Here is a 72089-nt window from a genome sequence, read left to right on the forward strand (position 1 = left end):
CACCAAACAGAAAGAAGATAAATAAACAATGAATTATTAATCAACATAAAGCCACGCAATTCATGTGTCTATGTCACTTCTTCTTCCCTATAAAAATTAACCACATATCATATCCATCACCAGTGTCACAAAAATCTATAAATCTGCATCACATCATCTTCATTCATTCATATATCAACCAACATTTGAAAAAATTTTAAGGTTTGTATGTATTAATAATATTTCACATATGAACTGGGCTAACACTTTTTTTTAAATGTAGCATCTTGTTGTAAACATGAAAACAAGGCATTTGGGCTCACCTTCTGTGATCGTAATCGGTGGTGGGATTGCGGGTATAGCTGCGGCTCGTGCTCTCCATGATGCTTCATTTCAGGTATGTTATTAATTGTCTTGATCATATGTAAAAGGGGATATGCTAGTAGTGTTAGTGTGTTACTGATCAAGTTACATGATATTCAGGTTGTTTTACTCGAGTCTCGTGAGAGAATTGGTGGCCGGACGTGTACCGATTACTCGTTTGGCTTTCCTGTAGATTTAGGGGCATCGTGGTGAGTGGTCATGTTATAGATCCTTGATTTATTTGCATACACTTGTTTGTAGGGGTATTGGTTCAATATGGGTTGCAAGCAAAACGGGTTTGGGTCAAAAATGGGTCGTTTTTTTAAAAAAAACATCAATTTGGCTTGCTCCTGGAGTTGGGTTGAAATAAGTTGTTTTTAGAGAAAAAAGTACCAATAAAGGGTTTACAAGCTATATTTTCTTATGATGGTTATTGGCGGAGAAGGAGGTGGCAGGCGGTGGTGCCATGGTGGTGGAGACAGTGGCGGTGTCGGTGCCAATGACAGTGGAGTGTCGGTGGCGTTGATGGTTTCGTGTCGGCAACAAGTAGTGGTGGAGACAAACAATAGCCATGAGTGGAAATAACCCATTTGGACCCTTTTAAGTTAGCAAGTTTACATTAGTTACCCGTTTTTACCTGTTGACTAATTTAAGTAAACCAAATTGACCCGTTGACTAATTTAAGTAGACCAAATTAACCCGTTGATTGATTTGAAATGACTCAAATGAACTCATGTATAATTTATTTTTGCCTAAATCAACTCGTTCTTTGAAGAATGGGCCATGATTGCGCCATATACCTGTCTGTAAGTATATCCCCAGACTCTACTTATAGACAGGTACACTCTGGTATGATTGAGATTACACCGGGTATGTTTGCCGTTGTTGCTATATGTAACTATATGCTTATGATGCTGCAGGTTGCATGGTGTTTGCAAAAAGAATCCCTTGGCCCCCATCATCGGAAGACTTGGATTACCTTTATATCGTACAAGCGGTGACAACTCAGTGTTGTATGACCATGACTTGGAGAGGTAAGCTCATTTCTAAAACTAAAGTTAAGGTTTTTAAAAATTCATTGTTACAGATGTATTCTTTCTTCAGTTATGCCTTATTTGACAAGGATGGGAATCAAGTTCCTCAAGAACTAGTCTCACGGGTCGGGGAAACATTTGAAATCATATTAGAAGAGGTATTGTAGGCAATTTTTTTATTAAACAAGCACGGTATATAGTACAAGCAATATCTTTTGTTTGACTTGTGGAGTGAATTTTGTGCAGACGAATAAAGTTAGAGAAGAGTTTACTGAAGATTCGTCTATACACCGGGCATTGTCAATTGTGTTTGAAAGAAACCCAAAACTAAGGTTAAATAACTTAATTTAAACTACCATGATGACCTATGTAAAGAGATAATAATCATGACAAAATGTAAAAGTTTTTATTTTTACAGGCTGGAGGGGCTTGCTCATAATGTGTTACAGTGGTACTTGTGTAGAATGGAAGGCTGGTTTGCTGCTGATGCTGATACCATCTCTCTTAAATGTTGGGACAAGGTTTGTTTTTGTTTTTTATTTTCATTTTTTAAGGTAGTTAGAAGTGTCGTCTTACGTCTTATTTATGCTACCTGATGTACAGGAAGTGTTGCTTCCAGGCGGGCATGGACTCATGGTCCGGGGTTACCAACCGGTCTTAAACACGCTTGCCAAAGGCCTCCATATTTGCTTGGGTCACAGGTAAAGAAAACTGTTTCTATGACTATCTGATTATATGTGTTTGCGTGCATTTCTTATATGCGATATGTTAATTGTTTTTAAAGGGTAGAGAAGATAACGAGGCGGACTAATGGTGTGAAGGTCACGGTTGAAAACGGTAGAACATTCTTTGCGGATGCAGCCATAGTGGCGGTCCCGCTAGGTGTTTTGAAGTCAAACACAATCAGTTTCGAGCCGAGACTACCCGAATGGAAGGAAGAAGCCATAGCCGACCTTGGAATTGGAATCGAGAACAAGATAGCTTTGCATTTTGACAAAGTGTTTTGGCCAAATGTAGAGTTTTTAGGAGTGGTTGCTGAAACCTCGTACGGATGCAGTTACTTCCTTAATCTTCACAAAGCCACGGGTCACCCAGTGCTCGTTTACATGCCTGCAGGCCAGCTGGCAAGAGATATTGAGAAAATGTCGGATGAGGCTGCAGCTAGTTTTGCTTTTATGCAACTTAAGAAAATTCTCCCTAATGCTTCCGACCCGGTAACATACATTAGAAAACCGACTTTCAAATGGCTAGACCGTTAAAGTTTTAATTTTTTTGGTGTCTTGTTTTACGCAGATTCAGTTTCTGGTATCTCATTGGAGCACTGATGTAAATACACTAGGTTCATATAGCTATGATAGAGTCGGGAAACCGCATGAGCTATATGACAAGCTAAGGATCCCAGTGGATAATTTGTTTTTTGCAGGAGAAGCAACAAGTGCTGATACCCGGGGTCGGTACACGGGGCCTACTCGACCGGATTAATGGCTGCAGAGGAATGCAGAATGCGTGTTCTTGAACGGTATGGCGAGTTGGATCTTTTCCAGCCTGTTATGGGTGAAGATTCCCACGCCTCGGTGCCATTGTTGATTTCTCGTATGTAAATAACTAGTAGTGTATAGTTCAATGCTAATATAAAAAATATAAACTTAATGTTTTTCTACTGCCAAAAGGATCCGATTACAAATCTACAATATTAAGCATGTAATCATGTTGTGGCATTTCAAAATCTGCATCGGTTAATTGTTTGGCTATAAAATTCATCATGTCGTATATTTGTTCAAACTGAGGATGAGTTTTATCATGAGCTATGAACCTGTGGGTCGACCCGAGAATCTCTACGAAGCTCCAACCAGGCGACTTCTTCACGCCTCTTTTCTCCATTGCTTCTCTCAAAGTTCTGGCTTTATCCCATCTCTTAATCACTGCATAAACGTTTGATAAACCGACATATCTCCCGTCATGATCGGGTTCTAGTTCTAGAAGCTTCTTTCCCACTAACTCAGCAAGATCAAGATTTCTATGGTTGATGCAGCCATTGAAAAGAGCACCTAACATGGAAGCTGTCAGTTCCATTGGCATTTGAGTTAGAAATGTGTACGCCTCCATGAGTTTTCCTGCTCGTGCTAACGCATCCATCATGCAAGCATAATGTTCAGTCTTGGGTTTCATATTGTTATCAGTAAGGCACTTGAAATAGTGCCACGCTTCGCTTACTAAACCGCCATGAGCACAAGCGCTTAGTATGCATACGTACGTGATCTCATCAGGGGTAATACCAGCATTCTGCATTTCTGTAAACATGTCAAGTGATTCATGAACGAACCCGTGTGTAGCAAGCCCACCAATCATTTCATTCCAAATTAAAACATCAGTTTGCTTCCTGGAAGCTTCACGAAACACGGTTAGCGCCTTATCTACCGCTCCACATTTAGCATACATATCCACAAGTGAAGTTCTTAAAACCAAAGTTAAAGTTATTCTCTTATCGGTAATGTAACGATGCATCATGATCCCTTGATCAAGTGCACCTAAATGAGCACAAGCACCCAACACACTCACCATGGTCACCTCATTCGCATTGACACCCGATTCATGCATCTTTTCGAAGATATCTAGCGCCTCATTATACTCACCACTCTTAGCATACCCATCAATCATCGAGCTCCACGACACCACATCACGCTCCGGCATTAAATCAAAAACTTCCCTTGCCAACACCACTTCCCTACACTTAACATAACAATCCAACATCGAGTTCCACGAAACCAAATTCTTCTTGGGCATTTCATCGAACAGTTGGCGTGCATAGTTTGCGTCCTTAAACGAACCCACAAAATGAATCGACGAATTCTTAACGAACCTATCCGCCACAAACCCGACTCTAACAACCCGCCCGTGGACCGATAACCAAGCCGAACTTCCTGTAAATGCGACGCGGCCTTGGTTAAAAACGGATAAGTTAAATGATCTGGGGCCACACCAGTTCGCAGCATTTCGATGAAAACAGATATTGATTTGTTCGGGTTTCGGGTTTTTGAGTAGCCCCTAATGATGGTGTTCCAGTTGAATACAGTTGGGTTAGGAAGCTGGAGAAAAATGGCGTATGCATAGTCCATGTTATTGGAATAAGTGGCTGCAAAAGTTAAGAATCTTGATGTGAATGCATCTTGTTGAATCAGAGGGATCCCAAATGTAATAATGATTGAATGCATTTGCTTGAATTCATGGAGTGATTTGCAGTTTTCGAGTAAGGTGATTAGATTGCCATTTTTGCATAATAATGCAGCAGCATTCAACATCGGATGTGTTTAGCAATACTTGGTTTCGTTGGTTGCCAACTTATCCTGGTATTTATATAGCTTTATCTGTCGTCCGTTTTCATCTATCCATTTGTCCGATTTGTAACCCAATGAAATCCTTCCACCTGTTAACAATATTGGCCATCAGACTGTTTTGATTGGCCACCGACTATTTTTTATAAAAATCTAACCCTTTAGATTGGCCACCCGACCGAACTTTAAAAAGTTAGATCCGACATAAACAAAACTTTAAACAGTCGCCGGATGTTTAATAATTTGTCGGTTTCGAGCAACATCTGTCAGTTTTTTTTTTAAACAAGCGGACCTGCCTTTTTATACGAACATGTGTCCGGTTGTGGTTGATGTTTCTACAAATGGGGGCTATTTATACCATTATTATTCTCATTATATAAATATGATAAAATAACTAAATAAAAATTGTTATGTCACATTTAATATATATATATATTTCATTATATCTATATTTATATTTCATTATAATACATACATGCAACCTTTCAAATTCCTATCATCTCTCTTCTTAAGACGTTGATAAATTAAATACCTCACTAATCTCTCGGGCAACTCTCCAATCTCCGGCTTTCCGTTCAATCAATTAGTCCTCCCTCTACGTTTAATCGTCTTCTCGCCTACCCTAATTAATGATGGGTTTCAACTGTAACATCATTGTATATTCTATTGGGCAGTTGAAGATCCAATGATTCCTAAGCTCATCCTGATTAAATCCCCGCTTCTCCATGGTAGTTGTTTGCAACAACCTCCAGCCCTAATCGATTATCTGCTTCTTAATTCCCCAATCTCATCAACTAATTCTGTTTTCGATTGATTTCGTTGTCTCAATCCGGATGAAAATGTATTGTGATAACATATATTCATGTCAAAATCATTTCATAACGGTTCAGGTAAGCGTTTTTGTGATTTCAAACTGATGACTGTTGGTTTTTAATTTGGTCATTTTTTTGTGAATATTAGTATCCATGTAGTGGCAAATATGCACAAAAGGAAAGCTGGCAAGGCACGAGAAGCTAATGCGTTTATTGCACCTCCTGATATTTTTATAATTTTGTTCAAATTATATGATTTTTGAAAAAAAAAAAAAAAAGTAGTATTCAACTATTGATGTTTATTGCACTTATAATTTTGTTCAAAATTTTATGTTTTTTGAACATAAAAGGAGTATTCAACTATTGATGGTTTTTCAGGAGGTTATGGAACCATGGAGGAAGCTTTAGAATGGTCACAAGTTGGAATCCGTAAAAAACCCGTGAGTTGTTTCAGGTTATATTATTACATCTTTAATGGGCCAAACACATATAGTAGATAACTCAATTTGTGGTAAAATTTGATGAATTTGCATGTATTAGTTGAAGGCAATGCATGCTCGAGATCCATGGTGCTCAACAGACTGTCATTCCTAAATGCGCTCAATGCTCCCATGGTTACATTTCTAATCTTGGATTTTGGGTCAATGGTTATCTTTTAAGTTTTAATTACATGGTAGCTTAAAAGGTAAGTATTTAGTTTTGTTTCAGGGTCATAGGCGGTTTCCACGAGATAAGCTTATGCAAGGATATGTGCACATCTTACCCCGTCTCTAATATTGGATTTTGGGTCAACGGTTATCTTTTAAGTTTTAATTATATGATAGCTTAAAATGTAATTATTTAGTTTTGTTTCAAGGTCATAGACGGTTTCCACGAGATAAGCTTATGCAAGGATATGCTCACATCTTACCCCGTCCCGGGACGCAAGGACGGTAATTTTGTTTTTTTTAAATAACATAACCTAACTTTTTCTCTTTTTACCACTATTGTTGACTTTTTGTTTCCATTCTATTACCTTATAGCAGTTTTTTTTACCACCATTGACTTTTTTTCCATTCTTTTTACCACCGTTGTTGGCATTAATCTTGAAGTTTTTTTTTCCATTCTATTACCTCAGTTAAAAAGCTCAGAAACATTAATTGACCAGCTTCAATTTAAGTTTGGTATATATTGTAATAGTTGGCCTCAATCTATAAACTTCAAGCTGTTTGTCGAAGAGGCCTAGATTGTCTTCTGCTTCTAAACCTTCTATTGCTGCTTAGGTTGTTGTTAACAGGTATGGAGTCTGTTTCAGGGTGTTAAGTCGTGATGCTTATGCTGTCATTGAGTGAGACCTTGGTTTTGATTTGATACATTTTTGTTATAAGTTTGTTTGACCTATTGATTATCGTTCATTAATGTATTTTGATTATTGATGGCTTTATGCATCATTTGTCATCTTGGATCTTTAAGATATTGTTGCTTATACTGAAACGGAATAGATCTAATTTGTTCAACTTCATTAGAAGTAATGTTGAAGCGATATGATGTGCCGTTGTCGTAATTTTGTGTTTTTTAAATAACATAACCTGACTTTTTCTCTTTTTACTAACGTTGTTGACTTTTTTTTTCCATTCTATTATAGCAGTTTTTTTTTACCACCGTTGTTGACTTTTTTTTCCATTCTTTTTACCACCCGTTGTTGGCATTAATCTTGAAGTTTTTTTTCCCATTCTATTACCTCAGTTAAAAAGCTCAAAAACATTAATTGACCAGCTTCAATTTAAATTTGGTATATATTGTAATAGTGGGCCTCAATCTATAAACTTCAAGCTGTTTGTCAACTACGCTTAGCTTAAGTTAAGTACTTATGATGCTTTTAAATAGTTTAAGTTATGCGTTTAATTGTGATATGTTTAGATTAATTATTTTAGATTATTCATTGTTTATGGTCGAAGCTAAAATTAGCATTAGGCTGAGCCACCGGGCCATGTTATTCTACTTAGAAAATATGACTTGATGTGCATTTTAGTGGATTATTTGCTCAGTTTGAGTCCAATAACATGGTTTTGTGTAATTGATTTCAATATTTTACTTTTTTTTTTCAGGTTCAAAATCATTTTGTTACTTGACAAGGTATGCACAAAGAAAGAAGTGATGGTAATATTTCTTATAATGGTATTCTGATCTAAATGGTTCTGCACCAGTTGATCAAGTAGAGAAGGGCCCGCATAGTAAGAATGGAAAATAAAATGTTAAAGATGATAATGGTGATGGAAATATATCTAACAGCTCTCCAAATTTACAAGATATAGACACTTGACCAACCAAAGAGGATCATGCTATTCAATTTGGGGTATCTTATTTTGTTGACTATCGTTGTAAAACCAACATTTTTCTAAATATTTTCAATATTAAGCTTTTTGCTTGTGGAATATACAGGAGATGCTCAAGGAGCGTGGGATGGCTTCATTTTCCAAATGTGAGAAAGAACTTCCTAAAGTTTTGTTTGATCCACATTTTAAGGTTTGCTAAAGTCCAATATTTGTCACTTGTTAAATTATCAACATGATATTTTTCTGTTAAGTGTGTAGAAACAATATTCTTGTTGCAGCCAATACCAGTCTATAGTGCTCGAAGAGCCATATGTGATCAACATGTTTGTTGAGGTTATCATAAATGCTTTCTTTATAAATAAACATGGGAGAAATGGAGGGAAAGTGAGTGGGTATTGTGTAAGAGAAAAGAGCGAGAAAACAAGTTGAGCGGGTGTGTTCAAATTTTTTTAGAAAGGAAGCTATTGAGTCATATTAAGCATTACTTGCAGAGACAATTAAAGATTCACTTGTATTCTAATAGTAAGTTTTTTAAGTCAATGTTTTGTATTTAAATAATTCAAATTGGTGATAATATTTCTTGATGTTGGGCTTTTCATATATTGTTCCAAGTTTCAGAGACGGATACAAAGACTAACCTAGAGAAGGATCCTCAAGGGCGTGCTGGCAACCCTTATTTAGATCAATCAGATCTCAAGAAGATTTTCCTGTGAACACATTAAGTCATTATACGATGTGAGTTGTATTAAACACTTCAAATCACAAATTTAGACCTTTTAACATATTTTTCCTAATTTGTCTTTTCTTCTAACCTTGGGTGCTGTCATGTTTTAAAGATATGCAAATGAATATAAAGCATTGTTAGCTAACGTAATAACCACATATGCAGCTACAAAAGAATATGAAGAGGGTAAACGTAGTTTTACTTCATGGTCGCCATCTTGATAGCTGCTCAAAGATGACACAACACAACAAACGGCTAAGGAAAAATAGAGAATAGTTGTGGTGGTGGCATGTTGAGGACCTGCAACTAAGGCAGAAGTCAACAGCTGACCAACATTCTGAAAAACATCGAAATGGTAAATCAGGTAGTTCAGTTGATTCTAGAACAGATATTTCATTTCATGGAATGAGAGGACCCTTGAAAGCCAGTAACTTTTAATGGGGCTTTGTATCCCTTGACATATTATAAGTCTCTTTAACTGCTTGCTTATGATCTCTTAAATAGTCTTTTTATTTTGTATACTATGCAATGGCAAAAGATATTATTGTATTGTTTATTTAGTTTTAATTAAGTTGGTTTTTTGTTCATCTTGTTTGCTTTTTGTTTTTCTTTTCTTTTTGAACTCTATAAAGTTGTCATTGCTAAAGAACACTTGAAAAGAAATTTCATGTGAATCTAGTTATACTGTTTGTTTCTTTTTTGTGCGACTGGTTTCTTGTTTGTGAAAATCTCACCCATAGCAAAGCTATTGGTGGGGTACGTGGAGGGTTGGATGTAGACAAACTATTATCTCTAAAAGTTGCTTCACATATATACAAGTAATGGAAAATCGCAAAGAATCGTAACAGTAATTTATTACTGATTAGTAACATCTTATTTATCAATGAACAGGCATAAGTGCTGGTAAGTGGTCATGGGCTATAGTTGGGAGTAGCATTTAACCATAATCTTTTTATTATGTTCAGTTTTCTATTTGGTGTGCAATTTACAAATTATACATTTTTGATGATGATGGAATGAAGTGCATTATAATTTTTTTTCTTTTTCTTTCATTAAAATTTGTTTAAAATATTTATTAGTGATTAAAACTTAGTCAAGTGTATGCTCGCCTTGCAAATCGCCTTGTGTTGGCATTAGCATTGTTTTTACTTGACCTACACTAGCATATGTTGCATTAACCTATAGCAAAGTACAGTATCGTCACAAAGCGTTCCAATGTTATCGAATTTATGTCGCGTCTCCGCCGCAAACCTAAATCATACCAACCTAATCCTCAATGCGTCCCAGCCGCAACGCACGGGCACATCTACTAGTATATATATATATATATATATATATATATATATATATATATATATATTATTTTACATATATGCGAATTGATTAATAATAAACTAGTTGAGAGTTGAGACTAAGCCAAGCTCCAAATTAAAAACAAGCTATTAACGAGCTAAAATAAATTAAATGACAGTAACTTTAAAAACTCTCTCGACCCCTTCCTTGGCTTGCTATAATATGTTTTGTTGGATCCTATTGTGAAGGGTCTTAATAGTGATTTCCCAAAGTGACCCTATGGTCGACACGCGTACATCACGTGCTTCTTATAACAACACATGACATGAATACCTCATGAAGGGATGTGGTCCCCACACTAACCGTTTCATCTGTCTTCACACTACAGGACCACACATTCTATGCAGTTCCACCACAAGACCACACATTCTATGCCGTTCCATTATAAGCCCACACATTATACGATCTTATGTAATCAAAAGAGTGTTTAAATAGGTAAATGGATGTGTTAATAACCAATGCCTTTTAATTTATCACTTCATTGTATGCATATCAACATTTCATTTCCTTTTTTTTTTTAATTTTCATCCATTTTGAAATTTTATTTATCCAGTCACATGCTACTTTAGGCTACTTTAGGTTTGCTACTTTAAGTAAAAAGAGTTTTTTTTTTTAGCATTTAAAATTTTAAATGGGCACTGACTTGGGCCTATAAAATAGAGCTCAAAACGAGCTGAACTCGAGTTTAGGCGGGCAAATGCGAGTTTAGTTAAAATTTATCCATTTTATATAAATTTTATTAAATAAAAGGTAAAAGTCTAAACATTACAAGTTAAATGCAGCATAAAGTCATAAAACCCCAAATTCAAACCATTTTTGATTTTCAACAGTCTGATAATCAAATGCTATTATAGATATAATTCTTTTGACTATTAATAATGTAAAATGTGATCTTCCACTATTCCAGTAACGTCAAAGTACAAATGAGTAAAACTAAGGCGAAAACGTTTCCTATAATAACATATAAATAATCAAAGTCGCAAAATATAACCCACATCTCGTTGATAATCGTATCACAACAATTAAAGACGACAAGCTTTGGATAAGAAATCGCATCCTTCATAAACTTCTAAACCCGGTTGATCCAAATCTGCTTCATTGTAACACGCACAACGTTTGCTCATTTTTCCTGTTATTGCTATTTCTAGTGGTCTCTGAACGAGCCGTGGGTATCCATGGTCACACCACACCTGTCACACACACACACACCCCAAGGCACAAAGTTACTACTTTTGTGACTTTTGACTTTTGAGTCAAAGAAACAAGCTATAAATTTCCTATAGCTATATCAACTTTGTACATTAAACACATTTTTTGACTGATATCTGCATTCGAGTTGCTACCAAAAACGAATAAGCAAAAGCTTTGGGATTACTGCTGTGATAAATCCATATAACTTTAAATTATGAATGAAGTATGTTTGACCTCAAAAGTCAAATAAATACCTCAGAGCCTTCATCCTGGCTCCATTTGGAATTGCAGCCAGGTACTTTGGCTTCTTCCTTCTTTTGTTTTTCAATTAACTGTGCACCTCTTGCTGCCTTGGCTTCTACTCCTTTAAGATATTTTGTCGGCTTCCCTTCACTGTCATAATATCTGCCAACTAACTTGCCAACGGGTCTGTTGATTAGCCAATAATATAAAGATATTAATTACCTATATTTTTCACTTGTGATCCATGATAAAAAAAAATGGCTACGCACTTACATGTACGTCCTTATATAGAAATCTCTCCATTCAACTACACTCTTCACCTATAAAATAAAGATAGAATGTCAAACTTTTCATTATCATGCATATATGATTCATTATGGCAATCATCAAAAAACCATTATCGGTAGATTAGGAAGCTAAAAATTAATTACCTCAGTGCTAGATAAACCAGCTAAAGAATCCGTAAGTCCGTCTCCTGAATCCATTAAATGATAAAAACCAACGATAATATATGTAAGTTCACGATGAAAAGTTCTTTTGGAACTTGTTACTCAAATTATGCAAAATGCATCTTTTTTCTATTATATGCAAATCAGCATCCCAAAAAAGTGCGTTGTTTGACAAGAATTGACAAATGTACCTGTGAAGTTTCCGGAAACAAATGCTCTGGAAGCATCTCTGGAAAAGAAAAGACAGAAGGAATGAACGGTAGTATAAGATGAAACAGATGGATAATGCAAACTACAATTTTGTGATTAAGGTCGATTTTAAGTCATTGACTTTTTAATCATTAAAATTTAGAACTCTTGAGTTAGGTCATTCTAGTTTAAGCTTGCGTGACCTTATTGACATGAGGTGACGAAAGAGTAGCACTAGCACCTTTTTAGAGACATATAATATACAATGTTCCTACAGTTTTATCTAAACAACCAATATAATTTCTTTGATAGATACACTTGAAAATAATAAGGAAAAAGAATAAAACCTTCCGGCAAAGTGATTGTAGCCACCTCCCTTGCCATAATGAGATTTCCCTTTTGTCACATCAAACACTGACCTGATATTCCACACATGAAAGAAAAGGAACACATTAAAACCCGATTCACCAGCATTTATCATCTACGCATAATACATTCGATAGACCTAATTACCAATGTCCCAGAAAAAAAAAAGTCATGAAATATCATGATACCATTTCATTTAGCTAGCATTTAGAAGTTAGTCATCTACTAATCATAATCCTTACTTCCTTGTATTTCACTACAAACTTAACGGGCAAATTAACTATTTCAATCATAATTGACTTAATTAAAAAAAAAAAGTAACCCCTCCTTCAATGAATAAGGGATAAATATCAGAAGTAAAATTATTGTAAGCAAACTTATTATAGATATGTAATCAATGGTATCAAAATATCAAACAAAATAATTAAATTAATTCAGAAAACATAACAGTCGATATACACTTGCTGTGCTAGTCTAATTTTAAACTTGCCAATTGAGCATGTTTCCACGCTCATCAGCCACTGACAAATCATTCTTTAATCGTCGGCAATCAAATATACTATCCATCAAAGTTAATTACCGAACATTCGGCCATATCTCTAGTTTCAAACTAAACAATTACCTAGACAAGGTAACATCAGATGCATACAATCACCAATATTCCTGCCCAAACCCAAACCGAAACAAAGCTATAATAACAATATCCGGAACTTAAACAAATCATCGAAACCTAAGTATTGATAATACTTGAAGGAATGAATATTAATGAAAGTACCCGAGAATTCCTAACAAGATTGGCAAGGCGACATCGGTCCCGTTGTATATAGCCAAATCTTCAGGTGTAAATAATCTCTGCCGATAGATAAATGAGATGATCCGAATGGTGAAATTAACAGGCTTAACTTAAAATATATAGAAAAACAAACAAGCATTATATGATATGAATGAAACTGAAATCATAAATTAAATAGAAGTTATATGCATACAAGGGATGAGGGTGAAAGAGGATGAAAGGTGAGTGGATATAAATATGCGAAGAATAGAGAGATGAGAGCGATGGTGATGGCGATTCCAACGAAAGGGGAAACCACCCTCATGTTTCTAGGGTTTGAAATACTCTTTTAGAGGTTTAACTACCACTACCAGTCCTTTTGTCGGATCCAACTGCAAGACGATCGAATTTCAGCTAACTGACATTTGCAGCCAACAACGTTGAGCATTCAGGTTGAAGTAGGGTGTTCTTCGAGTTATTTATTCGGGTTTCGAGTTGTTTGGGTCGGGTTGTTCGGGTTTGAGCTCAAAACAAATTGACCCAAGAACCGACCCAAATAAGTTCGGTTTGTTCGGGTTTCTGGTTATACGGGTCGGGTAAATTCGGGTTGGGTTTCGGGTTTAACAAATTAAAAAAAAAATCCACCTTTAACAATATCAAAAATTAAAAAACCATATTCCAAGCCGTTAGAAAACCACAATATACAGCCATATTCAACAATAGCATATATTGTTTAGCAAAACATGAAATTTATCATACAAGAATGTATTAGACGGGATGAAGGAGTGTTGTAGCATGTGGATTAATACTTGTGTAGATTGAAGAAACATGCTCAATATATATTGGTTTAAACACAATACTATTTAAGTTTGTGAAATGAATATACATTCTCCGCATGCTTTATGGCCATTAATACATTGGGATGTGCTAGATCCAATATTAATTGGAGTCTTGAGAACAACCGAACAAGAATACATAAGGTCACTGTGCTTGTGACATTTGTCAATTTCGGGTTATTTTATACTTGTATTCTTAATATAAACCCGACCCGTTTTGTATCCCGAACCTTTCGATATTATCAAAATGATGAATTGTATGTTAAATATTTGTTTTATAGTTGTTGGATAAAAAAAACACCATTTTCGGTTCTTAAAATTCCCCGAAAACGCTCAAAACGAACTCCAGGGACTAAAACTACCAAAATGGAGACTTGAATGACCCATTTGTAGTTTGTGCTTTCTTGGGTCTATAACCAACCCATGTTCATGAAACACCCTTTATGAAAGACCCATTCAACTTACCCTATATATACACACCCATCTTCTTCATTTGTGCTTGCTCATTTCTTCATTTCTCTCTCAAATTCTTGAATTCTAAGGTTGTTCTTCATAAGCTAATCTTTCATTTTAACTAACTTCTCAATACTTAAAGCTTGATGTTACAACATATATATAATATACACTCCTTGTTTACCTTCGGTCTTTCATTTCTCCGGTCTCGGCCGGTTGAAATGTCGGACTAGTAAGGCAAGGTTACATGGAGGACTTTGTAGTCCTTGTTTATATATTTAACAAATCTAACCATATAACTTGTTATACTTGCTTAAATTCTACATATTTTAGTTTATTTTTCATATTTGTCAAGTTCCATGGTATTGGGAATGTGGTGACTAGCCTCGGTTTCATCCCGAGTTGAGAATCGAACCAAAAACCGAACTTTTGTTTAAAAGCATTATTGTTAACTTTTTGAATGTAAAACTTGAGTATTATTATTTATAAGTTATTTTACAAGTTCCATGGTAATTGGGTATGTGGTAACCATCCTCGGTCTTATTCCGAGTCAATGACCGAACTAAAAACCGAACTTTTATTTAAAAGCATTATTGTTAACTTTTTGAATGTAAAACTTGAGTATTATTATTTATAAGTTATTTTACAAGTTCCATGGTAATTGGGTATGTGGTAACCATCCACGGTCTTATTCCGAGTCAAGGACCGAACCAAAAACCGAACTTTTGTTTAAAAACTTTATTGTTAACTTTTAGAATGTAAAACTTGAGTATTATTATTTATAAGTTATTTTACAAGTTCCATGGTAATTGGGTATGTGGTAACCATCCTCGGTCTTATTCCGAGTCAAGGACCGAACCAAAAACCGAACTAAACCGAGTTCACTCGCTTAAGACACACAAGTGTGTTTTTAGCCACCAAAACTCATATTTTTCTTCAAGATTATATTTTAAATCAATTTTAGTTAATTTCTAAACATACTTGGCATGTCGGTAACCAACTTGATCTTATAACAAGTTCGAACCGATAAGGTCGTATACTCGCTTAACGAACGTTAAGGTTCTTCACAATAGAACTACATACTTGGTTAAGTCTATTTTGATTTTATTGAGTTATCTCATAACATTTATTATTTTGGGAAGTTAACTGTGAGCTTGGTCAATTATCAAGTCTCGAACCGACAAACCCGAACACTCGTTTAAACCTCGTTTTGGTATTCTTATAACCAAAGGTTTTGCAATATCGCATTTTAACCCACATTATTACTTAACATAGGTTGAGTAAAAAAAGAAAAAAACTAATGAATAGAATACCGAGACCCGGTTTCGAGTAAACTTATTTTACAAAACTCGTTTCTTTAATTTCTCAAATATTTACATTTTAAATTCTAAACTTTATTTATTTACTTTATTTGTCATGTATTTTATTTTAAACCCTTCCAAGACTACCTACTAACACAAGACCCATTTAATATAGGTCTTGCTCGTTAAACCGATCTCTCCGATTATTCACGACACTATCTTTCAAGTTACTTGTTAATGTGAGTACTTTTTCATCCCCCGTTTTCCATCTTTCGTTTTGGGGTGGCATTGCATACTTATTCAAATTCAAATGATTTATACTTGAGTCTTAAACCACAACACGTATTGTATATGTTTACTTAAATAAATGCTCGATTTGGTATTATATGCTTTACATGATTATGTGCAAATTTATCAATGCTAAGGCGGGTAGCCTCATCAAAGTATGATCATACGTTAATTCCGAGTATATATGGTATCCCCATATAGAAAGGTGTCGTCAATGTATTCTTATTGACGATTTCATTATTGTCGTCAATGTATTCTTATTGACGGTTTTATTTTCTAAATTGTTGCTATTATTTATTGTTTTCATATACTAGTTGTGGATTTCATACTATATACTTATTGTCCAAAACTATGAAAAATTGCTCACCAACCTTCGTGCTGACAAACTCTATTTTATGCAATGTTACAAGTTTGATGTTAGCTTGATTGGATTACTTGAAGAAACTTATTATCTTGGCTTTAGGATATTAGAAAATAAAAGAACAAGTTATTCGTTTATCTATCTATTTGGCATTTTGTATGAACAATTGTTGTGTTATTTATGATGATATGGATTTAAATGAGTTGTTTAAATATTCTAACTTTATAGTGTCATTGTGCAATGAGCAATCATGTCGCGCCTCGACGTTTCCGCCTTCATTGGTCGGGGTGTGACAGTGCTACTTCACCGCTAACCTACCCTATAAAATTAGGGATACATGCATCGATGTATTATACTTCGGGTTATACGGGTCAACCCGAATCTGGGTATATCAACACAAATATCAACCCGAATATTTTATCTCGGGTTCGGGTTAGGAGTTTAATCGGTTCAGGTGAATTCGGATTGGGTTATTTGGGTCTCGGGTTGCTTCGGTTTGGGTTTGTTATTCGGGTACGGTTAAAAAACACACCTCTAGGTTGAAGAGACGATCCCCTTTGTTGGAGTCGAACTTTTTATTTTGACTATTTTTGTTATATTAAAAGTTTATTATAAGATAAATTCCAGAATCTGTCATGTTACGATCACAAGTTAAAATATCGGCCGGATTTTAATGAAATTCAAAATTTTAAACGATAACCGCAAAAGGCTAAGTTACCAACCATAATTTACAAAAGGATTTCTCCGATTTTAGGTTGCACACACTGATTTATTTGGTTCTCTAATTCACACAATTTACATACTAAGAACTTGTCAAATTACTAAGTTTTATCCGATCGAATTTTCAGTCGAACCGCCGAAATAATTCAATATGAATATGCTTAAACGAATGACTCTTAGAAAATTTAAGTTTTCAATTTCAAAATTTCCCATAGGTTCAACGGCCTTAGCCGAACTATTTCATTACAAGTTCAATAAAACTCAAATTTGTTGAATAAAACATATTTTGATAGACTCAACGAATTGATTGCAACTTGTGGATTTGTATATTCATCCTTGCAAACTTTATTTCAATGGAATAATTTTGCATGCATAATTGTGATGAAAGAAACTCGGTTTTATACTTACACACGAGTAGAGTGATCCTCCGCGATGCGGCGATGTTTAGATGATGGTTAACAAAGGTAGTCATGTATAATTGTTTTATCAAGGACATATGTTTGCCTTCCGTAGCATTTCTAATACAAAATGTGTTTGTTGCTTACTAAATAAATTGCAATTTGTGTATTGAATATGCCACCTAATTACAGAAGATCTACCCAGTAGCTATTGCTGGTTAGAGTTAGTGATATACAAAAGCAACAATGTCTAGTTACACAAAAAATTGATATCACTTCCTACTGCATGGTGCTTACATTTTATGTACTTGACTATTCTGCTGCCTTGTTTTCTTGGTTGGTGGTTCTGCTTCTGTTGCTGCAAAACGGGTGTAAATAAAAGTCACTGACCAAATGGTTTATCAAATGATATCATATGTTGTAATTTAAAACTAATATCTCATATATTGCCCGCTTGCCTTCTGTTTCGATGTAATCCAATGAACATGATTGTTTTAACATATATTCTTCAATTATCTTCTCAAAAAAAAATATATCTCATATAGTTTACCTTATTTGAACCTGAAACACATAACATTTTTGCTGTCTTCATTTCCATGATATAATAGGTCCCAGCTGAAAATCAGTCCGTAACCTGGGTGACTCTATAGCGAAGCCTGATTGAAGTTAAGAATTTATTTGTACATCCAATGACGATGTGGTATGCCTATATTTTGAAAGATCTCACTTTTGGCCCTAAGGTTTTTCGCTATGGAAGGGCTTTAAAGCCTCTCCGTGTCATCGTCACGTAAGAAAACGCAGCTTCGAAGCCCTTCTTCATAATGCCCTGCTGTGGTTTAAAGCCCCTTTACCGCCCTATTATATGTATGTATGTATGTATGTGATGTACTAAAAGTAGTTATTAATTTATTAACTAAATAAACGCTAATCTAGACACTAAGTAATAAATTCTAGACTCTTAAACTTAACTAAACTACTAGCCGGCAACTGAACCGATAGACTCTAGTACAGCTAAGTAAGTCCGGATATCGAACCCACGAGACTCTTTAAATTATGTATGTGATGTATGTGATGTACTAAAAGTATGTATGTATGTATGTGATGTACTAAAAGTAGTTATTAATTTATTAACTAAATAAACGCTAATCTAGACACTAAGTAATAAATTCTAGACTCTTAAACTTAACTAAACTACTAGCCGGCAACTGAACCGATAGACTCTAGTACAGCTAAGTAAGTCCGGATATCGAACCCACGAGACTCTTTAAATTACGTAACCAGCTAAATTAGACTCAACTACAGACACGACTATTTATTTGTTATTTGCCTAAGGAGGGTTTTACTAATAAACTAATTTTAACTAATTAGGAAAACTAAAGACGACTAAACTTAAACTTAGACTTAATTCAGATGATGATGAACAACCACCTAGGCTAGAATCCCCTAAGTTTCAGTTATCAATTAACCGAGAGACTATTTAGTTATGGAACTGGGATCGTAAAATAGACGCCTAAGAGAAAACCCGAACAGGACCACTGACCCTTCTCAAGAGACACCTATGGATTTCTAATAAGTTTTAACGCACACCAGTAGTAAAAATCAAGTTTCCTTACGGTCACCTAATTAATTACAAACTAGTTCCTTTATACGAACTCCTACCTTACAGCGCGGAAATCAAAGGCAGTCTAATATATTCAATTGACTCGATAGACAAGTTAATCAATCAAACCTAGACGGACTCCTTACGAAGAACTAAATCTAGCAATCCTGATCAACAAAGACCTATCAATAACCTAGCACCTTACAACTATTTAGGTTAGCAGCACACTTAGGTTTATTTGATTAACTAATTTTATTCCTATGATCTTATCGCGAAATCAATCATAAAATAGTCCAAAACACAAAGTAGATGACCTAATAGAAACCTATCATAATGACAAACAATAATCAAGGCAACTATGGAATAATAAAACTTAATTAAACAACCTCAAGCACACATATGCATCAATTTAATATAATCAAACCTTTTAACTAGTTCATAAAAACCATAACGATAAATAAATCCCAAGTCAAAATCAAACGTCAACAAAGGTTCATCATAAGCCTAGGCAGTCTTTAAAGTTTAGCCTAACATCATAAAAGCAAACAAAACGATAATAAAGGAAATCATGGCGAAAATAAATAAGAACGGAAGATTAAAGGCGATAAAACCCGTGGTATTCGTTCTTGATCAATTGGCACTTCGCCGGCTGATTCCTAGCCTTCAAACCCACCAAATATTGCAATCCTAAGCTCCAGGAAACTCCAAATTCGACTCTGTTTCGCAGGGTATTCAGGTTATGATTAGGGTTAAGTTTATGCGTGTTTATATAGACTTTCAAGACCCAAAACTTAAAATTAGTGGAAGATACTGGAAATCTGAGCCCAAAAACTTAAAATTCATAGAAGATTCTGGAAATCTGAGCCCATGGACTTAAAAATTCGTAGAAGATCCTCCGGTTCTCCGGTTTGGCTTATTTTAGCTCGTTTTTCACCCTTTTTAACCACGAACAAGTCCCGGGACCTACATTACTCAAATATGTTAGTAATATACAAATCCTAATAAAAACCGAACATAAACTAATAAAATATTATATAAAATATACAAGGGAATTATATATATTTAGTATTATATCAGTATGTATGAGAGAGAGAGAAACACATGGGCCCACCAAAACCCCCTATATTGCGGTCTTCGTGACCCCCCCCCCCCCCTCTTAGCGCCCACTTTAATGCCCATAGAGGAATGTATAACTATTTGAAAAATACATAAAAGTTTAATTGCACTTTTCTTGTTGTTACCCATATCAATCAATCATACCCAGTAAAATCCCACCGACAGCAAAGCTATAAGTAGGGTCTGGGAAGGGTGGGATGTAGGCACACCGTACCTCTATCCAAAGGAATAAAGAGGTGGCTTCCAGAGAGACCCTCGGCTTGTTGTTACCCATAGTCATTATCAATTACCAAGAACATTGCTTGTTTAAAGTCTTCTTTGTAAACTCCATCAATAAAAATCAATGGAGATCAAAGTAACTGTCCTATATATTTGGATAGATATAAGAAGGATTAAACAAGTGCTTACATGTTCTAAAACTTCTGGACATGACTTGATTAGATATAAAAACTAAGGAACCTGATACGAAGCAGCCAAAACCCGATTAAACAACACCCAAAGCCCGAATGACCCCACCCAAGAAAAAATGAGTTTCTTTTTCCTTTTTTATATTAACCCGAAACCCGATTAGCCTATCATAGCATGACTCGAAAAACCCAAAACCCGAGAACCAAACCCATTTAAACTATTTCATTACAAGTTCAATAAAACTCAAATTTGTTGAATAAAACATATTTTGATGTACTCAACGGGTTAATTGCAACTTGTGGTATTTGTATATTCATCCTGCAAATTTTATTTCAATGCAATAATTTTGCATGCATAATTGTGATGAAAGAAACTCGGTTATACTTATACATGAGAGAAAAATATGATTTCATCACATTATAATATCTTAGTATACTATTAAAGCAATACAAGGTTTCTACATGACATTTAACTAGAATGTTCACATAGACTTCAACTCGTCAATTTTTCATTTATAGAATTTCCACATGTTAATTTGAAGATTAATTTTAAATATTAAATCCTAAGTTGAGGAAAGTTTCAAAATAAATTGTTATGATTCTCATTTATTAAATAATAAAGACAATTGTTTTCATTGTTATTTTATTAAATTTTGAGACTCTGTTATATTTTTTTTTTAGATTTTAGGAAATTATTTATGAACGTTTGGACTGGATGTTTGGATTGAAATGGTAGTATATTGTTATATTCATATTTTTAGCATTTTTATGTTGTGTACTTAAATGTTTTGTAATTTCAATAAAAATAGTTTTTATAACACACAACTTATGTTACTACATCGAGATGCTTACGCTTCATAGTTTACAACATATGACTTCAGTAGATGATGAAATTTTTAACTAATGTCTTTTTTGTTTCAATGGTATAAGTTATAAATATGTGCCATAACTTAGAATTATGTTTTAAATGTTGTTTTTCTTTATTTTTCTTTGTATGTTGGGTTCTTTTAATTAAAGTAACAATGTGATACCTTATAATAATAATAATAATAATAATAATAATAGATTGTCCGACGTTTACAATTCGTTAAAATGTATATAACATCTACATGCTTACGTTTCATAGTTTAAACCATATGACTTAAGTAGATGATGAAGTTTTAACTAATATGTCTTTTTTGTTTCATGGTATAAGTTAGAAATATATGGCATAACTTATAATTATGTTTTAAATCCTTTTTTTCTCTATTTGTCTTTGTATGTTGGGTTATTTTAATAAAAATAACAATATGATACCTTATAATAATCTTACTATAATATTAAAGCAATACAAGGTTTTCACATGACATTCAACTAGAATGTCCACATAGGTTTCCAACTACTCAAGTTTTCATTCATATAATTTCTACTTGTTAATATAGACATTAATTTTAAACATTAAATTATAAGTTAAAGAATCAAAATAAATTGTTACAATCATCATTTATTGAATAATAAAGACAATTAATTGTTTTAATTTTTTAAATTTTGAGACTTTGTTATTTTTTTATTTTTATCTTTTTTTTTGAATTTTGGTAAATTATTTATGAACGTTTGAATTGGATGTTTGGATTGAAATGGTGGTTTAAGTCACGAGCTTTGGATTATATTGTTGCTTTATTAAACGCACGGTTTAATAAAAATTATAATTATATATCATTGTTATATTCATATTTTTAGCATTTTTATGTTGTGTACTTAAATGTTTTATAATTTCAATAAAATAGTTTTTTTATAACACACAACTTATCTTACAACATATAAATGTTTACGCTTCATAGTTTATAACACATGACTTTAGTAGATGATGAAGTTTTAACTAATATGTATTTTTTATTTCATGGTATATGTTAGAAATATGTGGCATAACTTAGAATTATGTTTTAAATTATTATTTTTCTCTATTTGTTTTTGTATGTTGAGTTCTTTTAATTAAACTAATAATGCGATACCTTATAATAATAATAATAATAATGCTAAATTATCTGACGTTTACAATTCGTTAAAATGCATATAATACACACGCGTATGCGCACGTGCGTGCGCACACACTCACACTCACACTCACACTCACACTCACACACACATACATACATATATTTTCTATCCGTATGTAACATGAGATCTAACCTACTATTTAAATCAAAGAATGACGTGAGCATTTAATCAAGTGACCTAAACAAAGTCTCACATAATGTGAGTATCTAGCATTTAAATAAGCAGAAAAAGTATCAAGATATCAGCTAGCATCTTCAATCATACTTGTTAATGATTTCATCACATTATAGTATATTCAAACCAAATAATCATTGGCGTCTTCGAACAATCAATGATGAACTTAATTGAGCATCAAGTTTATGTCAAATGACAATTATATAAACACATTTGTAGAAGAATATTCAAACCTAAAAAAATCATTTTGGGTCCCATTAAAATTGGTTCGGGTATACAAAATGGCAGTTTGAATCGAGTTTTGTGTTATATGGTCAAACCGTTTTTTGCCACAATTGGGGGCACCGTATCTAAACAGTTTGGTAGAAATCGATTTGAGTTAAACCGGTATACCGGGCTTAAACCCGACCCGTTAGAAAAAAACATTGGTACATTCATCATAACCCGACTCGACCGAGATTCATAATAATTCTCTAATTCCTTAAAATAAAATAAAATAATAATAATCGTCTCCCTCCATTAGGTATTAGGTCTTTGCGGACGAGAGATTTGAAGCAGCAGTCGGTCAGTCAGTCAATCAATATGTCTCGACAAGCCGCTAGATTCATCGCTAATCTCTCATCAAAACTCTCGATCTCTCAGTCTCGTTCATTCGCCACCGGCTGTCTTCGTCGACAAGAACACTCGCGTCATCTGCCAAGGAATCACCGGCAAAAATGGCACCTTCCACACCGAGCAAGCCATCGAATACGGCACTAAGATGGTATAATTACGCACGCTCACTTTATATACCTCATTTGATCTCGTCTTGATCTAGGGTTTAGATTGTTCGCTGATCTGTAAAATGACTGTTTTGTGTTAAAATTAACCCTAGCAAACAGAGGAAACTTGTGGAACAAGTCAATTTACCTGTATTTTGTATGAAATGTTGCATCCATTATGATCCTGCAAATGTGTATTAACTAATATCAATCAGGAATTATGGAAGAGTGTTTTAACTTTCAAATATTATTGTAATCAACTTTTTTTGAATGTGTGCCTTCTAAGGTGATGCTATGCTGTTCACTGCAATCTGTAGTGTGTTGAAAGTCATGAATTTAGGGGTGAGCAAATATCAGTTCGGCTTTTACTTATAACCGAAACCGATAAAAATCCATAACCGAAACCGGTTAGGTTATATCGTATAGTAGGTCAGTTTTCGGCTCTAAATTTTTAAACTTAACATAATGCACCAACCAACGTTTTACTTATAAATACATGAAATGGAGGTACAAAAGCTAGAAATTGCTGGTGTTTTATAGGTTGGTGGAGTTACCCCAAAGAAGGGTGGGACAGAGCATTTGGGGCTCCCTGTTTTCAACTCGGTTGCAGATTCTAAAGCTGAAACCAAGGCTAATGCATCTGTAATTTATGTACCTCCACCATTTGCGGCAGCAGCAATCATGGAGGCATTGGAGGCTGAACTGGATTTAATAGTTTGCATTACTGAAGGAATACCACAACATGACATGGTAAGCTGCATTTCTCTTATTTGCTTAGATTAATCTTTGTTATCTATGTATTTAGTATTTGTTTGTGAGTCAACTGTAAGAGTAATCTTAACTGTCTTTAACCTTACGTATGCATACAGGTTAAGGTAAAGGCTGCTCTTCTTCAGCAGTCAAAGACTCGGTTAATTGGTCCTAACTGTCCTGGTATTATTAAGCCCGGAGAATGCAAGATTGGAATTATGCCTGGTTACATTCACAAACCAGGGCGCATTGGCATTGTATCTCGGTCCGGCACGCTAAAATATGAAGCGGTGAGATGTTATTTTGAGTTATTATTAATTTATTACCCCATCAACTTATAATTTATTTACGCTTATGAGGCTCATGATAGTATTAGAGGCTTAGAGCTATGCAGTTAATGCAGAAAAATAGCGTATATCGGTCAAGGACTGATATTTGAAATATCAGTTATCGCGGTGTGATAGCAGTAACTTTAATATCATGCGAAATTTATATATTATGTATATAATAAAATATAAAACACTAAACCTTATCAAATTTTAATAGCAAAATCAAAAGTCAAAACCCAAAACTAACAATTAACAAACTAAATGACTGGATGAGATGAATTGGAGAAGTAACTAATCACCTGGATGGTAAGGTGGAGGATTGGCGGGGTGGAGCGATCGACTGGATGAGGTCGTTGTTCACTCGTTTATTCATCAAATGCGATAGGGTTTAGGGTTAAAATGAATGGATATGGGTTCTGGGCCAAAAAATTTAACGGGTATGGTCCTGGGGTAGTAAAGCTGGTCATTTTGGGCAAAAAACTTTTCAATCGATAAACTTTGTGATAAGACCAATATAGTGGTAGTAAAATATTGGCAAAATATCAGTAAATATCGCCGATATTATCGGAACCGATATTTCGACTGATATATTGCTGCATGTCCATAACCGCTATAGCACCAAAATTGATAGCATAGTACTAGAGAAACTTATATGCTTGAAAATTTTTAAGGCAGTTTGCTCATCGCCTCATCCCTTTTGAATAGTTTCTTCTACTTCGTATAAAAATATTTACATAAAGGCAACAACCAAAATTTATGCTTCTATGGCATTGATATCATGTTTATAAAGGCATTGGTGTGAGCTGAAACTGTTTGCTACTTTGCAATTTGAATTAAAAAGCATCCTATGAAATTTTCTGAATGCTCTGTCTCACTTTGTTATAGATTTATCAAACGACTGTTGTTGGTCTAGGCCAATCTACTTGTGTAGGCATTGGTGGAGATCCTTTCAATGGGACGAACTTTGTTGACTGCATGAAGAAGTTCATTGATGATCCTCAGACAGAAGGTAAGTTAAGTCTAAAACGTATTGATATTTGGTTGTCATTACATGGTATTGTGGCCTTAGGAATTTCGTGTAGTTGCTGTCTCCATCAGTCACCTTAAAGTACTTGTGTTGTTCTGCAATTATGTTAACTTACAGCCTTGCAGGTCAAATTTCCCTTTAAATTATTGCTCAATATTCGCCATTTGCTATTCAGGTAATGTTCTGATTGGTGAGATAGGTGGTACCGCAGAAGAAGATGCTGCTGCACTCATTAAGGTTAGATACGCCACACTCGTATAGAATTCAGTGAATTGATCTTAATAATGTTATAATGATGACTTCAAGTGAAATTAATTAAAATTTGTTTATATGGTAACAGGAAAGTGGGACAGAAAAGCCTATTGTTGGCTTTATTGCTGGACTTACCGCACCACCTGGTCGACGTATGGGTCACGCTGGAGGTATTTCTTCATTGACTATATTATATAACAATTATAACCTTTTTGATGTAATAAGAAGGTTGATTTTAGCTCAAGTAATATCTTTTTTGAACTTGCAGCTATAGTATCAGGCGGAAAGGGTACAGCACAAGACAAAATCAAGACCCTAAAGGAAGCTGGTGTGACAGTTGTGGAATCACCAGCAAAGATTGGATCTGCAATGTTTGAGGTGTTTAAACAGAGGGGTCTTGTGTGATTGCTCTACTCATGTATCAAGAACTTATTTTCAGTTCACAATAAATACCACCCAGGCGAGTTTAAGTGATTCTTGAGTATTTTAGCAATCTTTTGTTTCTCTTTTATGAAAAGCCAAAGTGTTATGGCATTGTTTTTGCAAATTCGAAATTGGAAAAACTTAACACGCATTTGGATTCAGATTAAACTCACCAAACCGACTTTTTTCTGCCTATTTTACAACCTGAGTGCAAATTTCTTTATACATGTCATTGTCTATGTTCTTGGAAAATGAGATGGTTTGGTTTCTTCTAAATAAGGATTTATATGTGTAGCTTTTGTTATTAAAACTTTATTTTAAGCAATTAGACAAATTGTACAAACCTCCAAGAATATTGGTAGACATCTGGCAAAGTGTATTGGCTTTATTCTATGATAGTCAAAGTCAATGTTGGAGGCTGATGTTGATGTTCCAAGTTCAAACCGGGCCAAGCTTGTAGAATAAGCAAGCAGCATACGTGGTCAACTTTTGAACTAATTGATACTTTGCGTGCGCACAAGAATGAAGTTTAATTTATTAGATATTATGTTTAATAACATGTATAATCACAATATAAATTCATAATGTTTCAGTGACCTTTACTCAGACTCAGATCCAGCCATAAACCTCTATGGGCTGCTGAACCAGGCCCAAACTTTATACCTGTTTGTGGATATATATTGATCAATGTTTGTAAAATTAATGTGAAGTTTTGGATGTATGATCTATTACTAATTAAATCGTGACTCGTGTCGTGTAATTAGTTCTTTTACTTATTACCAAAGTGTATGCATGAGATTGGTTCGATATAAACTTTATTGCTGGTTAGGCTGTATGCTATGGTGGGGGGCTTCGAAGCCCCTCCACAGTGCCACGTCAGCGCCATATAGGCACTGGAGGCATCGAAGCCCTAGGGCATAATGCCCCTCTATGGTGAAGGGGCTTTGAAGCCTAGCCTTTTTTCTTTTTTTCATAAAATAAAAAAGCCAATACAAATAAAAATAAAAAACATACAAATAAAAAAACCAATACAAATAAAAATAAAAACCCTACAAATAAAAATAAAAAACATACAAATAAAAAAATATAACTAATGTTCGTCGTCGTCCTCGTTTGCATATTTGGTCAATATCATGGCTTTTCTTTTTTCCATCACCGCCCGCGACATAGGATCTAGATGCGATAGATCTTTTGAGATGAGCTCGAATTCCTTTTGTTTCTTTCGCTCCAAGTGCATCGCTTTGTATTCCGCAAGCATCGCCTTTCTTTCTTCGTGCACTTTCAAGAGGCCTTCCTGTTTTTGTTTTTTAATGTTGGCAATCTCGGCTAGCCTCACCTCCAAGTTTTCAAGATGCAAACTCATGTCGGAACTCTTAGATGATGTGGTTCTGACAGAGATCCTCCACCTCTAGCCTTTATCTCTTCCAACCGGCCGTGGCAACTCATCCAGTTCGTCAAAAATTAATTCCGGATCCAACTCGTTTAGATTAAGTTGATAACGACCATCGGACATGGGCTGAGACGGCGATTGATTGGCCGAAGTAGACGTTGTCTTTAACCGTTTGGACAGTCGCGGTGGTGATGATGTCGAGACCAGATGCCACTTTGGCGAGCTTATGCATTGTCTCCAAATATCCAACATGCTAAAATCTGTTTTATAAAGGGCTTTGTATTGTTTTAAGCAGGCCTCCAACACATCGGCATCGCTTATGCCACTTTTTTTGTTGTTCACAACGCGGGTGTGAACGCCTGTGAAGTCGGTTATTTTTGTGCGTAATGACTTCCATTTGTTGTAGACGGAATCATTCCCGCGATACTTTACGCGACCCATTAAAGCAAAGAACTTGGTGAGTATTTGTACCCAAAACTCCGGCGAATGTTTGCCGTCATCTTCGATACATATAAAAGCTTAGTATTAGTAAACAAAAAAAGATATATAACATGGAAAACATATAAATATTTTTATAATATACCTTCAATCGAGTCTTCGGAAGAGTCGATCCACGCTAACGCTAACGCCATTTCCTCGTCCGCTTCCCACATTTGTCGTTAGACCTTTTCGGTTGTTCGAACGTCACCCAGGTTCTTTTTTTTATGACTTCTTTTTGGACGCCGGACTTTCGTTTTGGGTATTTGGGTTTGTGGTACTTGCGAGGATGTATACGACATTGGCGCTCGAAAGAACATATCGGGGGTAAACGGTGGCATCGGTGGAGGAATCATCAGTCCTTATTGGTTTGCATAGAACGGGTTGCTAAGGTCGACGTTATTTGTGAGCAAACTAGCCCGCCACATACAACTCGGATCCCACGGGTTTTGGTTCGGGTTCGGGTTCGGTTTTGGGTTCGGTGTTGAGCTTGAGCTCGTGTTCGTGTTTGAGTTCGGGTTCGGGTTCGAGTTAGGATTCATGATTTGGTGTGAAGATGAAAGTTATGAAGATGGTTAAATTTGGTGTGAAGATGGTTAAATTTGATGTGAATATGAAAGTTGTTTAAGTAAAATGGAGAAAAAGGTTTGAATTTATATAGAAATGTTAATTATAATTTTATTTTTTTTAACGGCTCTATTTTGTACCGTTGGGGTGGGCCCCCCATCACCAGCCTTTCCGCGCCCGCCTTCCCCTCCATAGCCGCCCCTTCAGCGCCCGCCTTGAAGGCGCCCCCCGGCGATGTTCCCTCCTCTTCCGCGCCCCAATCCTCCCCCTACCGCGCCCATAGCGACCAACCTTAGTGTGAGAACTAAAATGAGTGGAAACCTTAAGTAAACTTTTGAAAACTTGAAATCAAAACCACATTAATCATCTATGTAATTAACTCATTTAACCATCAACTAAGTGTATGTGTGAAATTCATTAATCATCTATGTAATTAACTCATTTAACCATCAACTAAGTGTATGTGTGAAATTCTTTTGTATCCTGTACGTGTCTTCTCTAATTAGGACCGTAACAAACCAAACCGAACAAGGCATTGTTCATGCTTATCCTTTAAGCTTTTATTAAACAAACGTGTGGTACGTACACGAACACCTAATTGAACGAAATTTCTTGTCCGTTTTCGTTCATTAAAAAAATGAATTTGTTCGTGAACAGTTCATGAACACAAACAATGTTTTATTTGAGTTGGCTATTCAAAACTGGTCAATGTCAATGGTTTAGTCCAATTACAAAAAGTTTGTATTGGTGTTTTTTATCTTTTAACATTCATATTTCACGTAGGTGTGAATTGATATTAACAGAAATAAACGATTGTGATTTTGGAATAACTCTTCAATACTTTTTATTAATCCAAGAAAAATAACTCAAAAACTTAGATTACAATCCATACCATAACTAGGTATTTATAACTTAACCTATACGTGTTAGACTATAACTAGGATTGCTAATAAAATAATTAATTCAAATAATTAATCCAAACTTGATAATTATCTTTTGAAGAGGTAGGTCCCAGCAGAGCCCAGTTGGACCCGCAAGACTCACCTTAAACAGGGACGTCTGCGCAAAGACCAACTGGTTCCGCAGAACCAACCATGCTCGGAGACATGACGTCCTTACGCGCAGTATGCAAGCTGGTCCCGCAGGAAATGCCTCCCAATGGTGAAGGACTCCGCCTGTCCCCGCAGCCTCGGATACAAGCCATTAGGGACTGGCCACCCGCGCAGCATGGCTACACGCACAAGGCACTTAACTCTCCCCAGTGTCACCTGAAGGAATGAGCAAAGGCGGGAGGGGGAAAACTCCCGCCTAAATGAGCCAGTCCGTATGATGGAGGATCTTTTGTGTGATACCTGACGAGGTACAGACAAAAGATCTGACCAAGAATGCGACAGCTCACTGACAGCAGCATGGCAGACAGCACGCCACAGCACTGTGACCAATAGCCGCCGCCTACCCACCAACTCCTGCCATACCACGTGCCTAGCCTGTAGTTGGCAAAAGAGGAAGAGTGCACGACACGCCTGCTCTGTGTCAGCCGCTACCTATCCACCACTCACAGGCAGGGCACGTGCATAGGTTACAGTTGGTAGCGTGTTGGGCCGGCTAAACCCCTTGGAAACCTACCTTCGGCTATAAATACCCCAATGGTATGAACATCTTATCTCATCATATTATACCTGATATCTGCTCTAGCAATCTCTTAATATACTTTTATATTTAAAGAGCAATCTAGTCTGATTCTCACGCCGGAGGGTGGTCACAAGGAGGAACCCCCCCTTCTCAGTGACGAGCTCACGGTGTCTGTTTTGCAGGTTATCAGAAGAACCATCTTCCAAGGGTCTAACCCCTCGTGGGAAACAGTTATCCAACCCCCAGGTTACCAGTAATCTGTCCGGGGTCCGGTTAGTGTTTCTTCATTGGCGCCATCCGTGCATAAAGCTAGAACTACATTTTTCTCCAGTTTTTTCAAACTTCAAAGATGGTTAGAGAAATTCCGGTAACCACAACTCCAGCTACTGGGGAGAACACCGGCAACACAGTTTTTACAAACACTACCCCGGCTACCCAAGTCGGGCCAAGTGAAGCAAATTTTACGAACACTACCCCAGTTACTCAAGCTGGGGCAAGTGCAGTAAAAGATCGTCTACTGAGGTCCACTGATACCCAGTTTGAGAAACGAAGGCTCCCCCACCAAACTCTTGATGAAGTTAAGGCATGGGCGGAAACACGGCAAAAGGAATTCCAGGCTGAGTTGGACGAACGCTTGCGTTCCGTGCAACAGGCCGACGAGTTCGAATGCTTTGACTCGGAGGAATCCGACTCCGACGTAAACCCTCGCCACAGGGCGAAAGGGAAGCGTAAGGAAACGGAACCCCAACCGAAAAGGCAGTTTGGACAAGCCTTCAAACCAAAAAATACAGGTGGAAGTTCACGAGACTTCTCCAAAACGTTCAGACCGAACGTTGCAAATGCGGGAACGTCCAAATTTGCAAGGGACATTGCGGAAGCAATTGCCCCAAAAAGTGCCAAACAAATGCCCAACATAGGCACTTATGATGGTATATCTGACCCAGACGACCATTTGAACAGGTTCATAGCAGGGGCAACCGTCAGCAACTGGACGGAACCCACGTGGTGTTACATGTTTCAAATGACGCTGGTGGGGACTGCTAGGGTTTGGTTTGATCGTTTACCGGTTAACCACATTTACGACTGGGCAGACTTCCAGCAGAAGTTTAGCCAACACTTCAGCCAGCAGCGAAAGTATACCGAGGAGCAATGGACAATCCTCAAATGCATACGGGAAGAAGATGAATCTCTGCCAAACTTCATCACTCGCTTCAACTCAAAGAAGTTAAGTTTGGGCAATATCAGCGAGGACCTTGTTCGCGCAGCCTTCATCCAGGGCGCGCAGGACCCAGAGCTTATCCGCACCCTAACGGGTAAAGATGGAATGCCATCCACATGGGATGGCATCATGACAGCAGCCAAACGCTATGCGGAAACGGAGAAGCAACTGGGTAGAGACCTTCCGCAGAGCACAAACCTTTACACCCAGAGGACGAGAGAGGACAACGTCCTCACCGCCCGATTGAACAAAAAACGGAAGCAAGGCATTTGGCAGTCAAGGGTAAACTTTGACACCTCATCCGGCTTACAGCACCGATTGGGTGAAAGGGATAATGTAAAGCTGCACCGGAACTCCAGATGGACGCCACTTACCAAAAGCGTCACTGACATATTTGCTACTGAAGAGCTCCCATGGCCAAAGCCTCCAGTAATCCGACATCGTCACGATGCTGATCGGAGCAAGTACTGTGACTATCACAGAACAAAAGGCCACAACACTGAAGAATGCATAGACGTAAAAGACATGGTCGAAACATTCGTCAGAGATGGGACGCTCGCGCACCTCGTGGCGAAATAAAAGCTAAGCAGGCAGGCAGGTGCGTGTGGAACCATGGCTGGGGTAAACACGAATAAAAAATCAGCTTCAATATGGAGACTACGCGCCCGAAATCCCGTGCCCACGCGCCTGAAAAAGCAACTGGAATGACCACATAATGTCATGTCGCCATAACTTCTGGCACGTCCTGACACCGTCAGAAGAAACCGTCACACGACGTTTGAGGTATTGGGTTGTTCTTATCCATCTACCAACTCTTCAAATTTCAAATTTAAAATTTGAAGACAAGATTAAAAAAAAAAAAAAAAAAAAAAAAAAAAAAAAAAAAAAAAGCGGGAAAATACCCCTTACCTTGGCAAACAAGTAACCGTAAGACGGATGCGGGTACAGTGTGAAGGCAAAACATTTCGCATACCTAGCACCCGCAGGGAATTGAAGCCAAGTAAAACCTTGGCAAACAAGTAACCGTAAGACGGATGCGGGTACAGTGTAAAGGCAAAACCCTTCACATACCTAGCACCCGCAGGGAATTGAAGCCAAGTAAACTTTGGTGAACAAGTAACCGTAAGACGGATGCGGGTACAGTGTAAAGGCAAAACCCTTCACATACCTAGCACCCGCAGGGAATTGAAGCCAAATATTCCTCGGCAACCAAGTAACTATAAGACGGGTGCGGGTACAGTGTAAAGGCAAAACCCTTCACATACCTAACACCCGCAGGGAATTGACGCCAGGAATACCTTGGAAGTAAAGTAACCGTAAGACGAGCGCTGGTACAGTGTTAAGGCAAAACCCTTCACATGCCTAGCGCTCCGCTGGGAATTGAAACCAAGAAGGATCTTCTGGGCAATGCTTGCGGAAACGGAAATAACATCCCCGCATAGCGGGAACGTCGAGAACTACGTTGTTTGAAGCTCTAGGATGGAATTGGTGGTTTTAACATAATTGATCACTATGTTCAAAACCACCAAAACCTCATGGAGAATCTAAACAAGTAGGACTCAACGCTCCCGACTTGCGAGGAGGTTATAGACCTACCCGCATCATACCCAAAGACCAAGCAGGAAACTCGGGCATTTCTGCAAGTGACAAGGACTTCCGCGGGAAGAATCCCCATGGAAAACCTTACAAAAACCCTTTTCAAAACCCTCTGCTTAAGTCCAAAAGTTCACCTCACTTTATTAAACATGCATGAGACGAACATTGGACTGGGGGGACTTGAAGAGGTAGGTCCCAGCAGAGCCCAGTTGGACCCGCAAGACTCACCTTAAACAGGGACGTCTGCGCAAAGACCAACTGGTTCCGCAGAACCAACCATGCTCGGAGACATGACGTCCTTACGCGCAGTATGCAAGCTGGTCCCGCAGGAAATGCCTCCCAATGGTGAAGGACTCCGCCTGTCCCCGCAGCCTCGGATACAAGCCATTAGGGACTGGCCACCCGCGCAGCATGGCTACACGCACAAGGCACTTAACTCTCCCCAGTGTCACCTGAAGGAATGAGCAAAGGCGGGAGGGGGAAAACTCCCGCCTAAATGAGCCAGTCCGTATGATGGAGGATCTTTTGTGTGATACCTGACGAGGTACAGACAAAAGATCTGACCAAGAATGCGACAGCTCACTGACAGCAGCATGGCAGACAGCACGCCACAGCACTGTGACCAATAGCCGCCGCCTACCCACCAACTCCTGCCATACCACGTGCCTAGCCTGTAGTTGGCAGAAGAGGAAGAGTGCACGACACGCCTGCTCTGTGTCAGCCGCTACCTATCCACCACTCACAGGCAGGGCACGTGCATAGGTTACAGTTGGTAGCGTGTTGGGCCGGCTAAACCCCTTGGAAACCTACCTTCGGCTATAAATACCCCAATGGTATGAACATCTTATCTCATCATATTATACCTGATATCTGCTCTAGCAATCTCTTAATATACTTTTATATTTAAAGAGCAATCTAGTCTGATTCTCACGCCGGAGGGTGGTCACAAGGAGGAACCCCCCCTTCTCAGTGACGAGCTCACGGTGTCTGTTTTGCAGGTTATCAGAAGAACCATCTTCCAAGGGTCTAACCCCTCGTGGGAAACAGTTATCCAACCCCCAGGTTACCAGTAATCTGTCCGGGGTCCGGTTAGTGTTTCTTCAAACTCTTCAATACTTTTTATTAATCCAAGAAAAATAACTCAAAAACTTAGATTACAATCCATACCATAACTAGGTATTTATAACTTAACCTATACGTGTTAGACTATAACTAGGATTGCTAATAAAATAATTAATTCAAATAATTAATCCAAACTTGATAATTATCTTTTATCCTTAACTAACTTTACCTGCACTCAAAGACTCCTTCCTTGACCGCAAGCCACATATAATTAAGGACGATTCGGTAATTAAATCCAACAATCACCCCCTTAATTTCTGAACAGGAACACGAAGATCTTTAACACCGAGCAAATCCCGCATCTCTTTGAACTTAATTCTTGCAAGAGCTTTCGTCAATATATCGGCCCGTTGCTCTTTGCCACTGATATGTTCAGCTTCCAATTCACCATCTTGAACACAGTGCCGAATAAAGTGAAAACGGGATTTGATATGTTTGGTTCGACTATGAAAAACGGGATTTTTCAAGAGTGCTTTGGCAGACGTATTATCAATCTTTAATACCACCTTCTGCAAGCCTCTTCAGTAACCTCGGTTAACAACTCTCGAAGCCAAGCGGCTTGACCCGTGGCTGCCGATGCCGCCATATACTCGGCTTCACATGAAGATAAAGCAACTGTACTTTGCTTTTGAGAACACCATGTAATGGGAGCATCACCATAGTATTACAGGTGACCCATGGTGCTCCGACCGTCATCTTCATCGATATTGTGACTACTGTCACTAAACCCAAGTAGTAAACCGGCTCCACCTCGACCATACTTAATGCCATAATTTAACGTGCCTTGTATGTATCACATAATCTATTTCACCGCCACCGAATGAGGAACTCTCGGGCTTTGCATATACCGACTCACCACTCCAACCGAGTACGCGAGATTGGGTCGAGTATGAACCAAGTACCGAAGGCAACCGACTTGTCGCCGATACTCCGTTGCATCTACTTCCAGTGCTGACTCGAACTTTGACATCTTGTCTGCGGGTTGCATCGGATAATAAGTAGGATTACATGATTGCAAATTAGCCTCTTTCAAAATATTCAACGCGTAGGCTTCTTGTTTAATTGCAATCCCGTCCGCCATTTGATTAACTTCAATCCCCAAGTAATAAGATAATTTACCCAAATCGCTCATCTCAAACTTTTCCGTCATTTGTTTCTTGAACTCGTTAATTTCGGTCTTATCCGAACCCGTCACCACCAAATCGTCCACTAAACGCCAATAATTAGGACCGATTTCGGGGTGTGTTTCTTGTAAACTGCTTGTTCTTTTTCACACCTTTGAAATTTTAGACCTTTAAGAATCCCGTCTAGCTTGGTATTCCAAGATCGTGGAGCTTGTCTTAGACCGTAAAGAGCCTTCGAAAGTTTGTAAACTTTTCCCTCACACCTCGGTTTTTCAAATCCCTCGGGTTGTAAACCATATCTTTCTTCCTTGGGCTCGCCGTGTAAAAACGCGGATTTAACATCAAGATGAAGTAAATCCCAACCATTACTAGCTGCAAGGGCAATAAGAAGTCTTACGGTTTCAAGTCGAGCTACGGGTGCGAACGCATCTTCGAAATCAATCCTGGGTTGTTGCACGTAACCTTTTGCAACGAGTCGGGCTTTATACTTATTGATTGTCCCGTCGGCATTTCGTTTGATCTTACATACCCACTTTAGGCCAATAATTTTTGCACTGTTTGGCGGGTCGACAAGAGACCACGTTTTATTTTTCTCAATTGATTCGATCTCTTGTTTCATGACCCGTTAACGTCTCCTTTCGCTTCGGAATACGAACCCAGTTCTCCGTCGGTAGTTATTAAATGGACTTCATCACCTCTTACCACCCCATATTCGATCACGTAATCATTTAATCGTAACGGAATCGCGCGCGTTCTGGTGGATCTGCAGGTCAGATTTTCAGCCGCGTTTTGGGCCGAACCTGGGCTGTTTTGGGCTGTAATTGTTGGTTAATTTTCTGCAGCAGCTTCTGTATCTTCTTCGTGTGTTGAATGGGCCGGGTCAGCCGTGTTAACTGATTCTGTAGCTGCAACCGAGCTGCCGAAACGAGCTGAAGACTGGGCTGCGGATTCTGTGTGATCAGAAGACTCGGTGGGCTGCTCCTCTTCTATTATAAAACCTGGGTCCAACTTCAATTTTAAATTCTTCATGTTCTGGCTCGGTTTGTGTTTTAACCCATTCCCAGCTTTGTTTTTCATCAAACCGAACTTCCCGACTTACAAAAATTTTCCGATGAGCCGGGTCGTAAATTCGGTACGCTTTCGTGCCCGTTTTGGTTCCAAAATGTACCATCGGTCGACTACGATCATTTAACTTCTTTTGAATCGGTGTGGTTTCTTTAATGTAACCCACACATCCAAAAACTCTAAGATGATAGACTGTTGGTTTGTGACCGAGTAGAGCTTCATATGGGGTTTTTGATATCACGGCTCTCGTTGGTGATCTATTTAAAATATAAACTGAGTGTCTTGCGGCTTCTTCCCAAAAATGTTGTGGAACTTGCATCGCCTTTAACATACATCGTACAGCCCCAATTACCGTTCGGTTTCGTCTTTTCACAACACCGTTTTGTTGTGGTGCGTGCGGTGCGGTAAGATGTCTTCAGATAGCATTATCTTCACACCAATTTTTGAACTCGTTTGATGTGAATTCGCCTCCTCGATCGGTCCGAAAAACACCAATTTTACCGCCAATTTCAGCTTCGATCAAACCTTTGAATTTCTTAAAAGCCTCGAACGCTTGGTCTTTCGTCTTTAGAAGATAACACCACATATAACGGGAAAGGTCATCAACAATAAGAAACATATACCTATTCCCGGCAGGTGTCGATGGTGTTATCGGGCCACATAAGTCACCATGAATCAACTCGAGTGGCTTTGTTGCTCGATACTTGGCTTGGTCCGGGTACGGTTTGCTCGTTTGTTTCCCTACTAAACATACATCACACAAATTAGTAGCATGAGAAATTAAAGGAATTCCACGTACCATATTTGTCGTGCCTAACGCCTTCATTGCCTCGAAGTTTAGGTGCCCCATCCGCGCGTGCCATAGCTATGCCGGATCATCCAATTTTGACAATAAACAAACCGGAGCTCCCATTATTAATTTAACCGTATACAGCGGATTTCTTGTTCGAAACACTTTCATCATCAATTTACCCTCGCCATCGTACAAGAGTAAATAATTCTCCTTAATCCGACGTCACACCCGTTCTCAGTTGCTTGACCGGGAGTAATTATATTGCTTTTTAAACTTGGTATAAAATAGACGTCGGATAAAACCAGGTGATCTCTGGTTTTTGAAGTAAACAAAATTGTTCCTTTACCGACTATATCAACACACGACCCGTCCCCGAATTTAACCTTACCCGTTATATTATTATTGAGTTCAGAAAAATACGACTGGTTACCCGTCATGTGGTTCGACGCTCCATTGTCGAGATACCAAGTGCCTTCTTCAACTTTCTTGGCTTCTAAGCTTTTCGGGTTGATGTCATACCCCAACCTAAGGCGGAAATGCCAAGGCGTGAGCATGATTGCTCATAGCTCGAGGTAACTATCATGCATTAAATGGTGACAATATCTAATAATTATTTTATTTCAAATAACCAAAATATCCAAATATAGCAAGTCAATCAAACAAGAATCCATAACAATAAAAGAAATAATCCATAATTTAAACTTGAATGAAATAATTCTTGATAAAGCCTATGGTCTCATCTAGCAATCCAAACTCCAAGTCTTCAGTTTAAACGATAACCTGCATATATGTAGAAAATACAATAGTTTTGTCAACAAATATGTTGAGTGAGCAAGTCATTAGTTTTGCAATGATATATATAATATGAAAAGATAGCAAAACGTAAATAAAGCTGTAAATAAACCAAACCAATGAGCAATTAAAGTGTCAAGCGAACCATTGCCAAGCGAAACGGGCGCCGGTTAAACTAGACAGTCGTATGATCATACTATAATGAGAATATGGTGGACCTCTCCGAATGCGCAAATTAAATAGGTAATCAATTAGCATTTATGTCTAGCAATTCACACACAATATAACGTTTGCTAATGATTGAGATATGTATAATATGAAATACTATAAGTACGTATACGCCCCTAAAACGTTTGAAAATATGTGAAAACGGGGGAATGACAAAACTCACCTTAAAATAAGCGAGTTAGTTAAAATATTAAAGTTTAAATAAGAGGTATTCGATTAATGCGCCGAACGAGGATATCCAACAGAACCTTAACGGTATGAAAGTATAAGTAAAAGGGAATCTAATGCCGCTGGAATCAATCCAAACGGATAAGTATAGCTCGAGTTATGTCGATTTTAATGTTTAAACGAGCCGAGTCTGACCAGAATCTGAACTTCGATTCGGGAGTCGGGTTTTGGTCAAAACCCCTAAAATTTAATTACGAGAAGAAAAGTATTCTGGACCGAACATTGAATGCGACCAGAAGTATGAGAAAACAAGAAGTCAAAGTTGTTGACTGTTTTACCCTTTACCGGGTTTTAAAGCAATTGACCAGTCAATACCCTTCAATCTCAGAAATTGATTGAATTTTATCGACTAGAAGATGTTTATGAACAAAAAATCAGTTTACAACTTACCCGGAATATGCACGAATGATGAGATATATCGAGTCAACGGTCGTTAAACATGCAAAGTCAACAGTTTAATGAACGGTTCTTCAACAAATCACCAAAAACCGAAGAGATTTGAGAGAGGCAAAGAGGGTGACGGCTGAGGTACGTTAGCTAGGGTTTAGGTAAAGTTTTGGGGTAGGGGTTTATGGCTTGTTTATATAATAAAAGCTAAAACGAACTAATTTTGGACTTTTGGCCCGTTTAAGCAAGAAAATAAGTCTTTTATGATCAAATCACTGAATGAAATCAAAAGATATGGTCTTGATAGTTATGAAACGCATTATAACATGTATCTCAGTTATATGGAGGTGTCTTGGCCCTTAATTCTCGTTAATATGCCGAAAATACACGATTCCATACCTTAAACGAGTTTAGGAAAAAACATAACACGAACTGACTGTGCAGCTCACCCACGGCGCCGCGCGGCGGTCGGCCTGAGGGTGGCCGGGCAGCGCTCCGGCGTCCAAGGGGGGGTTTCATAAATGGCAATAACGGTCCTTCTAGTTTGTTAATTCGATCATTTATGAACTATTTAAGTTAAAAATAGGAAATGAATAATAACTAGATCATGAAGGGCTAAATGTGAACATAAGGAAATTTAATACTTATAAATGCAAATTCTTATTGAAAGATTAGGATCCGAAAATGTTCGTACAATGATTAAAATGAAAATAAACGGATACGGAAAACCCGAATTGTTACAGTTGACTCGTTCTTCGTTTAAATAAACAATCTCGTGAAGGTTTAAATAACCATTCGGGTCACGATCGGCTGGTTGGTTTGTTTCGGCTAGGTTTGCTTCCTGATTTGCTCGTCTTCGTTCCGAACACGAGGACGCGAAGTGTCCCATCTCGTCACAACGAAAACATTTGATTTGAGAACGGTCCTTCTTTACCTTCACCTGTCCTTCAGTTTGGTTCCAACCCGTTCCTCTTTCCCCTGTTTCCCGGCTCCGTCCATGACCCCGTGAACTCGGTCCTCCTCTACCTTTCCCTCTCGGTGTGCAACTCGACTGACCACGGTTCGAATACTCGGTTTTATGGAACATCAACTTCCCTTGACCCTCGGATTGACCTATCTCGTCCTTAATCCGTTCTTCATAAGCTTTTAAGCGTCCCACCACATCATCGAAACCAACTGTCTTCAAGTTTACGAGTTGTTCGATCGAGGCTACCATATGTATAAAATTTTTCTTTGGTAGCCTGTTAAGAAATCTCTTAACCATCTTAGATTCTTCGATTGTTTCACTAAGAGAGGCTGCTTTCGAGGCAAGAGCACTTATTTGGCTTGCAAACTCATCGACCGTACTCGATTCTTTCATCTTCAAACTATCAAATTCATCCATGAGAGTTTGAAGTCGTGCTTCCCTTACCCGATCAGCTCCTAGATGTCGGGCCTTAATCGTGTCCCACATCTCCTTAGTGGTCAGTAGATTCCCCACTTGCAAGGTCATTGCCTCCGGAATCGATTGGAATAATAAAGCAATTACCATGTTGTTGTTCTTGGCACCTGTACTCGTTCCCGGGTCGATCATCTCCCACACCCCGTGAACATTAAAGATAGCTCGTAACTTCATTGCCCAAATCGTGTAGTTCGTAGAGTTTAGCATCAGACAAATTAACGATGTCGAGCTATTCTCTTTTGTGTTTCGGTTACTGTTACCTTCGTCACCCATGGTATTCGATCTTCTTTGCCTGCTGTATTTGACTAGAAACCTTGAATCTTGTTCCAGCCCTATACGACTCCTTGGCCAACTCCAGAAATTGACACGTATCAATCAAACCCTTGGTTCTTGGTTTGATTAGAACGAATTCGTGTTGCTGAAAACACCTGTTGTTGCCTCTACTGAATTGAATTGAACCCTAGTTCTTGGTTCAACAAACCCCGCCTACTTGCTTGAACAGAACCCTGTTGAAGTCGAACAATCCCTTGTTCGAGCAACAGCCCTCGTATCGCCGTCTGAACATAGACCCGGTTGATTCTTGGTCTGCTCCTGCGATCTTCAGGTGATTTGATTCTAGCTCTGATGCCAATTCACGTAGATGAATTTATATTAACAGAAATAAACAATTGTGGTTTTGGAATAACTCTCCAATACTTTTTATTAATCCAAGAAAAATAACACAAAAACTTATATTACAATTCATACCATAACTCGGTATTTATAACCTAACATATATGTGTTAGACTATAACTTGGATTGCTAATAAAATAATTAATTCAGATAATTAATACAAACTTGATAATTATCTTTTATCCTTAACTAACTTTACTTGCACTCAAAGACTCCTTCCTTGACCGCAAGCCACATATAATTAAGGACGATTCGGTAATTAAATCCAACAATATTTATATGTTAATTTACATATGAATTAATCGCATAAGACTCGCATACATTTTTCTTTTATAGTTAACAATATAGGTTAAATCTATATGATAGGACTTGAAAATTCAACAGAAAATATGAAAATTAGAAACCTTGAATGAATATCTACATTTAAAACTTGCTTGAATGAATATCTATAAAAGTGATTTTGGTTAGGATAAATAGGGTCAGTGGCCAAGGAAAAAGAAAGAAAAAAATAAAAAAGAGGAGCAAAATATCTGTGAACGTAGAAAATATCTGTGAATCCACTCCACCGGACCGGACTTGAACATCAACATGCATTCCGTAATCCTCTCATCAATCGTACAACCAGTAACACCTTTCAGTTCCAGAACATCACCAACTAGAAAATTATCTTCTCATCACTCTCCTCGGGTATGCAAAGCAGCAGCTTCCGGACATTCCATCACAGACTTCGATCTGTACGATCTTCTAGGTGTAGACAGTTCGTCGGACCATACGGAGATTAAACAGGCGTACCGATCACTCCAAAAGAAGTGCCATCCGGATATCGCCGGATTGGCCGGCCACGATATGGCAATCGTTCTCAATGAAGCTTATGCTGTTCTATCGGATCCTCTCTCACGCTTCTCTTATGATAAGGTATCATTCTATTCAATTCATCGATCATTCTTTTATATTAATTGATACTTATTCCTGCATCTTATATATTATTGCTTCATATATGAAAATTGCATGCAACATCTATCACTTTGTTGAACACTAATTTCAATGTATTGATTATGAACTAAAATCTTAAATTCTAACTTTTCTTTGTTGACACAATAAATGAAACAGAGGCCATGCTCATTCTATTGTGTTCGATAAGGTTATCATTTGCGTCTGCTTATGTTCGTTAATGTTTTCATTAAAGGTTTTTTATATTATTTAGTCATCTTTAATCTTATTAACTTATTATATATATTTAAGCAAAATTATTAACTATAAAACAAATTTATATATATATGTGTGTGTGTGTGTTGATTAATTTAATGTAAATTAACATATGAATATAGATTAAAACAAAATTATTAACTATAATACAATAATATACACGTATTATCTGATTAATTTATATGTGAATTTACATATGATTATGAATATTAAAAAAAAACACCAACACAAACTTTGTAGCCGGACCGAACCCTTGACAATGACCATTCTCGGTTAGCCAAATAAAAAAACAACGTTGTTTGTTTTCATTTGTGTTCGTTCGGTTAGGTGTTTGTGAACCGTTCGCTTGTCCGATAAAAGCTTAACAGACGAACATGAACAAGGCCTTGTTTGGTTTGGTTCGTTTACGCCCTACTTGCAATATCTTCCTATTCTGATTAACATTGATTTCTTATACAGGAACAAGCTAAGGTTGCAGACTTCAAGGGCTACACAGGGAAACCTATCTACTCAGTATGGTACGGATCCGAGAGTGAACAGAGAGCCGTTTTTGTTGATGAAGTTAAATGTGTCGGCTGCTTAAAATGCGCCTTAATGGCTGAAAAGACATTTGCAATCGAATCTGTTTATGGTAGAGCCCGGGTCATAGCTCAATGGGGTGATCCTGAAAATAAAATTCACGAGGCCATAGAAGCATGCCCTGTTAATTGCATCTCGTAAGCTTATAAATCTGATCACTTGTTACAAACAAATTGCATTTTGTTAAAATCTTGATTTTTTTGTATTTGTTTAGGATGGTGGAGAGGTCTAAACTTGCAGCATTAGAGTTCCTCATGTCAAAGCAACCGCGTGGTAATGTTAGAATCGGTGCAGGCAACACTGTAGGTACACGTGTTTCAAATATCTTTGTCGATGTTGATAGATTCCAAGATAGTTATTTAGCAGCCATGAAAAAAGGATCTTCCAAACGCTCTAAGGTAGACGGCCTATAAGTTGTATAACAATTATAAATTCAGATTTTAAACTTTTAACTAATTCTGGTTTTATAATATGTGGATCAGGAGCAAGATCTCCATTGGGAAACAAGAATGTCAGCCATTCAAGCAATCAGATCAATTACGAACTGGTTATATTGGCAGCCACCAATTCCAGGAATGCCTGCAGATCAAACAAGCAAAAAACTGTTGCAAATAGCCGAGAATTGCACGCAATCAAGCTCACCAAGTATCAACAAACTCAAAGCAGCCGTAGCTGCCCGACAACAAACACAAACGAGCAGAAAACTAAAACCAAACACTGCATCCGAGTACTGGACTCCATCACAGTATACTCTCCCAGAATCATCAAACAACAAACCCGACCCCGAATCTTCTTCGCCTAGTACAACTTTCAAGAAACCGAAAGGGGACCCATACAATGACAAATTTGTGGTTCCAAACAAGGTTCAACCTAGTAATCCTTATGAAGAGGGTGTTCCTGTTGGAATGGCTCTTGTTGCTGCGATTATAGTTCGGTTACAACTTGGAAATAATGGTGGTGGTGGGATTGAAACACATGTTGGTGGCTCTATGTTAGTTGATGTTGTTAACAGCTCGTGGTTGCAAGTTATTCTAGCTGGTGTTACTTGGTATCTCATTGGTATGGTTGCGGTTGAACTCGTAGCAGTCCTCCGGATGAAAAAATAAAACGATATTGGAGAATGAATAAAGATAGTATATATATACCCACATATACATGTATGTAGTATGTATAGGCGTATAGGGAAGATGTGTTGGACCATGCTTAAATTGCTTATCATTTAGCTTCATTAGTGGCCAGCACGTTTATTTGACTTTGTGGGATATATCCTTGATGAATATTCTTTTATCTAATGCTTCCCAATAGTGCAAGCGACAGGAAACTAGACGCTCAAACAACAATAACATATCTAAAGCCATAACAACGACAACAAAAGGCACAACTAAAAAACTATTGTGAAATGATCTACCACTGCGACGGCAAGAGCTACAATTCTATGATATGATGGCGGCAAAAGAAGAATAGATAGAAGCCTACTTAATATGTATGTGTCCTAGGCATGACGAGAGGGGTACGGAGAGAAATAAAGGCATCATGCTAGGGGGCGACCGGGAAAAATGACCGAAAACCAACCAAAATTTGTTAGCGCGAAAAAAAAAACCAACCACTAAGGTTCATAAATCATGTAAATATAAAAAACCATGTTAGGTATCATGCATGATTGATAATTGTAGAAACATGAAAATGAATCTGACCTGATCCATGACGATGTTCCTCGGTTTTCGAGATGAACGAACCACAACTCGATCTTCTTCTTCGGTAGCTTGAGATCTGCAATGGCTTTTTAGGGGTGTGGAGGTGACTGCTAAGAAATCTCGAGGATCTCTTGTTTACAAACACAAAAATGGTTATGGTGATGGCTCTTATTGAGAACAACAACAACCCTTAATAAGGAGGTGGAGACCTCCTTATATAGGGAGCCTCATGGCCACCATCATGGTACCCTAATGGGCCTCGCCCAGTTAGGGTTACCTCCACAAAACCCCCTCAGCCCAATAACATTGTATTAGTCCATATAATAAAATAAGCCAAACATAATAAATTAAGGTCGTAAGCCGGGTTTAGTACCATACCCCTACAAGCCCCCCAAGTCCAGTGTTGCTCCTAGGCGTGCAAGCGTTTAGGTGGAGCGCTGGACTTCATAAGGTGTGTTATGATATGAGGCGGTTTTTTCCCTTTTCTTCGGCCTTGTCTTTGGGTTTTGAGAGGTTTTCTCCATGATGGTGATATGTTGTGATCCTTATGATAATGATGGTGCACTGGCATGAATAAGATATAGCACGCATCATAACAATAGTGGCGCGGGGCCTGATAAAAGATAGAGTGCGCATCTCGATAATAATGTAATGCAACTTGCGCGCGAGGCAGCTTACAAGCTATAAAAATAATGAAGCTTGCGCGCGAGGCGACTTACGAGCTATAAAAATAATGAAGCTTGCACGCGAGGCGACTTACGAGCTATAAAAATAATGAAGCTTGCGCGCGAGGCGACTTACGAGCTATAAAATAATGAAGCATGCGCGAGTTGCGGCTTATGAGCTATAATATGATGATAATGACTGGCCCACAAGGGCCTCTTCTACGCAGGATGACTATCCCAACTTGTTTTCAAAATAATAATGGAGGCACAAACGGCCAGATAATAATAATAATGTCATAGGTGCGACTCGTAGCCGAACCTGCAAAAACATATCAGCTAAAAATGGATGTATTACAAGGTTCCCATCCTCGGACAAATTATGAGGTGTGCCCAACCTACGTTAGCGCGTGGCCTTTTGGGATATTATTAGGCTCCCGGCCTTTATGTTTGGCGCGTAGCCGTATGGGTTTATGAGGATTCCCAACCTTTAAGCATGGCGCGTAGCCGTATGGGTTTATGAGGATTCCCAAACCTATGTATTCGGCGCGTAGCCATATGGGTTTATGAGGATTCCCAAACCTATGTATTCGGCGCGTAGCCGTGTGTTCTGCATTAATATAAGCACAATTTTTTGTGCCATTTCATGCAAATCTTATATACTCATACTTTTCGTTTTGTTTTATTTTGATTGTTAAACCAAAATCAATATAAGCAAAAAGTTTGAGGTTTTGTAAAAACTTGTGAAGTAATTCACTTACTTGTCAAGATGTATGCGTTCTTTAGTGATCGGTGTTGGTCTAACGGAGTGTTGATCTGCGGTGCGCGCATGCATGGAGGCGGAGTGGTGATCCAAGGTCGCGTATGCATGGCGGCGTATGCATGGCGAGGAGTGTTCCTCCGATGTGACATGCATGACGGCGGAGTGGTGATCCGCGGGCGCGCATGCATAGCGGCTGAAAGTTGAGCGCGCATGCATGTCGGGAGTTGAGCGCGCATGCATGGCGGAGAGTTGAGCGCGCATGCATGGCGGGAGTTGAGCGCGCATGCATGGCGAAGGGTTGCGTGCGCATGCATGGCGTCGGAGTGGTGATCCGTGAGTGCGCATGCATGGCGGCGGAGTGTTGGTCCGCGGGCGCATGCATGGCAGTGTGTTGTGAAAATGAGTAAAGGACTTAGAATATATTTTCTTGCCTGGCTCCAACTGTGGAGGTGGTGTGGTATTTATAGTATTAGGGTTTCCAATGATTGGGCTTAGACCCAATTAGGGCCTTTTTGGCCTCCTCCTATTGCTTCGCGCCACGTGTACTTAGGACACCTGGTGCTTTTTCATTGATGATTCTCTGACCAAGGTATTTCACCTGACCCATGTGCCATCACGTGGTGGCACATGGGTTTTGCTGAGTTGTCCACCCTTCATTGGCAGCTGTCAACTTCAGCACATTCTTTATTCCTTAAAAGATATCTTCTGGAAGGTTGTCTGATGAGTACAATCATGGTTGTCCTTATCCTGATTTGGATTAGACTTGTCTCATTTGTTGTGTTGTCCTTTATGCGCCTATCCAGGGGATATGATATGCGTGAGCATGTGATATGCGTAAGCATATGTAATATGCGTGAGCATACGTGATGCGTGAGCATACGTGATGCGTGAGCATACGTGATATGCGCCATGCGCATAGGTTTTGGCTTTGTGTCTTCATGACATCCTGATGCGTGAGCATATGTGATATGCGTGAGCATATGTAATGCGTGAGCATATGTGATATGCGTGAGCATATGTGATATGCGCCACGCGCATAGGTTTTGGCCTTGCGTCTTCTTGACATCCTGATGCGTGAGCATATGTGATGCGTGAGCATATGTGATATGCGCCACGCGCATAGGTTTTGGCCTTGTGTCTTCATGACATCCTGATTTCAAGCCTCTTGTCTATATCTTGTGGGTTGACCTGCCCCGCTCGATGTTAAGGCGGGTGCATACCCCTTCAAGCCCCCCAAGTCTAACGTGTGTCTTGTCTCGCGCGAGCGGGGTAAGATAGATATTAGACTTAATAGTTTGCTCTTTTAATAGGGCTTGTTTTTTTTTTCTTTTTCTTTTCTTGTACGTGCGTTGCGCGAAATTCCATCCCTTTGGTTAAAATGAATCGTCAATACATGTGGTTGGTTGGTGTTGACATGCATCAGAGATGGAGACGTTGTCAGACCTTCGTGTGCTCGGCGCTAGCGCGCATGCGTGATGGCGCGTGGCATGCACCATGGCGGTGGAACTCATGGTGGCATGCACCATGGCGGCCAGATGATTATCCGCGGTGGCGTGTACGCGTGGTGGCGCAATGACATTACTCAGTGGCGAGGTTCACTTGTCGTGGCGCGTATGAATGTTGACGGAATGTTAATCCGCGACTGTGCGCATGTATGGTGGAAAAGTATTGAACCACGGTGGCGCATGCGTGGTGGCGATGTACTGAACCGTGGTGGCGCTTGCGTGATGGCGATGCATTGAATCGCGGTGGCGCATGCGTGACGGCGGTGTATCGAACCGCGGTGGCGCATGCGTGGTGGCGGTGTATCGAACCGCGGTGGCGCATGCGTGGTGGCGGTGTATCGAACCGCGGTGGCGCATGCGTGTGCTTGTTGAATATAAGGTATGCTTACACATTGAAACTTGAACAAGGTTGTAAGGAAATTATTTTTACTTAATCCTTAACGGTTGTCATATTTCAAGTTATTTTGCGATATTCTGAACATGCTGACACGTGCTTTGGCATTTCATTATTCCTCTTTTGCGCGACGTTATCGTGCATTTATTATAGGGAATTATGGTTTTTTAGCCTTTACGTGTCAGTATGTGTTACTCTGCCTATATCCATTATAATCCCATGCGCGGCCCCGACCTGAGACCTTAACAACTATGCTTTGGCATGTGTTTTGCCTTAGTTGTGCTTAGGTATTTTTATGGTCTAGCTGCGCAATACGTAGGATGGATGCTATGAGTAATTTGAGCTAAGGCTCATATATTGGGCTAGGGCCCTGACGTTTTAGAGTTAAAACTAATCAACGCGTCTGAGCTTGGAGCTCGCGCATGTATGTTTTACTTCGTTTTATTTTTAGTTTGATGTCAATACAATGTTGTCATATTGCTCAAAATTAATAAAGGGAAGTGTGAAACATGTATGCAAAAGGTAATAGAAAGCATATTAGTTTGGTGAGGGGAGTCCATATTCTTGGTAAAGGTCTGTTAGGCTCTCCGCCGCCTTCCTTCTTGTCACCTTCTCCGTGATTAAGAATTGTCTTTTTGGGGTTGGGCGCGCATGCATGGCGGGAGTTGAGCGCGCATGCATAGCGGGAGTTGTTTCGCAGGGCGCCTGTTCATAGCGGCGGAATACATCATTCGAGGCGGCGCGCATGCATGATGGCGGGTTGTTGATCCGCGGGGTTGCGCACGCAAGGCGTCGGAGTGTTCCTCCAATGCGGCTTCCTCCGAGGCGGCGCATGCATGGCGAGGAGTGTTCCTTCCGATGTGACATGCATGGCGGCGGAGTGGTGATCCGCGGGCGCGCATGCATAGCGGCTGAAAGTTGAGCGCGCATGCATGACGGAGAGTTGAGTGCGCATGCATAACGAAGAGTTGAATGCACATGCATGGTGGAATCTTTTATAGGTGGTGGAGTGTTGATTCTCGGCTGCACGCATGCATGGTGGTGCATCAGCCGCGACGCGCGGATGCATGGTGACAAAACCTTCCACGGGCGGTGGAGTGTTGATCCGCGGCTGCACGCATGCAAGGCTGCGGAATCTTGATCCTCGGCAGTGCGCATGCATGGCGGCGGAGTGGTGACTCATGGGCGCACATGCATGGTGGCGAAGTCTTGATCTTCGGTACTGCGCATGCATGGAAGCGGAGACTTGATCTCCGATGGCGCGTATGCATGGTAGCAGAATCTTGATCCTCCGCAGTGTCCTTGCATGGCGGCGGAGTGGTGACTCGTGGGCGCGCATGCATGGCGGTGAAGTTTTCTGCGCAAAACCAAAGGCATGGAGTTGTCTTCCGACCCGCATGGTGGGTTTTTACGGACGCGCACGCATGGCGGTGGAGTGGTGACTCGTGGGCGCGCATGCATGGCGGTGAAGTTTTCTGCGCAAAACCAAAGGCATGGAGTTGTCTTCCGACCCGCATGGTGGGTTTTTGCGGACGCGCATGCATGGCGGTGGAGTGATGACTCGCGGGCGCCCATGCACGGCGTCGGGAGTCTATAACCTAGATCTAGATCTGTAAACCAGATCTAGATAGATCTGAAGCTCGGAGTGGAGAGAATTTAAAACCATCACAGATCCGGAGGCTTGACCGTCCGAATCAGGTAGTTTCTTTTTTGGATCTCCAAATCTTTTTCAGCTTCATTTTTGCACAGATCTGGAAGCATCTTTTAGATCTATGGATCTTTTTGAGCTTTAATAGAACGAATCTTGAAGCATTTTTCTGTAAACTTCCAGATCTGGATTTTTCTTGGATGAACAGATCTGAGAACCGAGACGAAAATCGAAGGCTGGCTCGTTGCCGTCCCACGGATGGCGCCAATGTAGAAACATGAAAATGAATCTGACCTGATCCATGACGATGTTCCTCGGTTTTCGAGATGAACGAACCACAACTCGATCTTCTTCTCCGGTAGCTTGAGATCTGCAATGGCTTTTTGGGGGTGTGGAGGTGACTGCTAAGAAATCTCGAGGATCTCTTGTTTACAGACACAAAAATGGTTATGGTGATGGCTCTTATTGAGAACAACAACAACCCTTAATAAGGAGGTGGAGACCTCCTTATATAGGGAGCCTCATGGCCACCATCATGGTACCCTAATGGGCCTAGCCCAGTTAGGGTTACCTCCACAAAACCCCCTCAGCCCAATAACATTGTATTAGTCCATATAATAAAATAAGCCAAACATAATAAATTAAGGTCGTAAGTCGGGTTTAGTACCATACCCCTACAATAATTATTCATATGCACGAGGGATGAGGGAACTCATCAAACAAACACCACTAATTACATGAATGATATTGTAATAAACCCTAATTCATTTATTTTATCTAACAAAACCATTCATGGAGATACGTAAAGAAAAAAAGCTAGCTACAGCCTAAAAGCTAGCAAATGGGTTATAGCCTAGCTATCAAGATTGGATATATTCACTATCAAGTTGCTGAGATTTCTGGACTAAAAAGTAAAAATAGACATGAATATGCATGGAGTGTGAAAAAAAAGGAACGATATTACATAATGTTTTCACGTATTTCATAACTCAAGTGGGTTTTCATTCTATACTTCCTCACATATATATACACACAGTTTTGAACGACTAATTTGGATCACTCACGGACCACTGGAGTATCATCATGTCACCAGTGGTACCACGCGATCATATCCACCACCAGGGGCGGACCCACGTATAAAGGACCGGGGTTCCGGGACACCAATGTTTTTTAAAAATTTCTTAGAGTCGATATATTAAAATTTTAAAGGATCCCATATAAATTAGCAGATGAAACCCATATCATAAATGATTGATATGGTGTAATGGCAATTCTTTTGTTTTGGATTTGGGCAGGTGAAGGTCGCATGTTAGATCCATTCATTGACTCAATTTTTTGTTGTTTTCTCAATAAGGTATTAATGAATGCCTTCTTTTTCTTTGTTGTCATTCAATGTTTATGCATACTATTAAATATAGATAAGAGAAGTTTGATTTTCTTTTTCTTTTTATAAATTGAATAAAGTAACTATTAGTTTTACTAAAACGTTATTTATTTATTAGTTACCTTTTTTTTCATTTAATTCTTACTTTTTATTAATCAGGTTATTAGATTATTTATGATAACTTTTATTCATTTATTTATCTTTTTCTAAGTTTTCCAATCCTTTTAATAAAATATATAAATTAAAGAATATTTTTTACTATTTAGTATTTACATTAGATTTATTGAATTTGTTTGACTTTTTCCAATTTTTTCTTTTAACAGAATATATAATTAAGGAACATTTTTTTGTTGTTTAGTGACAAGTTTTTGTGATAAAAGATACTTATATAATTACGTGGCTTTGGAGGTTATTTATAGTATAAAAAAATGTTTATGTCGTAATCCTTAGATTGATATATTCTGGTTTCGCTACTAATTTTATATAATTAGTACTTATATGTTATATCAAAAGAGAGCTCTTTGTCAACGTGGATGTCGAAGATGTAATGGTTCGTTCTCAAAATATGAAAAGTCGTAGAAAGGAACTTTAAAACTTTGTAAGTTTTTTTCTCGTTTTGAATGACATTGTATTTTGTGAGTTTTCTAATGACTAATGATCATATTTCTTTTTATTATGACATTTTTTATTATTTTTTTCGTTTCGACCCGACTCGAGTATCAACCGACCCAATAGAGCTAAACACCCAAAAAATAGGACCCCGATGGATAAAAATCCTGGGTCCGCCACTGTCCACCACCAAGCCACTAATTCAGGAGTAAACTCAATATTTGAGAAAAACCCCCTCTTGTGAGATTCGAACCAAGAACCTTATGGTCACTAAGTCTTATCCACTACCAAGATACCATTGGACTAGAAGTCCTTTGGTGTGTGTGTGTGTATTATATATATATATATATATATATATATATATATATATATATATATATATATATATATATATATATATATATATATATATATATAGGAGAAGTATAGTTTGAAAACCCGTGAAAACCCTATGTAACATCGTTTTTTTTTTGTTACATGTAATATATGTTGTTACATTTAATACAAAACATCGAAAACATAAAAAAATGTGTTGCTATTTTTTTTATATTTTTTTAGTAATTTTTATATATGTTTTCAGGAGAGAGAAAATGTAAATAAACTTTTACATTTTTTATTAAATTTAATTGTGGACAACAAGATTTAATCTTTAATTAAAAACATATGGTTGAGAATGGGTTTCTAGAGTTTTCACAACTCAATTGGGTTTTTATTCTAACCTAACCCTATATATATATGATTAGGTTCATTTCAGAAGTGTTTTTTATAGCGAGAAGTGCGATAAACAAATCCAACCAATCATATTTTTCTTTTATTTTATCATTTATTTAATAACAAGGGTGTTATAGTAAAATGTACATTTTTTCTTATTTGGTAGGTCATAATGTATGGAGAAGTTACAAGTAATTTGTTTTCATATTTTTTAAAATATAATCAAATCAACCTATATTGAATTCTTGTTTTTTTATTTTATCATATTCAATTTTGTTGTTTACCAATATTATTATTTTTTATTCTCATAATATGATATTCATACCTTATCCAGATAGTGATTCTTAAATTCAATAGCACCGATATATTTACACACTACATAAATGAGCATACACATGAACAAAATTACACATACAAAATTCGAAATACCACCTACGTAGTGCATATATGAACCTACACGGTACATAAATGAACCTACACACAATAAAAGTTACACATACACCATTCAAAATACCACCTACAGAGTACATATATGAGCCTACACAATAATGAACCTACATAGTACATAAATGAATTAGGATTAGGTTCATTTCAGAAGTTTTCTTATCGCGAGAAGTGCGAGAAGTCCTTCTAGCCAATCATATAATTTTCTTTTTATTTTATGTTTAATAAATTAATATGGCATATTAGTAAAATTTTCATGATTTGTTTTGGTAACTAATAAATAAATTAGGAGTTTCAAACATGGTTTTCTTTTTATCCTTTTTTTATATTATATTGATTGTTAATTTTTTATTATTTCAAAATTCTTTTCACAAATTCAGATTTTTATATTAAAATAAGAAAAACTAATTCCAAATAATTATTCCTAGACATTAAAAATACACGTTACAGGTCAATGCTAATAACATATCCTATACACATAATACAATATATCCTACACATTAAAAATACATGCTATACATCAATCTTAACAATATCCTACACATCATATAACATATCCTACACATTAAACAACAAATCTTACACGTCATACATCTTGTCCTGCACACTAAACTATTTACATCTTATTTACATTTTATCAACAAACAAATCTAAATCTTTTTTTAATTTATTTTTAATTTCAAGTTTTTTATATAAATTATACATACACACTTCAAAATACCACCTACACAATACATAAATGAACCAACACATGATAAAAAAATTGCACATACACAATTCTAAGTATCAACTATACAGTACATATATAAACCCACACATTACTTAAATGAGCCTACATGTGATAAAAGATACACATACCTAATTCAAAAATACCACATATATACAGTACATATATGAACCTATAAAGTACATAAATGAACCTACACACAAGAAAAATTAAACTACACTATTCAAAATACCACCTACATGGTACATATATGAACTTGCATATTACATAAATGAACTTACGAGATAAAAATTACACTTACACAATTCAAAATACCACAACATAGTACATAAATGAGCCTACACAAGAAAAAATACATATACACAATTTGAAATATACCACATACACTAACAAAATAAATAATGTAACTTTTATCATAATCATTTTTAAATTTTGAATTTAATTAGTAAATTAATTATTTGTGAACTAATTCCTAAATAATGTAACTTTATCATATTGTTGGTCAACTTTTTTTATGAACATTGAAGAACGTGTTAGCTTGTATAAACTAGAAAACGTATGGTGAAACCCACAAATTTATTTGGTAATAAAAAGTTTTGGTTATATGACTTTTTTTGCAGGTTGTGATAACTTCTTGCGAGCTTAAATTATTAGAATATTTTATTTAAGAGATGATAATTAAAATTTAGGAATATAATAATGAAATGTAAGTTACAAATGTGGCTTCTACAAAGCAAAATACCAATATACCCTTTTTGTTTGAAACTCCATTAATTTCCATTAAGATGTTGAAACTCATAATTACACTATTACCATTTTGATTGTAGACCATAGATCAATCATCATCAATGGTTATGATTAACTTCTCGCACTTCTCGTTATAAAATCACTTCTCGCAATATCCATCCCCTATATATATATATCATATAATTATATTAAAATTATTGTCTTTTCTCTTTTTTGTTAAATTAAATAATATTTTTATACGTTTATTATTATATTTTCTCTCTCAATTACTTACAATCGCTTTTAGAAAATATTAAAAAATTATACGGTGTGAAAAGTGAAACACCAAATTTAACTTTCTCATGTAACATTTCCTCTCTCCTCTACTCATAATTATTAATAACCATATCATATAATTTACATAACCCTCTCACAAAAATATACGAAATAGGCTAAGTATGTTCTTATGGAAGTATGCTATAGAAGTAATCAAAAAGAAAGTACATCATGTATAAGGAAAAGTCAACGTAAATGAACTAATGAAGTGTAAAACTAAAATCTATACTATATAAATATAATAAATAAAAATTTTTAAGTGTCAAATGTCATTATCAAAGTAATACTTATAACAGTCTTCCTTCTCTCTCTCATATTAAATACGTTTGAGATTTCTTTTGTTAATAATAATTTTGTGTTTCATTTTTTTTAATCTTTCATCTTTTATTTTTAATAATTCTTTCCTAATTTAAAAAATTTAATACAAGCATAAATATGTTATTTTATTTTGTATAAATATATTGTATTAGTTATTAATATTAGGTTTTTATAAATAACCAGTTTTCACTTTGATTTTGAATAATGATTCCAAACATTAAGGTTTTAAACTAAATCTAAAATATATATAAATGAAACCCCTAAAATCCTACGTGTCGCGATGTGGTCGCTCCCCTCTTTTATGAAAGCCACTAAATTGCTTGATTTTTAAATGGAGGTCTCTCATTGATTTAACCCAAATTCATGGGTATGAGTCTTACCAAAACCAGATGGCTCTTAAACGGGTTATAACATCTCATTAAATTAAAAATTAATCTTACCAATTATTTGATATGAAAATCCTATAAAATAGGGATATACTAAATTTTAATATCCAATTTAAAAAGAAAAAGATATTATTTATAATTAATAAACAATTTTATAGTAAAAAACATAAGCGGGTCATGGGTCAACAAATCCAAATATCTTTTATAAGGGTTATAACATATCATTTATTTATGAAACCCTTTCATCATCAAACCCTAAGTATATTATTAACTTTCTTGCAATAAAGAAAATTAAAATCCAAAAAATAAATATTAAAAAGCGAAAAATGTAAAACAACCATTCTCTCAAGCCATCAGATTGCTTTATTTGTAAATGAAGGCTTCTCACACGTTTGACTCGAATTCACGGGTAAAGGTCTCACCAAACTCAGATAGCTCTTAAACGGGTTATAACATCTCATTATATTAAAAATTAATCTTATCAAATATTTGATATGAAAATCCCATAAAATAGGGATATACTAAAAATTAATATCCTATTTTATTTAAAAAAAAGATATTATTTATAATTAAGAAACAATTTTATAATAAAGAAAATAAACGAGTAATGGGTATCACCAAACCTATATAGCTTTTAAACTGGATTATAACATATCATTTATTTGTGAAACTATTTTATCATCAAACTTCAAGTATATTAATTATTAACTTTTTTACAATAGATTAAATTAAAATCCATATATATGTATATATATATATATATATATATATATATATATATATAAAAAACGAATACTGTAAAACAACCCCCGTAATACGGGGGATAAAATCTAGTATATAAATAAACCTTTAAAAACTCTCTGGTTGCTCTCTATATTTTCTCAAGCCACCAGATTGTTTATCTGCAAATGAAGGATTCTTATGCATTTGGTCCGAATTCACGGGTATGGTTCTTACCAAAACCCAGAGAGTCCTTAAACGGGTTATAATATCTCATTAAATTAAAATTTAATTTCACCAAATATTTGATATGAAAATCCTATAAAATAAGGATATGCTAAAAATTAATATCCGTTTTTTTAATATTTATAATTAATAAACAATTTTATAGCAAAAAATAAATAAATAAATAAATAAATAAGCGGACCATGAGTCTCACCAAACCTAGATAGCTTTTAAACCGGGTTATAACATTTTATTTATTTGTGAAACTTTTTCATCATCAAACCTAAGTATATTATTAACTTCCTTACAATAAACAAAAATAAAAATCCATAAAAATATATAAATATTAGAAACAAATAATATAAAACAATATCCCGTAATACGGGAGATAAAAACTAGTATATTATATTAATTAAGGTGTATAAGAAATGATATTATTGGATGAAGAGGCAAGATTAATTTAAATTAAAATTTAACTAATTAAATATATATGATTATTTACTAAATTAAAGTTTTTTCTTTCAAACCCTGAAAAGATAAATTCACTATGATGCATTCTCAGTGTTTATATTAACTTAAACAAATGGGTTTCTTTAACCGGTTAAAATATCAAACATGGTTCACGCCACAGTTTATAATTAGAATGAGCTTCGGTCCATTTGTTGGTTTAAAAAAAGTAGCCATTTATAACTTCTTTTTTTAATTGACTCTTTAATCAACCCATCATTTATATTAAGTTCATCATCTTAAAAATACACAAAAATATAAACACTTGACTACATGTTTTAGTTTTTCAGGTTGATAAGGTAACTTCTTATCTTTGGAATAAAAATGTTAGACATCAGCACACTATTAATCATATGATAAATTAACTTTATATATCCTTCTATTATTGAAATTTAAAAAATATAGATACGTTTAGTGAATGAATTATACTTGCACCGAAAAACGAGGCCGTCAAAGAAATTAGCAAACGTTTGCTATCCATTTTTTTAGGAGATGAAAAAAATTACCATTCTTCCGATGGAATCTATCAGGCATAAAATGATACGTTACAAGAAAGTATTAGTTCCCTGATATTGTAAGGGCCTCAAAATTTAAGGTTGTCAAGCCATATGTTAGTCATAAAAGCCGATGTTGAAGTGATGTTGCTTAAAATATTAACTAGAAAATTGGTCTATACAATGAAACTAAACTATATGTGAAAATACCCATGTGATAACTGTGTTATAGAAGCCGAGATCATATCCGGAAGTAATATTGAAAATCATACGTTTATTCTAAAAAAAAAAAATAAAATCCTATACCTTTAGATAAAATTATTAATTTAAAAGAGTGAAATTTTCACTTTATTTTTGCTTTACAATAAAGATTAATAAAAGCTATGGTCAATTGTTATAGATAGTTAGTTTGTTTATGAAATAATTTATTTTAACTCATGATCAGTTATGTGTTGTATCATTTAGAGTTAAAAGTAAAAATAATGTGAAACTACAAAGTTTGGTATAGAAAGTAAAGTTACAAATAAAACTACAAATATTATGTATGAAGAAATATTTAAAGATTTATGAATTTTCTAACAACTTTATATTTCTATATTGTGTCATTATATAAATAAATTTATTTATTTTAACTAGTATATTACACAGACAGCTAACTAGTATTATATATAATCAAAATTCACAATAGATAGGTAGCAAAATGCCATTTTGCAAATTGCAACCATCATGCCTGAGCCCACACACACGTCTAGAAGGACTCACTCTTTGTCCATTTTGTTTGATACCATGGCTAAAATTCAACCGTATAATTTGAGATTTGGTTCAATCGACCTATTGCAAGCGTTATCTTTTAAGTCCTTTTTTTTTTTTTAAATTTATGTAATTAATACCCACACATGATATCTAAAAAAAAAATAATAAATTCATCCGACGAATAAATGATAATAAAAAAATTCCCATAATAACCATTTTAAAAAATGGTTTTTTGAATTTGTCCATTTTTACAAAGAATTTCCAAAGTATTCATTACGAAATTGGCGGGACGACTTTTTAATAATCTAAGACGACTAGTTCGTAGAGCCAATGAAAAATGAACATATGTCCATAAAGCTGATGCGACAACTAATTTGTGAAGACAATCTAAGCGCCAACAAAGAAGTCGGCCCGACAACTGCATTTATGTTTAGTCGGGCTGACTAGATCGTGAAAACGCCGACTAAATCACAACCGACTAGATCACATTGTTAAAAAACCATTTACAAACCATTTTAAAATGATAATCTAATCGTCCCGGTGTTTTGTATCATGATATAGTCGTCCTGGTTTTTTTGTATCATGATCTGGTCAGCATGTTCACGCTCTAATCGCCATGTTCACGATCTAGTCGTCTCTAATTTTTTATAATGCTTTTCAAAATCTTCATTTGATTTGATCTAGTCGTCAAACATAATTTACTAGTCGCCCGTGTTTTTTAACAACGTGATCTAGTCAGTTGTGATCTAGTCGGCGTTTTCACGATCTAGTCGGCATGTTCACGATCTAGTCGGCCCAGCATAGACATGAATGCAGTTGTCGAGCCAACTACTTTGTTGGCGTTTAGATTGTCTTCACGAACCAATCGTCGTGTCAACTTTATGGACACGTGCTCGTTTTCATTGGGTCTACGAACTAGTCGTATTGGATTATTAAAAAATCGTCCAGCTTATTTCATAATGGACATTTTTGAATTTCTTTATAAAAGATGAACAAATTTAGAAAACTATTTTCTAAAATGATTATTATGGAAATTGTCCCGATAATAAATCGTGTCATACGTTACAATTCTATAAGTTTGATATTCTTTTTATGGTTTGCCTATTTCACTCATTATATGTACTATGATAAATAGCACATGCCGGTGCCACATAAAAGTTTCTAGACGCAATTGGTTGAGTTTTTATATACTTAAGTTAATAAATCAATTGATTGTTTGGTTTGATGGTTTAAGTTGTGTTTTCTGTGTCTTGAAATACGCATGTTCCCAAGTTCGAGCCCATGGGAATCATATTCTTTGTTTTTATTTTGAGTTAGCTTCCGGTGTTTATTTGTTATATTAATGTTTTTTTTATCTATTTATGCATAAAAGTATGTTTTTTTAATATGATAATTATTTGTAATGAACCAAATTGATACCGAACGAATTTGCGTCAACTCGTTGAGGCAACGCCCATGTTTTACTTAAGTATGTTAACTTGACGAAATTAGTTTTTGGTTATAGCTTTGGTACCATAAGTCACCACAAACGTAGTCTGATACCGTCTGAATAAACGTTGGTTTAAATATGTTATTTTTTGTATCATAAGCTATACGAGTTTCAATACTATTTTGGGCGTATATTAATTTATGTTTAAGGTTTAATGCATATATTGACACGAATCTAATCGATGGCGACCAAATTTGTGTTGCTTTGATTAATATAAGTTATATGTGTTCCGATACTCTTTTGAGCGTTTACAAACTTAGTTTTTATTTAGTCCTGATGTTCTAACAAACTTAACCGATACCAACTTAATTCATGTCCCGCCGCCGCAACGTGGGGGTTTGCTGCTTGTTGATATTTAATATTTAACTAGGAAGATTCACGGCGCGTTGCGCCGGATTGATGTATTGACAGTCGTATCCGTACAACTTATCAAATCGTGCAGTGTGTCTGTGAGTCGAGGTAAATTCGATCGGTGTTAGGTTACGAAACTAGTAATAACCCCCCACCCCACCCGAAAAAAAAATAAAAAATTTAACTTTGTTAACGCAAAAAACCAACAAATTAACATAACAAAACAAAACATGCGTTGCGGTTACGAACCGATAACACTTTGGTTGGTATCTACTTATGAAGCCCAAAATAAAGCAAACCACCACATCCAAATATAATAATTTAACATATTTAAAATATATTAAAAATGTGGCGAACAAAAAAACATGAGCGTTGTAGTTGCGAACTGATACGAATTCGTTGATTCTGGAATCGAGGGACAAAAAAAAGTGATAAAAAACATGCACGTTGCGTTTGCGAAGTAACGCGAATTCAATTGAAATTGAAGTTGTCGGCACTAAAGCGTACGCAAAGAACCATGTGTTGTGGTCGTGAACGGTCGGATGGTACCAGGTGACGACACCGAAATTAAAGCAATAAGTTAATTCATCAACACTCAAAATATATCAAATTAACATAATTACATAACAAAGACCGTGGCGAAAACCAAAAATATATGCGCGTTGTGGCCGTGACCTGACGCGAATTCGTCTAGAATTTATGGACAAAAAAACTCGTGGGTAAAAAAAACCTTAGGTTGCGATCGCGAGCTGACGTGAATTTGGCAGGAACAATTTGACGGTATCAACGGTAAAAAAATCCCGTATTTTACGGCAGCGAATCGACACGAATTTAAATTCAAAAAACAAATAAAAAGGCCGACGAACCACGTGAGACAACGTTTATGTCGTCAAACTCCTTAATAATAATATATAAAATAATAATAATAATACGTGGTGCCCAAGTTTATCAGGGGTTTATTAGGTATTTACCATGGCCGTGGTGACAAAGAAAGTCGAACAACGTAGATCCTTAGATCAATAACAATCAAATGGCTGAAAGCCAACCAAGGAAGTCAAGAGCTAGTCGTATTTATTTATTGTTAAAACATAGTACATTAAATATCTACACTTGATATCGACAAATAAATAAATAAATAAATAATTGATCATGTCATATGTTATACATATGTAAGCTTAATATTTTGTTTTCCTAATTTACTTATTACATCCCTTCGTATTTATAGTGATAAAATATCAAACACTAAAATAAATATAGCTGTGACTTGTGAGGTGAGATATACGTACTTGGTACTTCCAATCACATTTTATATCTAAAACTTTTGTTTTATAATTTATAAATTTTCATTACTAACTATTTAATATCTACACTTGATACCGACAGATAAATAATTAATCATGCCATATGTTACAATTATATATATATATTGGTTAGCTTAATTCACTCATTCGTATTTATAGTAACAAAACATAATATATTAAATATATTAAGTTAAATACAGGTGTGAGGTGAGATGTATGTACTTCCAGAGTTCCAGTCGTATTTTATATTTCAAAAGATGGTTTTACAATTCATAAATTTTCATTACTAACTATTTAATATTTTAATTATTTAACTCGTGTAATACACCGGTTTTTGACTTTGTATATGTGTGTATGTATGCCGATAAAAATTTTATAGCATCACCAATAATTATGCAATTACGTATTTGTATTGTATATATATAACATATACAGGATATTAGAGGATTGTTTAATAACTAATTTCACGTAGAGGTTTGCATAAACACTTATATTGTTCTCACAACTCTCTGTGTTATAATGGCTGTGTAAACTCTATTGGGTGTGTAGTGTATATCTATAAGGGTGCGTTTAATAGGAACCAATTTCAAGTAAAGAAATTTGAAGTAAAGAGCCACATGAAACTCATAATACACTCGTACCAACAACTTTCTATGTAACGGGAGAGAAAAAGAAAATAAGGTGAGTTGGATACATTCACACCTTATCTATTACCCTTTATGCTTGTTTTCACGTCCAATCAATGTTTTAAAACTGGTATTTTATTCGTAGCGGATTTAGTTAAAAACGGAATAACCAGTTGAACCGGAATGTACCATGAGGGTTCAACCGGTTGAATAGTTTACTTGTAATTCCATATAAATATAATTTCGACTCAAAAAATAATCCAAAAGTAAATTAATAAACATCACACTTACCAAATATCACACATGAATAATTGTCAAATCAGATATAAAGGGGCTGTTTGGGATTCCTTATTTTCACCTCCTTATAACTTATAAGGAGAAGTCATAAGTTACAAATGTGTAACTTATCAACATTTCCACTCACATAATAAGAAAACCCAAACACTTTTTTTAACTTATCATAAGTAATAAGTTATAAGGAGGTAAAAATAAGGAATCCCAAACACCCCCAGAGTTTCTACTTCAGTAAAAAAAGATGTAAATGAACCAACATTGGATTCGCATGATACAAAATCAACAAATCGTTGTTTACCATGTCTACTCGTTTCAATTTTATCCGCTATGTTATAAAGTTATTTTTAAAAAATATGAGCCGCAAAAAATCTCAAAACCTCTTGGAATTAAAACCGGTTTGCTAGTTTAAACCGGTACTTTAAAAAAATCGGCGATACGATATTCTAATAACCCACCCAAAAATATCGGGCTCTAAATATCGGATGTCTTATGAAAATCCGGTATAACCGGCCGGTACGTACCGGTTTTTAAAGCATTGCATCCAATATAAATCCTTTAATCGTACACTTGTAATTTCATATATTATCCATATATATATATATATATATAGGGGAAATATAAAATAAAAACCCACTTGAGTTGTGAAAATTCGTGAAAACCCTATGTAATATCGTTTTTTTTTTGTTTTTTTTACACACGTAATATATGTTGTAACATTTAATACAAAACATCAAAAACTAAAAAAAATTGTTTTGCTATTTTTTAACATTTCTGTACTAATTTTTATACATGTTTTCAGGAGAGAGAAAAAGTTATATTTATATTTTTTATTAACTTTAATTATGTACCACAAGTTTCAAACTTTAATTAAAAACATGTGGTTAAAAATGGGTTTATAGAGTTTTTACAACTCAAGTGGGTTCTTATTTTAACCTTACCCTACACACACACACACACACACACACATATGGGAGATTTCAGTGAGAACCCCTTTGAGTTTTAAGAACTCAAAAGAACTCAGTGTAACGATTTTTTTTTAATTTTTTTTACACATGCATAATATATGTAGGTTACATACACGTGAAAATATTACAGAATTTTTTAAGAATCGAGTCAATCTTTTACACATGTGTAACGGACGTAAAAGTTAGTGTAACCACTTACATCTTTATTCTCTCTCCTACTTTGATTTTTTTGCCAGATTTAATCTCAACCACATATTCCAGTCCATTTAATTAAATGTTTGGCCAATAACTAAGTTCTTAAGTTCTTAAAATTCAACATGGTTCTCAAAATATCCATTCCCTATATATATATATACACACACTAGATTTTATCCCCCGTATTACGGGGGTTGTTTTATATTATTCGTTTTTACTATTTATATATTTATATTTGGATTTTAATTTTATTTATTGTAAGAGAGTTAATAATTAATATACTTGAGGTTTGATGATAAAATGGTTTCACAAATAAATGATATGTTTTAATTTGGTTTAAAAGCTATCTGGGTTTGGTGATACCCACTACCCGTTTATTTTCTTTATTATAAAATTGTTCCTTAATTATAAATAATATCTTTTTTTAAATAAAATAGGATATTGGTTGTTTTACATTATTCGTTTTTAGTATTTATATATGCATATTTAGATTTTAATTTTATTTATTGTAAGAAAGTTAATAATTAATATACTTGAGGTTTGATGATGAAATAGTTTCACAAATAAATAATATGTTATAATCCGGTTTAAAAATTATCTGGGTTTGGTGATACCCATTACCTGTTTATTTTCTTTATTATAAAATTGTTTCTTAATTATAAATAATATATATTTATTTTTAAATAAAATAGAATGTTAATTTTTAGTATATCCCTATTTTATAGGATTTTTATATCAAATATTTGATTAGATTAATTTTTAAAATAATGAGATGTTATAACCCGTTTAAGAGTTATCTGGGTTTGTTGAGACCTTTACCCTTGAATTCGGGTCAAATGAGTGAGAAACCTTCATTTACAAATAAAGCAATCTAATGGCTTGAGAGAATGGTTGTTTTACATTTTTTGTTTTTTAATATTTATTTTTTGAATTTTAATTTTCTTTATTGTAAGAAAGTTAATAATATACTTAGGGTTTGATGTTGAAAGGGTTTCATAAATAAATGATATGTTATAACCCATTTAAAAGCTATCTGGATTTGGTGACCCAAGACCTGCTTATGTTTTTTACTATAAAATTGTTTATTAATTATAAATAATATCTTTTTTTTAAATTGGATATTAAATTTTAGTATATCACTATTTTATAGGATTTTCATAACAAATAATTGGTAAGATTATTTTTTAATTTAATGAGATGTTATAACCCGTTTAATAGCTATTTGGTTTTGGTAAGACTCATACCCATGAATTTTGGTTAAATGAATTAGAAGCCTCCATTTAAAAATCAAGAAATCTGGTAGCTTCTATAAAAAGGAGGAACGAGCACATCACAACACATAGGATTTTTGGATTTTCGTTTATATATATTATAGATATATATATATAGTAAATATGAAGTTTTGTGTCGTACTAACATAATTGATCCACTTTGATGGGTGGGCCAAGTAGTTTATATATATTTTTTAACTTGATAAATCTATTTATTATCTATATATAAAGTTAAGATGAATGTTGATGCTGTTGGACTGTGATTGGCCATGTGACGGCACTAAATTCATCTAATAATTTTGTTTTCTTTTCTTAAGTTCTGTAACGAATTTTGTTTTCTTTTCTTAAGTTCTGTAAAGAAGGTAATGGTAACTAGATGAACATTATTTATTATTATTTTTTTTTGTTTTAATTGACCGAATTTGTTTAAACTCGTCGCTTCATGTCCAGGACCAGCAACGCTGGTGTTTGATCAACGCTCGGGTTTTATTGACCGACATCATCTCATCAGTCCATCTCAATTTTTATATATCTTTTTGATTTAGTTCCGGTATCGTGACGAATGTAACCAAGCAAATTTCTTTTGTTTTAAAACATGTACCGTAACAAACATGACATAAATCGACCGAATTGTCGTAGACTCACCGCCTTAATGACCGAGACGACAACACTCGATTTTTACCAACGTTGCTTATACTGTAACGAACTAACCGACACCGATCGAATTCATGTCGAATCCCCGTCGTAATGCTCAGGTGTTACTTATTCCCGGGCACCAGTAGCCGACTTTTTCCCACTGAATAAATATGATAATTTTGTTATAATACGTTATACGAGTGTGTTATTTTTGTTTTTATAATTTTAAACATATTAATTTAAAAAAAATTAGGTTTAGTTCCAGTATCATAACGAACATAGCCAACATCCACCAAATTCGCGTTGACTCTCCGCTATCACACCTAGCTTTTACTGACCAATTTCTCCGCGCAACGAGTGAGTTATTTACTAGTTTATAGTAAAGATGAAGTTCGGTGTTACACTAAGATGATTAGTCCACCTGACAATGCGTGAGTGGGTCAAGTAATTTATATGTAGTTTTTTTAATTTGATAACTAAATGGGTTATTCGTATCAAACTACTGCCGCCACGCTTTGGACCGGCAATGTTACCAATGGCCAGCTTATAACGGCCCTTTTGTTTTGGTTCAAACATCGTAACGAACGTAACCGAAACCGACCGAATTCGCCTCGTATAGATTATAAGAGAGGCCTGGCGCCGGTAAGTCCTCATTGGGCTACTTGGCAGCACCATATTGGTCCATGACAATTTTTTGTTATTTTTGTTTTAGTTGTTGTACCGTAACAAAAGTGACGGAAACCGGCCGAATTCGTGTAGACTCACCTCCTCAACGTCCAGAGTCGCATAGACTCATTGTCTCAATGTCTGGGATAAAAAACAATCGATTTTACCAACGTTAAGGTTCTACTAATGCCCGAGTTTATCGACCGACACCACCCCATTCTCTCAGCTCAATTTTTCTTTTTTTTCTTCTCGTTTTTTAGCTACGGCACCTTAACGAACGTAACCGAAACCGACCAAATTCGTGTCGAGTTACCGCCTTAATGCCCGAGACCAACAACGCTTGAGTTTTTCCACCGCTCTGGTTTACCGACCAAATAAACGTCGTTTTAAATATTTTTTTATATGTTAATTTGACGATTTATTTTTTGGGTTTTAACGCTCATCTTTTACCGACGGTGTCTATATCGTAATGAATGTAACTGATACTGTTCGCATCGACTCACCATCGTAAGGCTCGAGCTTTACCAACACCCAGGTTTTAATGCTACTGCCTACTATATATATATAAAACTAGTGTTTTACCCAGCGCGTTGCATAGGTTAACTAGCTGTTCCGGCGCAAGGCACCGGGTAAAACGCTAGTTTATACCATGTAGAAAGAAGCTTTTAACCACAAACGAATAGATACATTCTTTAGGCAAGGTGTAGTAGGCGACAAATGTGGCGACAGGGGGGCGACATGGGCGAGAACACTGCCCCTCGTCGATAAGAGGGGCAACAAGGGAGGGGGGAATTTGTCGCCGAGTTGTGTGATGGACATGTTGATGTGACGATCAAGTATTGAAGGGTGGGGTGATTTGTGGGCTACAACACCACACCCTTACTACATATTGCCCCCGCCATGTGTCAACCCCCCTTTCCTCCCCTTCTTATTTTGTTATCACTCCACTACACATAATTTTACAAAGTTTAATCCTGTTAAACTAGTTATCCTCATTTGTATGTATTACTTTATATACACAATAATATAACATATTGCCTTAAACATCATCATAACACTATTTTGACCTTTTTATTCTTTGATTACATGCGATTCTTACATATCCTTAAAACTAGATTCTCACATGGCGCGTTGCGTCGGAGTAATTGGTAAAACATCAGCGTTGAAACCTATTGAACATTGGTAAAGTCCGAGCGCTACTTCGGTGAATTGACGCGAATACACCTTTGGTAAAACCTTAGTGTAAAAAATATATATGTATTCGTCAAATTAACATATTAAAAAGTAAATTACTTAAAACGACGTTTGTTTGGTATGTAAACTTGGTGGTGGTAAAACCCAAGTGTTGTCGGTTCACGGCATAAAGGCAATAATTGGACATGAATTCGGTCGGTTTCGGCTACGTTTGTTACGGTGCCGGAGCTAAAACAAAGGAAAAATATAAAAACCGAGTGGACCAATGAGGTGGTGTTGGTCGGTAAACTCATGCGTTGGTAAAATCAAGTGTTGTCGGTCCCGGACGTTGAGTTTATGCAAATTTGGTCAGTATCAGTCACGTTTGTTATGACATCGGAATTAAAACAAGCAAAAGAAAAAACAAAATTGTCATCCTGCAGCTTCCATTATGTTCGTTAATTACGTACCAGAACGAAAAAAATGCCATAAACAAGTAAGGTGCCGCCAAGTTGCCCCGTTACGGCTTAGCGGCGCCAAACTGTCATTTATATTATATAGGGTATGTTTGGCAAAACTAGCTGGTAGCTGTAGCTGGAAGCTGGTAGGTGTAGCTTTTTAGATATATTTATATGTTTGGTGAAGTAGCTGGAGCTTTTAATAAAATGCATAAAATGACGAAAATGGGCATAACTAAAAAAATTAATATTAAATGTACTTATTTTGAAAGGTTATTTAAGTAATTATGATACTAAAATCTTGTAGCCTTTTTTAAATGCTATTAGTAGGAGCTTCAAGCTTTTAAGTTTTTTCTTATTACCTAAAAGCTTCAAGCTCCTTTAACCAAACAAACCTTTTAATTAAGTATGATATTTTTCTAGAAAGCTTAAAACTTTAAACCCATAAAAACTCCTAAAAACTCCTTTACAAACATACCCATTATAATTGGTTAAGTACGTCTAGATGTATCAAAGATTTATGATATTTTAAACAAGATAAAAATGGAAACTTTTGCAAGTCACTATTCCCGAAGTCTTCGTGATAGGCCCACCCTTGGAAATTGCAATTAACATTTATGATTTTTGTGGGATGATCATGCTTTAATATATTGGATGTTTCCTACGAGCGTAACTTGTTTACAACGTTTGTCCTTGGATTTATCATCACTTGGATATTCGCGGGGCTTATTGAAAGCCTTAGACATGTCATCGATAAAGACTTTAGCGGTATTGGTTTTTATTAATTTCAATTATCATCTTTTGATTGCTATCGTTCTTAAACAAAGAATTAGATGCAGACGGCCCTATCTTTTAACGCATTTGTTTCCGGTGGTCCGCAACTAACAGTTGGGATTTCGTTAGTTGCGAACCGTTGGTAACAAATACATTAAAAGATATGACTGCCAGCAACCAATTCGTTAGTTGGAAACAACAGTAAACAAAAGATTATAGTTAGGATTAATAAAAACCAATATACCAAAACTTTATTATTGGAAAAGAAAACCGATACAAAAACTCGTTAAAGTAACTAATCTTTATTGATCACACACCTAAAATCTCTACCCGAGCCTTATATGTTACACCTAGAAAACTAAACCAATTTGACTCATTTATCAACTTAGGTCATTCCATATTCCCGCATTACCAATAAATATCACAAGTTATGTATCAAAATAGCAACAACACCAACATGAGGGACTTTAGACAAACTTACTCATCAATAAATATCACCTACTTGATTTATTTAGTCCAACTTAAAAATCAAGCAGCAGTTTCAAAATGGAAGTGATGATGAGCGCGGTGTGTTTTGGTGTTGCAGTGGCGTTGGCGGTGGCAATATGCGGGTGGAGATTCTTGAAGTGGGTTTGGTTACGGCCGAAGGCGATAGAGAAGAGTCTTAGAGAGCAAGGGTTGGATGGAACTCGTTACCGGTTATTGTTCGGAGACTTGAAAGAGATAGTGCAGATGACAAATCAGGCCACACTTAAACCCATCAAACTATGCGACAGTCTTGTTCCACGTGTCATACCGTTTTTCTATACCTCGGCAAACACTTATGGTACGCTCAATGAATATTTTGTCATGTATCAATATTTCGTTTTCCTTTTCACTTTGGTTTGATAATTGGGAAAATTATCAAAATAAGCATCTGTGAAAACAAATTTTAAGTTTTAGGTATCATTTGTAAGAAATTTTAAAAATATTATATGTATTATAAACTACTCGTGACGAGTAATTTGTAGAACCAATTATAACTTGTTACGCGCCCCTAAACTAACCGTAACGAGCACGTTCACTAATCATTTACTTGTCATGACTAAATAAGTTTCATGCCTCGTAATTAACGCCCACGAGTAATTCATAAGTCCCTTAGTCGCGACGAGTAGATTATAAGGTTAAACTAGTCGCGATGAGTTAACTGCTAATAAACTACTCGTGTAGGGAATGTAAACCGGGTAAACTAGTCGTCGCGACTAAAGGACTTATGAATTACTCGTGGGCGTTGATTAAGAGACATGAAACTTATTTAGTCGTGACGAGTAAATGATTAGTGAACGTGCTCGTTACAGTTAGTTTAAGGACACGCGACAAGTTTTAATTGGTTCTACAAACTTTTCGTCACAACTAGTTTATAATACTTATTTTTGTCACGACTAGTTTATAATACCTATTTTTGGAATTTTTTGTAAACAGTAACTAAAACTGGAAATTTATTTTCACAAATGCTTATTTGGGAATTTTCCCGTAATAATTCGGGTTACAGTTAATTTAGTCAAACATGAGTATTTTTAAACTTTATCTTTTAAGCGGACCATTAAACTTTACTATATTATAAACATCAATTAACATATGAAACTTAAAAATAGCTAGAATAATTATATCAATTAACAACGAGTGTTTTTGTTTTAGTGACTTGTATTGATGTTTCTAGCGTCTTGCTAGTTAAATAAAATTTTTGTTGGTCGTTTAAAAGAAAATTTATATCCATTATCTAGTTCAAGCATAATTACTCCGTATCAACATGAATGTAGCAAGTTAGATTGAATGATCAACGCATCCATACGCAGAAGCTACAATGGGGGAACATCATTAGGGCCCACCAGGGTCGGAATGGGCCCTGGGCACTGACTTTGGGCTTTAGAGTTTAGCTAAAAAACTGCTTATGTTCTTTTTCTTAACGGTCACTTGGATCACTGATAACATTGACCGACCGACCCAATCATACCATTTCACCCTCATGAGAAAACTCACCATTGATAAGAAAAAAAACACTAGCACAATCTAAAACCAGTGTACAACATGGACACGAGTTCGTCTGAACCCGGTCTTTTATGTAGCTATAGTATCGAATTAACGAGCAAACCAATTCTATTTCAGTGAGGGAACCCATCAGAAAAAGAAAAGGTGAAAGAAGTAGAAAAGAAAAGGTGAAAGAAGTAGAAAAGAAAAGTATATTGGTTGTGTTTTGGATTTGAAGATAATGTGTTGTAAAGGGAAGAAGAAAGATGCGTGTTGTTGTGCTCCCATTCCGGAATCTTTTTATTTAGGGTTAAATGTGTTTTGAGCTTTAAGCCCAATGTAATACTTTAATAGTGCAAGATAATATATATTTACTTTTGTTATTTTCATTTAATTTAGTGTGTAAATTATACTTCAAAACGATTTAGATTCTTTTAACGATGGTAAACAAATTTATTATAAGGTAATGAATTCTAAAAAATTAACTCTGACCCCTGGTTAAAAACTTTTGGTTCAACCTGTTAAACATAACCCTGTTTAACCCATCAGGTTTGAGTAATATTAGTTCTATTAGGTATGGTCCCTTTTAATGTAAAAGTCCAAATTTAACATATATTTTCGGTCCCTTAACTTAAATGTTTAAGTTTCATCATTACGTCCATCCATCTTTCTTTGATTTTTGTTTTGATTTCAAATAATCAAATCCTATATGAGTTCAAAAGGAAAGGTTAGTTTTTTTATGGGTGAGGATTACATAAATGATGTTTGCATTTGTTATATCGAAATAAATTCCGTTTTAAAATGGTGATTGAAAGTGTTAAGAATTATTTTCAAAACATGAAAACGTGTAAGAAACAATTATAATACGTAATTTAAAATAACTTTGTATTTTATTGAATGTTGACAATGTTGTTTTGTTATGATAGTGATATTGCATTCTATTTATCCTTATAATCTACTATAATTTAAAATAATATGCACCAATTTATATATGCACACATGTAATTCTTGTTGCTATATAGGTAGCACATTCTTTACCTGGATGGGACCACGACCTGCGGTGCACTTAACAAAACCTCCATTAATAAAACAAATATTGGCTGATTATAATCAATTTCAAAAGCCAAAAGGAGGCAATCCGTTAGCAACGATGCTAGCAAAAGGAGTTGTAAGTGCGGACGGGGATCTATGGGTCAAACATAGAAGGATCATCAACCCTGCATTTCACGTTGAGAAACTTAAGGTTCCATTTACGCGCTGTTTATGCTTGGATATTTAAACTAATTGAAAACTTGACCTTTGATTGATTTCAATGTGTATTTCTTGCTGTAGCTTATGTTACCAGCCTTTCACATTAGTTGTAGTGAGATGATTAGCAAATGGGAAGGGATGACAAAAGGAAGGTCATGCGAAGTTGATGTTTACCCTCATCTCCAAACAATGACCAGCGATGTTATTTCACGTACGGCATTTGGTAGCAGCTATGAGGAAGGAAGAAGGATATTTGAGCTTCAACAAGAACAAGCAAAGCTAGTTATACAAGCCGCACAATCAATCTATATTCCAGGATCCCGGTGAGTATTTTTCCCATTGTCGAAAAGTAACAGTCACTCAAAATGGACAGGTAAAAATGGTATGGGGTTAAGTTGTGCTTGGGCCAAACTGGCATCAATTTGGTTAGATACAAAATGATTTGAAATGGATGATTTTATAAAAAAAGAAGTATCCAGTAACTAAATTCGCTTTTGTGGCAGCTAACAATGGTGGTAGTCTAAATTGACCTGCTATGTATTTTTAGTAGACCTGAATTAACTAATAAACATTTTTTTTTTACCTGAATCAACCAATTTCTTGAAGAATTGATCATAATTGCTAATAATATTGATTTTACATATGTATGATTGATAGATTTTTGCCTACAAAAAGAAACAGAAGGATGAAGGAGATATACCGAGAAGTGAAAAGTTCGATAAAGAAAATTATTAATAAACGATTAGAGGAAAG

General features: G+C 36.1%; 4 protein-coding genes and 4 pseudogenes across 4 annotated transcripts in view; 4 read left to right on the forward strand and 4 right to left on the reverse strand.

The window, feature by feature from the left end:
- The first annotated feature begins 136 nt into the window (after window positions 1-136).
- LOC143553128 (polyamine oxidase 2-like) lies at window positions 137-3004 on the forward strand (annotated as a pseudogene).
- A 49-nt stretch (window positions 3005-3053) lies between these two features.
- LOC143553129 (pentatricopeptide repeat-containing protein At5g08305 pseudogene) lies at window positions 3054-4675 on the reverse strand (annotated as a pseudogene).
- A 6191-nt stretch (window positions 4676-10866) lies between these two features.
- LOC143553137 (membrane-associated progesterone-binding protein 4-like) lies at window positions 10867-13570 on the reverse strand. Its single transcript, XM_077043187.1, has 8 exons — window positions 13546-13570; window positions 13126-13252; window positions 12332-12403; window positions 11987-12024; window positions 11778-11821; window positions 11620-11666; window positions 11358-11532; window positions 10867-11102 (listed from the first exon to the last, which is right to left on the reverse strand). Exons 1-8 carry the CDS (start codon window positions 13568-13570, stop codon window positions 10935-10937), a joined length of 696 nt encoding a protein of 231 aa, XP_076899302.1. The 3' UTR covers window positions 10867-10934.
- A 9819-nt stretch (window positions 13571-23389) lies between these two features.
- Window positions 23390-26479, forward strand: LOC143553130 (succinate--CoA ligase [ADP-forming] subunit alpha-1, mitochondrial-like; annotated as a pseudogene).
- Window positions 26480-27763: 1284 nt separating this feature from the next.
- LOC143553138 (glutathione S-transferase T3-like) lies at window positions 27764-28398 on the reverse strand. The gene is made up of 2 exons (XM_077043188.1): window positions 28329-28398; window positions 27764-28245 (listed from the first exon to the last, which is right to left on the reverse strand). Exons 1-2 carry the CDS (start codon window positions 28396-28398, stop codon window positions 27764-27766), a joined length of 552 nt encoding a protein of 183 aa, XP_076899303.1.
- An 11214-nt stretch (window positions 28399-39612) lies between these two features.
- On the reverse strand, window positions 39613-40689 carry LOC143553140 (uncharacterized). Its single transcript, XM_077043189.1, has one exon. It carries the CDS (start codon window positions 40687-40689, stop codon window positions 39613-39615), a length of 1077 nt encoding a protein of 358 aa, XP_076899304.1.
- Window positions 40690-41663: 974 nt separating this feature from the next.
- Window positions 41664-43997, forward strand: LOC143553132 (chaperone protein dnaJ C76, chloroplastic-like; annotated as a pseudogene).
- Window positions 43998-68624: 24627 nt separating this feature from the next.
- Window positions 68625-72089, forward strand: part of LOC143553133 (cytochrome P450 CYP72A219-like) — a 4382-nt gene continuing 917 nt past the window's right edge. Inside the window, exons 1-4 of the mRNA XM_077043181.1 lie at window positions 68625-68904; window positions 71108-71328; window positions 71418-71659; window positions 71994-72089. The exon at window positions 71994-72089 is cut by the window's right edge and continues 277 nt beyond it. Coding sequence (XP_076899296.1) covers window positions 68625-68904; window positions 71108-71328; window positions 71418-71659; window positions 71994-72089 — 839 coding nt within the window. The remainder of the gene's footprint in view (window positions 68905-71107; window positions 71329-71417; window positions 71660-71993) is intronic.

This window comes from Bidens hawaiensis, unplaced genomic scaffold, assembly GCF_021521415.1.
Source record: "Bidens hawaiensis isolate Kalapana, Puna unplaced genomic scaffold, B.hawaiensis_p1.1 tig00017153_1, whole genome shotgun sequence".
Classification (NCBI taxonomy): Eukaryota; Viridiplantae; Streptophyta; class Magnoliopsida; order Asterales; family Asteraceae; genus Bidens; species Bidens hawaiensis.

Excerpts from the sequence above, each read along its gene's own strand:
- LOC143553137 (XM_077043187.1), bottom strand. The coding sequence starts at position 13,570 with ATGCTCAACGTTGTTGGCTGCAAAT. Across the intron at positions 13,253-13,545 it reads CAACGTTGTTGGCTGCAAAT|TTAAGCCTGTTAATTTCACC; the intron begins GTCAGTTAGCTG and ends ATATATTTTAAG. Across the intron at positions 11,103-11,357 it reads GCCAGGATGAAGGCTCTGAG|GTGTGGTGTGACCATGGATA; the intron begins GTATTTATTTGA and ends TGTGTGTGACAG.
- LOC143553138 (XM_077043188.1), bottom strand. The coding sequence starts at position 28,398 with ATGTGGGAAGCGGACGAGGAAATGGCGTTAGCGTTAGCGTGGATCGAC. Across the intron at positions 28,246-28,328 it reads TTCCGAAGACTCGATTGAAG|ATGACGGCAAACATTCGCCG; the intron begins GTATATTATAAA and ends TATGTATCGAAG.
- LOC143553140 (XM_077043189.1), bottom strand. The coding sequence starts at position 40,689 with ATGGGTGACGAAGGTAACAGTAACCGAAACACAAAAGAGAATAGCTCG.